Genomic DNA, 72,089 nt, shown 5'->3' with positions numbered 1-72,089 from the left:
TACCACTCCTCAAACCATCAAGATAGAAGGACAAATCAAGAAGAAAAAGGTAATAGTGTTGATTGATTCAGGAAGCACCCACAATTTTATTCATTGTAGGGTAGCAAAAGAATTGAATTGCTTCCTATATCCAGCACCAGAGTGTCAAGTGATGATTGCAAATGGAGGAACAATAAATTGCTCTGGAAAGTGCCATAATATCAAGCTATCCATGGGAGAATATGTATTGACTAGCCCAATGCTTTCCATTCCAATGGGAGGTGCTGATGTTGTACTAGGAGTCCAATGGCTACAATCCTTGGGTACAATAGCTTTTAATTTTCAAGAACTTTTCATCAAATTTTCTTCGGAAGGAAAGGAAGTTGAATTAAGGGGTATTGCAGGGAAACCAGGAAAGATAATCAGCTCTAATGGTATGACAAAGCTTCTAAAAAAGGAGCAAAGAGGTGTAATTGCACAATTATGTTCGCTAGATGTTTCCACATTGGAATCATCTATTTCTCCAGATCTCCAAAAAGTCTTGGACAATCATTCCAAGGTATTTGAGACTCCCAAAGGTCTCCCACCTATGCGTGATCATGATCATGCTATTCATCTGATTCCAGGAAGTGTTCCTCCAAACATCAGGCCGTACAGATATCCCTATGTCCAAAAAAGTGAAATTGAACGTATGGTTGCAGAAATGCTAGAGGCTGGTATAATTCAACCGAGTCAAAGTTCTTTCTCAGCTCCAGTAGTATTGGTGCACAAGAAGGATGGATCATGGCGCATGTGTCCAGATTATAGGGAGCTCAACAAGCTCACTATTAAAGATAAGTTCCCCATTCCTGTTATTGATGAATTACTGGATGAATTGCATGGATCAATTTACTTCACCAAGTTGGATCTTCGTTCGGGATATCATCAAATCAGAATGAAGATTGAAGACATTCCAAAAACGGCATTTAGAACTCATGAGGGTCATTATGAATTTTTGGTCATGCCTTTTGGCCTTACCAATGCACCTTCAACATTTCAAGGTTTGATGAATTCAATTTTCAAACCATTCCTTAGAAAATTTGTGTTAGTATTTTTTGATGATATACTAATCTACAGCAAGTCTTGGAAGGATCATGTTGAACATGTTGACAGGGTGCTACAACTATTGGAGGAGAAACAATTATATGCAAAAAGATCCAAATGTTTCTTTGGAGTCCAGGAGGTGGAATATTTGGGTCATATTGTATCTCATGAAGGAGTTAAGGTAGACCCTAGCAAAATTAAAGCCATTAAGGAATGGAAAATCCCCACATCCATAAAGCATCTGCGAGGATTTCTTGGGTTGACAGGGTATTATCGCAAGTTTGTTAAGAATTATGGGAGAATAGCAGCACCTCTAACAACATTATTGAAGAAAGATTCATTTTCATGGACTCCGGAAGCAACAAAGGCCTTTGAACATCTTAAAGAGGCAATGTGCCAAGCACCGGTCTTAGCTACACCGGACTTCACAAAAACCTTTATTGTGGAATGTGATGCTTCAGGAAATGGAATTGGTGCTGTTCTAATGCAAGATGAAAGACCCATTGCTTTTGAAAGTCGTCCAATCAAGGGAAAGTTTTTAAGCAAAGCTATTTATGAGAAGGAAATGTTGGCAATACTCCATGCACTTAAGAAATGGCGACCCTACCTAATGGGAAGACACTTCAAGGTAAAAACGGATCATGATAGCCTTAAATACTTTTTAGAACAAAGATTATCCTCTGAAGAGCAACAAAAGTGGGTCACAAAGATGTTGGGTTATGACTTTGAAATCATCTACAAAAAGGGAAGCAAAATGTGGTGGCAGATGCACTCTCAAGAAAGGATGAGGATGTGGAAGCATTGTTGTGTGCCATTTCTATTATCCAACCAGATTGGATAAACGAAGCAAGGGAGGAATGGAAGAATGACGAAGAAGTGTGGGCACTTATTCGAAAGCTACAACAAGATTCCAGTACTTCTGATACATTTAGCTGGCAAAATGATTCGTTATGGTACAAAGATCGCTTATACCTCTGTAAGAATTCCCAGCTAAAACAAAAGATTCTTATGGAATTGCACACTTCTCCCTTAGGAGGGCACTCAGGATTTTTAAAAACTTACCACAGGGTTAAGAAGGAATTTTTTTGGGATGGCCTTAAATCAGATATTCAAAAGTTTGTGGCGGAATGTTTGGTTTGCCAGCAAAATAAAGTTGAAACAATTAAGACACCGGGTCTATTACAACCTTTATCCATTCCAAGCCAACGTTGGGAGGAGGTTTCAATGGATTTTATCACAGGTTTACCCAAGTCTGAGGGAAAGAGTGTCATCATGGTGGTAGTTGACAGACTTACCAAGTATGCACACTTTTGTGCATTATCACATCCATTTAAAGCCAGTACAGTTTCTACTGCATTTATGGAAACAATTCAAAAGCTACATGGAAACCCAAAGATTATTGTAAGTGACAGAGATCCCATTTTCACTGGAAATTTTTGGACAGAATTATTTTCTTGTCTTGGTACTCAGTTAGCTCATAGCTCATCTTATCATCCTCAATCTGATGGGCAAACTGAGATAGTAAACAAATGTTTGGAAGGATATCTTCGTTGCTTTGTATCTGATAAACAGACACAATGGGTCAAATGGTTGCCTCTGGCTGAATGGTGGTATAACACTTCCTTCCATACAGCAACAAAAATGACCCCATTTATGGCACTTTATGGGTATCAACCACCATCCATCACATCATATTTAAGAGAAAATTCTAAGGTTCAGGCAGTGGAACATCACATCGAACATCAACAACAAGTCCTCCAACTCTTAAAGGATAACCTCGTGTTGGCACAAAATAGAATGAAACAACAGGCAGATCAACATCGCAGTGAAAGAAGTTTTGATGTAGGTGATTGGGTATTCCTACGGCTACAACCATATAAGCAAATGTCCCTAAAGCAAGCTAAGAAGGATAATAAATTATCACCAAAGTATTATGGTCCGTACAAGGTGTTGCAAAAGATTGGTACTATGGCATACAAATTGGAGCTTCCTGCAGCTTCTCGATTGCACCCAGTTTTCCATGTTTCATGTTTAAAGAAGGTTATAGGTGACAAGCTCCCAATTCAAACAATATTGCCAGAACTTGATGAGGAAGGAAAAATTATATTGGAACCGGAAGCAGTCACAGAAACAAGAACTCGACAGCTACGAAATCGATCAATTTCAGAGTATCTTATCAAGTGGAAGAACTTATCCGCTGAAGATTCCACATGGGAGGATGAGAATTTTATGCAGAAGTATCCAGAACTACTCAAGCGTTGAGGAAAACACTTTTTTGAAGGAGAGGGGCATGTTGGGTCCCTATAATACTAGTGATTACCCCATTACTATTGTAGTTATACCCCTTATTTATATTGTTGTGCCCCTATTACCCCCATATTGTTATTTCTGTGCCCCATAGAATCCCTCTATTGTTATTTTTGTGGCTTTATATTATTATTGTTAGGTCGGCTGGATTATATTGTGACTCCTTAGACTCCTATATATAGAAAGGAGGTTTTGTCATTTGTATCATCCAAGAATTGTTCATTTATGTAATGTAAAGGAGGTTTCCCCCTCGAAGAGGCTGAATTCTAAGGCGTTGATCTATCTTTTCTATCTTTTCTTGAGCTGGTTTCATAACAGGGACCCTTCTAAAAACTAAAAAAATAGAACTTATATTCCCCTTTGAATAAAACATACTATCATAAACTTACGAAAACACTCGCAAAACCCAAAAGGACTTAAGTTTTATGATAAGTTTGAATAAAATTGTTCTCTCAATAAGACGTCACATCGCAAAAGGTAATGGAGGATGCCTTATAAGAAAACTACTGAAATTGTGAAATTGCGATGCGAGATCACAAAATGTAAAGACTCATTGCGCGTCACAGTTTTCATATGCCGCAACTATCAGTTAAGGTAAAATATCTCGACCCAGTGATATACGATAGGGCATCTCGCAAATCGCATCTCACAGAAACATGTGGTGATTGATGATTGTTAACACAACAGATTAGTGATATTGCTATCTGCAATATTGCGAAGCAAATTGCAAAATCACTTTATCGCAGATCTGTAGGGCTCATTGTTCAATAAATTTTTTTCGTAATCCGATACCAAGTTATGCACATTAATGTCGATTTAATGGGTTAGTTGATGATCATTAATGAGATAATATTTAGATCTGATCGAAAGGTCATTTCACATAGGGTGGTATATTTTTTATGATTTTGGCATTAAGATCTTTCCCGTCACCTTATCTCTTATCATTACTCTTTCCTTACTTGTAAATTGCAGGAGCGGAAAGCAGAAAAATATACGCAACAGTGTTCAGAGCGTAATGGGAAAGAAGGGAAAAGCTCTGATTGCTGAGGACAAAGAAATGACGACCTTATACATAGACACCACCTGTAATAGAGACGTCGGCATAACTACTTGGGAAGGCATGTACAATCTGGTCGAAGAAGAAAATCCTAGAGTAATGGAGGTTAGAGCAACAACAAACTCACGCGGGTCATCTAAGGTGTTGATCACAGAACTTGCATATTCATTCTTGCACCGGATAGCGGCAAGAACCAAGATTCTTCCATACACAGACATGGTCAAGTGGGTAGTGGATAGTGTTGACGTAACAGATAGATAATTTAGGACTCAAAGCCAAGAACTCATCAGGTCATTCAATCCATAAGTTTAATGGTTTATGTATCATCTACCAAGAACGTGCAAGAGGCGAAACTGGCACCAGGGAAGCTCAGATCGAGAAATGGAGGCAGTTTCTGATTCATGATTAGCGCTTGATCGCTCGGAAAAGCCCCGTGATAAGGAAAGCCTCTAATCGCTCAGTCGCCTGTAAGCCTAGAAAACTATTTGAAATAGTGCTAAAGGCTAAAGGAAAAACCCACGCTCTAAAAACCAGTGATATTTATCAGGGATATCCTTAGGTGGTATGCAAATTTCTGATTATTTGATTTAGCATCCACAGACAAGTTGGAGACAAAAGGTTAAAGAAAGAGTAGAGTCCATCAAGAATTTAACCAAGTTGAATTGGGATTCTTACTGGTAGTACTTGGTTAAACCTTACAGTCAATGCATGACTCTATAATGCTTTACGAACTTTTCCGAGAAGATAGTGCCAACACTTGTCGATTCTATTTTTGTAGGGCAACTAAAATCGGAGGTCGGCCAACCGACGCTCCTCAAGCTGATGCTGAATGCTTGCGACCTTAGAGTACAAATACATAGATAGTTAATTTCTAGATTCAGTTTTAGTTTTATTTTTGATTTATTTTTTCCTTAGATGAGGATAGTCATTTAAACGTCCTATACTTTTGTAATAGAGTATTTTTAGGATTTAGTTAGTAGTATTTTAACCCCTCTCATACATTTAGAGAGGGGTCTTGAAATTTGTCAATAATGTTTCCTCAGAACATGCACTTCTGCACCCTCAGAGGAGGTTTTGATGAATGAATGGAACGATATTTATTGATATCTTTGTTTAATGTCTTCTACTAAAATGTACTTTTGTACTCTTAGTAGATGTTGAATTAGGAAGAGATAAATCTATATTGCTAAAGCTCATGAGTAGAACTTGTTATCAATGGTACTTTTATCTCTTAATGATTTCTACTTATGTGTTAAAGTGATATTTATGTTCAGTTATTTATATATGAAGGCTTGAATGTTTGAGTTATCATTTGGCACTTTTGTACCATGAAGACTATTCTATTTATGATTAATGTATGAATGGCTTATTATGCGATATGCTTCCCACAATTGTTTCGGCTAACCTTTTATACGAAACGATTCATTTTTATCGAATTCTTTTCTCATAGCAATTGAATGATCTTTTTTACCAATTGCTATTAGAAATTATTGTAGATCGCATAACTCAAAAGTTAAATCCTGGGTTAGTTTTAGAATTAGATATTTCTGTTCATTAGAATACAATTACATGTTATTAAATTAGACTTAGATTAAAAGCATTTTACATAGAAATCATTAGAAAGGAAATATCAATTCTCATCACACACACACAAATTGGGAAACTGGTCCCATTATCCCCAGTCAGGCCCACCATCCCAAATGGAAAATGAGTTGCTTTCAAGGTCTGGACTAGGTGGGTATCCCCCTTGTTGTAGACCCAATTTTCGGGGCTTCAACAACTGGTCACCAAGTTTTCCCTAGTGGCTATGCATATTAACTCATCAGAGTACGAGTCAAACTCTAGTCAGACTTGTGCATTTGTCTTTGCCTCAGTGAGTGTGCCAATATATGGGATCATATGTCAATGCACAACAGCATCCATGCTTCTGAATACCCATAAAGGGGACACGTGAAAATTACTAGTGATGAGCTGTGGGAGTTATTCATAGTTCTGGATTTGACATCGGATACGTGCCTTTAGCTCAACCGCTCTGGGCCTCATCATCTTGGGAATGTGTAATGGGGATGCCTTGTATCTCATTGTTTGTGTTTATATGCGGTCAACAATAGTATGCTTGTTTGAAAAGATACGTTCTCTCCTACCAGATCACTGTTGCCAATCGTTGAGATGGAAAATTGCCTTATGAACGGTACCAAATCTAGAATACAATGCCCGCATGACTATCTCAAGGGAAGATACTTCATCCAGTATCACCTTCTTCAACTCTGCTCTGGCGGATGTTGTAACCAATTATCCTCCCTGCTTGGTCGTCTATAACTCATTATCCATTCACTTCTTCTCTGCTATCAAAAAGGAAACACTCGAGCTAGTGGCTTTGACATATTCTCTAGTAGCATCGGCCAATGCTGCTGGATGATTGTGCACGTCAAATACGATCACTCCTTACTCAAACTGCACAGGAGATGTCTGGTCATCTGAATTAGACACACTACATGATTTCACAACTCTATGTTGTGAATCATCGAATGATATGTTGTGCATCTCTTCTTCTGAATTGTCTCCAACGATCTCAGTATCTCCTTGGTGGCTTGGGACTTGTTCTGCTTCCGGATCTGGTGAAGATGGTGGGTTGACCTCTTGGTGGTAAGGCATGAGGTCGATGTATTTCTCTAACTATGGTTTCTCCATCTTTGTATCCATCTGCTCAAGTGTTTGTTCAATCTCTTAAGAGAAGTCCTACTCCTACGACTTCTCACCTTGTCTGCTTTGTGCCAACTAGTCCGATGAGTCTACTACCTGTATGGGCGTACTTTCATCTATCTATACATGTTGCGCCCGCTACTGTACCTATCCTTTCTACGCTTCCTTCTCATGTCCATGCAGCTCTTGTTCCTTCCATATTTTCTCTTTCAACTCATGTAACTCCTCCATTGTTTCCTCCATCCTCTATATTTCACTCTACCTTTGCGTAGTCCTCCTGTCATGCTATGGTCCCTTTGCCTCCTTTTCCAAAACTTCTTTCTGCACAAGTGGGTCTACGTTGAAATTTTAGCTTTTCTCTTCCTCTACATTGTCGACAATATTTCTCTTGCCTTTGTCGCACGCCAATATGTTTACCTCGGCTCATGCTGCTACTGCTACTCTCTTAGATGATGCTTCATTAACCATTCCACAACGATGAAAACCAATTCATTGGGCTTAGAGAAGTTGTGAAAATATCTCCATGGGTCTTCCTCTATCCAATGACACACCCCGTGGATCCACAGAAATTGTACTCTTGTGCAATGATCATTCATCAAACAATGCGGGCCATATGGATTATCGCTTCTGTTGCCGAAAGGATATTTATTGAACTCTTCTCTTTTGGCATCCACATGCTTGAGATTTTGTATCTCGTACAACCTGATCCTCAACAGAAGAGTGAGCCAAGGTGCCTTCTTATTCTAGTGCATCCTAGCTGACAATCCTGCCATGATGTGGTATGATACTTCTTGCATGACGAGCTTTTCCATGGCAAACTTTGGCAAAACATTCAGAGGCTTCTCTACCCTGTACATCTATATGAAGGTGCCAAGAGGTGAGGCATACCAATGCGCTATGTAGATCAATGCCTCCATTGTTGTCTTTGAAATGCAAGGTGGATCCTGCACAAATATGATCATCTTGTACATCAGGTGATGGAATGATCTGTTAGTTGTGTGATGACTCCTCGGAAGCTACATTTGGAAAACAATTTACAATAGGTGTTCACAGAGGTTGCCACTGATATCCACACCTACTTCAAACCATAGATCTCCTTATGGACATAGATTGCATCCAATATGCAAGAGGACATGTATATTTCTACTTGCTGACCTTTGGGCAATTGTCAAGCTTGTGTTACTTGTTCCTTTAGCTTATGAGCTAACATGTTAGAGCAGTTGCATGCTTTGCCTTCACTGGCCAGTTAGTCCAATGCAATCACCCAACTCTGCAGGGAGGTCTTTATGCTCTATTCACCATACAAGCGACATGCAAAGATGACCAAGGAATGATACACCTTTCATAGTATCTTCGTCTTGTAAATCTGGTTGGGTGTCATCCTGAGTTCGGCTGGCTCCTTAGCCTAGTTCTTCAAGATAACCCTAGAGTTGGTGTTACTACTAGGTATGCTAAAGGGTGTCTACATGGTGGTCACTTACTTTAGCAAGTGGTACATCTAATCATAGTCCAGTTCCCTAAAGCTAACAATCTTTGTCCCGCTGACACTGCTCAATGTCATCATCTCAGGGTCAGTGTGTGAGACGATATAATGTATCATGTCTGCACATGGGAATGCGAGATACCTGCATGAAATCTTGTACAAACTGAAATTGTGAATGTTCACATAGACTTGCCAGTCTTCAAGATCTTCCCCAAATGTGACTGAGAATGCATCATTGACCTATTTCCATTTCAGCTTGATATCTTTCTCTACGATCATCTTGGTGTGTTCATATATCAACAAACTCATAGACACTCGCTTAGCTGCTGCATTCCCAGACTCATTGATTAGAAATTGAAAGCAAATGAAGATGTGAATGAATGGCATTACTGAGTGTATGTAGGAGCGAATGATCATGCATGAAAACAGTGAATACAAGATTCAAAAAATTAAACAACATGCATGTTTGTGAAATGAGCCGCCAAATTGGCGACTTTCATGCAAAACGGTGTGATGCATGCGACAATAGGGAGATGCTAATGAAAACTGAAATGGTACTTGTACAAACTAACATGCATGTAAATGAAAACAAGTGTTCACAAAAATCAAGAATACAACACTCACACAAGCCAAAACACAAAAAGTGATAGAAATGTAGCAAAAACAGGTAAAGCAGACTTACCCACAAAGAGATGAGGTGGATGTGCCAAAGACTACTAGATGTATTGTGGGATGCCAAAGCTCCAATATGGATGTGAAGAATGATCTTTGAAGCGTCGAATAAATAAGTTTGACGCTCATGATGTGCATGCCACAAATCTAGGAAAAACAACACTTGTAAGAAAGCTTGCAAAAGAATCTTTGCATGTAACCTCCAGCTTCTAAAAATAGATCCATAAAATCTAGGGATGCTTTTTGCATGTTTATTTTTTATATTTCAAGAAGAATCACCCCATGCATGCAAATCAAGCTTTCTCGGCCTCGGATGGAGTTGGTCAACCTAAAGGCACATACAACAGCCTGCTTGTGTGAGAGGCATTATTGCTTAATTTATGGGGGGAGCAATTGACATCTACCTAGAATTGTGCAATTTTTGGGCAGAGCTACACTACTGGGCTAGATTGCGCAATTTTCTAGAGGAAGGTTATCTAACAAGATTACGCAATTTCTAGAGGCAACGATGGTTCCCCTCGACAATTATGCAATTTTCTGAGGGAGCTGCTTAGCGAGGAGTTGGACCAAGAATCATGCACAGACTGAAAAGCTGTTGAAAAACCAATGAAGCTTATGTACTTGACCCTGCAAGACATGATGCTAAGGATGTTTGGTAGGGAGCCTCTAAGACGAAGCTAAGGAAAAATTTTGGAGGGTGGTTGTAGCCGCTAGAACACTTGGTGACACACTAGTAGAACACCAGCTCTCTAACTGGACCTTGTTCATGTAAAACAAGTTTAACGACTCAGGAAGTATTGTTCAGTTCTTTTTTCATCTTGGTCTCCACACTTTCTTGATTGTAAGATATAGCATCTACTAAGCTCTTGGTTAGTTGACACACATTCCAAGCCAAGTCAACATAATTGTTTTGATTGGGGTGAGAGGTATATTGGCGCACAAGCCTTATGGTCCTCAGAGTTTTAGTTTCATCTCTAGTGTTGGTACACAAGACTTATGTGCAATTTCTGATCTGAGCTACACTACTAGGCGAGATTGCACAATTTTCTAGATGAAGGCTGTTTGACAGGATTGTGCAATTTCTAAGCCCAATAGGCTGCTAGTAATATTTGTGCAATTTCTGGAGGGAAGGCTAGTTCCCCTCTAGAATTGCACAATTTTATGATGGAACTTCTCAGCCAGGAGCTCGACCAATTCTAGAGAGGAAACCTATGAGGGGAGTGAAGTAAAGAATCATTCATAGGCCGACAAGTTGCTGAAAAACCAATGAAGGTTATGTACTTGACCATGCAATACATGCTACCAAGGATGGTGGGTAGGGAAGCTCCAAAACGGACCTAAGGAAATTTTTTCGATGACGGTTGTAACTGCTACAATAGAAGGGTTAGGAACACAACATATGCAAGTTTGTAAAATCCTTGTATGGGATCAAGCAAGCACTCTGTGCTTGGTATGAGTTAGAAAATTAATTGTGTATCTTGCGGTGTACGTAGATTATCTTTTTGATGATAGGGAATAATCCACTAGTACAAAATGGCTAATTAGTTACTAAACAAAATAAAATTTGTATATAAATGACCCTTTTTATCCAGTGACCAATAATGGCTAATTTACAGTATCTTATAACATGACAAACTTTTAGTTGTATTTAGCTTAGTGATTAATTGGTTGTCTCAACTTTGTCATCTAGTACTATATTTAGTCATAAATTTGGTCATTAATTTATTGATTGATTCATTAATTAATTGTCACAATTAATGATCTAGGTGGATTTTGGTGGCCATCCAACTATACCACTTAGACCCCCACAACTGTCTCTTTCAGTTTTTCACTTTCCTTAATTGTAGCACAATTTACTATTTTTATTAGTTTTTCGGGTTGTGAACTTTCGGAGGTGTTTTGAGGCCCTAAACGATGTTTTTTGGAAAAACTAGGAGTAACATGGGGCCATGGATCAATGTTTCTCCCAAAATTGTAGTTCTCTAATAGATCTTTCTAACGAGATATTGTGCACATCAAACAAAGATCATATGCCAAAGTTACGACCCCGGGAAGTTGATGTACCAATTTACCCAAATGGGGCCCATAGTTCGGCGTTTCATCATCTAGGGTTAGGTTTTCGAATGTTTATATTTTTCCATTATTTCTAAATAATAAATAGGCCTTCGAGCCTCATTGTAACATTGTTTAGAGGCATGTAGCCACCACATCTATTCTCAGAGGTATGCCACCATCGCCCTAGCCAGTTTATTTCCTTTCTGTTTGTAAGCATATTTCAATATTTTACATTAATGAAATGAAGTATTATTTTTGTTGCATCTCTGTATTTATGGTTATATCTATAATTTTTTGCATTCTTGTTTAAATCCAGATCAGTGGTATGAGAGGGGTCTACTTTTTCTCTATTTTCTTTGCATGTCCCCAACGAGGTCAGGATATAAGGAGTTAGAACTTGAACTGGTCGAACCTTTGCAAGATGAGCCTTGCAAATCACGACAGTCTACCATGGCGGATGAAAAGAAAGATGAGGGGGCAGGAGATCTTATCAAAATATTTCTCTAAGAAGCCCTCGAGCAGTAAAGGAACACGATGATGGACAACTTTGCCAACATCCTTCAACGGCTACCTAGAGGCGAGGCATCGACTTCCAACAACTACTCTGGAAATGCCATACCCTTTAAGGTACAAGTTAATTTTGAAATCTCCATCTTCGAGGGTTGAATAGACACAGATGCCATAGATAAATGGTTAAATCTACTAGATTGGTATTTTTTTGTTCATGATTTTTCCAGTTAGGAAAATATTATTTTCGCTCTTCTCAAAGCGGCCCCCCACGTCAATGACTCGTGGGAAACCTACTGCGAGCAGAAGGATGAAAGTATGGGCTCACTATTTTCAGCTACACCCACTTGGAATTCATTCCGGGATGCCATCAAGGAGTAGTACTACCCTGTCAAAATATATGAGGATAAATACATAAAGCGAAATATGTTGCGACAAGGAAGGGACCAAGATGTGCCAGAGTTCACAAACATTTATCATACCCTTTGCACACAGTTTGGTATCAAGGATTATGAGTTGCATTTGGTACTTAAATACCACAACTGCCTATGTAGATACATCCAGGAAGAGATGGAATTCTTGAACATCTCCTTGCTCAACAAGGCGTACCGATATGCTGTCAAAATCAAGCAAAAGTTCAAACAAAAGTAGCGAGACTTTGGATCTACGAATCCAAATCAAGGGAAAGGCTTCCTAGAATTGTAAAACCAAGGACAAAGCTAAGACGTGGCAACCCAAGGCAGCACGTCGAAGCTGCAAGAAAATAACAACCCCAGGAAGTCAAAGAAGGACAGAGGAAAGTGGTGTGAGTTCCATAAGAACCCCACTCACAACACAAGTGAGTTTTGACCAAGCAGTTGCTAGTGGCCGAGTTGAAGGCTTCATAATCACTTGCATGTTCTGACCCTGAGTCAGAACCCCACAAGGAGAATGGAAAAGGGAAGCAAATCATTGATGTGGAGCCCAGTGCAGCTATTTCCACTGCTAAGATCCAGAAGAATGAACCCAAAGATCCAGAGGAGGGGTAGCGTCTTTTCCACTCACAGAGGTGGGTGAAGGATTCACCACTGCAATTCATTGTTTACAGTGGAAGCCAAACGAACCTCATTTCAATAGAGGTCATGAAGTGTTTGGGCCTAGCGACTACACCACATCGGCAACCATACAGTATCGGGTGGCTTCACCAAGGACAAGATCTCCGAGTCCACCAGCAGTGTCGTCTTCCCTACAACATCAAGCCCTTTATAAATGAGGTATTTTGTGATGTTGCACCTCTTGATATTTGTGATGTACTATTAGGCCAACCATACTTCTGGAGGTGACATGTTGTGTATGAGTCAATGCCTCGTGCTGTCATTATTTATTTGTGTAATTCATTATATAGGATACCTGATGTAGCCCCACCTACTGCCACCTCTTTGATCACTACTAAGAAAGGCAGTTTTTATAGTCATTTTTGTGCCTTACATCATTGAGCATGAAATGTCCATAATCCAAGGGATCCAAAGTCCATAAAAGAGTTGTTCTTACCCCAGTACACTAGCTAGGTGTGTTGCAATGCACCTAAAAGCACTACCAGGGTGCGCTGAGCGAGAAATGCCAAATGGCAATGTCATTCCGCAAGGTGTACAGACACTGGAAGCTTCCAGAATCTTCCTCAATGACACTTCCCTCAATGAATTCGACTAGTGATGAGTAAGAGGCTCTCAACCTCCAAGTGGAAGCAAGAACTGACAGAGAGAAGCCACAAGTCAAAACATAAGCAGACTCATCCTCTCTGCTTACATCTATATATGGATCTCTCACCCAGAGGTCCAGGGGGCTGGAATTTTGTACTTTGCAGAGAATTGCTGTTGGTTTGAGATTGAGATTAGTACATTGGGTGATTTATGCTTTGTTGGAGGAGAGGAAGGGATTCCTTTGCTGGGAGGTAGATGCTGGATCGGGACTCACTTGGTTGTATCTCCTCTTGGACTTTCTTATCATATCAATAAAACTATTTGAGCTTCTCCTATGTGCTTGTATATCAATGATGCTTTGTTATATTTGTACATTTAGTTTATATCTGATCCTAAACTAGTTATGAATGTAAATCTATGTCTTTTGTGTAGTTTTCCTCTCTTGTGATCTTGCAGGAACTTGGTGTAAGCTGGACCAGTGAAGGAGCAAGCAGCGGGAAGCGAACAAAGGAGAGAGCGATTGGATCGACAAACTAGCGGAAGACACCGGTTAGTTACATCCTTCTTCTCCATTTACATTTCATAAAGAAGAATACAAAGATAGTTTTCCTTGTTTGTTGCTAAGGCACTATCACACCTTAGAGTGGAATCGGGGCATTCCGAATTGGATACTTTTCCCAACAACAAATTGGCGACTCCACTGGGGAACATATCTAGTTAGTTTATTTGTGTTTCCATTGATTGTTTGTTTCATAAACACAAGAAGAAGCAATCGAAAAGCATTTGCCATTATCAAATGCGAAGTAGCTGCTACTTCAATCCTTTCACTAGGATTTGTTTATGATCTGAACAGCTGATCCACAAATGCTCTAACAACCCTTTGTGATAGATCTTAGTCCTCCTTTAAATCATCCCTCTAATTGTACCTAATTGATAGCTTTTATCCAGCCAAAAACTGTAGATTAAATTGCAAACCATGACCCAGAACCCAGAAACAACTCTTGTTTCTGCTTCAGCGCAGACTCTGTGAAGAGGTTCTGCATTTCAACGCAGGTCCCGTGAAGGCTACCTGCGCTGAAGTTCAGTTTCTCTGTGCTGGGGGTGCGCTAATCATCCTTTGCCTTGTGCAGCTGTGGTTCCCTGCTTCCTTTTGCTCAGTTTTATCTCTGTTTTTGCAGCCTGTTATCAATGTGTGTACCTATCTGAAACCCCTTTTCTTTGCCTCAATTCCGCCTCCGTTGTATAAAGAAACTGTATTTGTTCTTTGTGTATTTGTTACATCATTTGCAGTTTCCCATTACAAAAGTAAACTAGTCATACTGTCGCCCTTAGATCTAGACCTGTCGTAAGTGTCGTTTTGATCTTAGGAGTGAGTTTGTTTGCTGTTCACAGTTGATTACGCTTTTACTTTTTTCTTTTGGTTTGAATTTATGCATTTCTAGTGTCGAAAGAAGTAAATCATAAAGTGTCGTAATCGTCTTTTTGATTTCGAAAAGGAAACTTGTTTGTGTGTTCACTTGAAATCGAATTCAAATTTGTACAACAGCTTTCTTTTTAGGCATCAATATTAAGAAAGTGAAAACAAATACATGCATATGTGAATTTGCATTTTGATAGTTTGTATGTTGATTTAGGAAAAGTGCATTTACAGTGTGCTCTATGCTCTTTGAGAAAAGATGGTGTCTTTCTTTTCCCCTTGTAGCTAGGATTTTCATTGTTGAAAAGGTATAAAAGCTTGCTTATCATCTTTAGACTGCATTTAGGAATTGTATCATACATCTCGTGGTGATCCAAAAAGGTAAACTTCTAAGAAATATCAACCTAAAATAAATTGAATGAACTTAACAACGCTTTGTAACTTAACGCACAACATAGAGGTCTAGGCTAGAGACGTGTTCCAGCGTCGTAAAACCTGGTCACTGGTCGCCTCACTGATGGTTGGGTGATTCCTCCTGAGAGACGATAAGTGCCAGTACGGATTGTGCTCCCACGTACCGTCGAGTATATATTGGGAGACCCCTATAGGCATAAAACCTTTATCCATAGGAAGCCATGTCGGCTACCCTACTGATCGCAATGCACTGAACACAGCATTCGGGAAGATTGACCACCTGTACCCTAAAATGTATTCTGTGGTTTTGCGAAAAGTTTGGCACACCCTCTACCTAGAACTCCAGAGCAGTCCCTTTCGTTCCTTCTCAGACTCCTTAACGGAAAAGGTCCATCTAAGCACTTGTCACTTCAGGCTCATTAAAAATTGAAGGAGACTAGAGTCATCTTTTGCTTTTTCTCGACTCTTTAAAAGTGAAAAAGCAAGCTGTGTCTAAGCGTCGTTGAAATTTATTTTAAACGGAATAATCACCCCCTTTTTCCTGCGTTGATCTTTAGGTTGAGAAAATGGAGCCTACCAACCAAGGAATTTCCCTTGGTGGAAATCCTAGTCCCTTCTCCTCTTGGGGAGATGTTGGTGCACCCCATATGGCCACCTTGTTGCTTCCAGGACTGACAATTTGCTTTCTGGTCTGGCTCTTCTCAATCGATGTCGTTCAGAACACCACTATTCCTGAACAGTCGAATCAGCAACTAGACGAGTCCAGAATTTCCCACCAACCTTCTACTTCCTCTAATTCTTCTTCTCTTCCTTCCTCTTCGCGTGACGGGACTGGTAAAACTAAAAACCAAGCTCCCAAGGAGAAGAAGGAAAAGAAGAAGAAAGAGAAAAAGAAGGAGCAAAAGGCAAATAAGGGAAAACAAGTGTCGTCTGATGAAAATCCACACACAGCACTGACCAGGCCTAAATCGCCATGTGTCATCTGCAAGGGAGACCACTTTCACAGAGATTGTCCTTGCATCCCTCGGATACTAAGGGACTGGTCTCCCCGTTTGCACAATCCGGTGTCATCAACCTCTGATAGCCATGTTGAAAGTACATCGTCAACTAGCGAAAGTGAAGTTCTAGGACAAAAAGGGAGAACTAGACCTCCCTGTAGACTGTGCGAAGGCAACCATGCCCTCCACCGTTGTCCCTTCTTAGACGAGGCTAAAAGAGTATTGGAAGATCGTCCGGTTTCACTGCTACGACTTCCTCCTGGATATAAAAAACTCTTGCCGAGTCCTTCGTTAGTTGAGAATCCAGCCAGCCCGCTCAAGTGGTCAGCTGAAGCATCTATCATTGAGGATAAACCCACTGAATCCATACCAGATGAAAGTCAAAAGGTCGAGGCGGCAGTTGACCCGGTCTTGCCTTCAGAGGTATTATCTTCGAATGATACAGTCACTGAAGAGGATAAGGATGACACCATCCAGATTCTTTTCATCAACACAGACTCCGACGAACACGGGGGGAATACACCCATTCCTTTATTGCAGGAAGGAAGTTCGTCAGAGTGATATCCGGCCATCTACTCGGTCCCACCACCAAGCAACCTAGTTGTATCCTTCGACTGGAACCAACTAGGCAGACCCCGGTTGCCAGCAAGCATACCATTCCAAATTATCGTCCAAATATACAGAATGGTCATGGCTGGCACCATCATTGATGAGGGGGCATCTGTGAGTATCCTTTCCTCTATTGCTTGGAAAGCACTTGGTTCGCCATCGCTTTTGCCTGAAATGAGAAATCTGACAGGCTTCGATAAAGGAACCAGTCGACCTTTAGGGATCCTCCCCAATGTGCCTATCACATTGAAAGGGAAGACCGTTCAAATGAACGTGATGGTCGTTCAAGGACCCTTGGATTATAACCTACTCCTTGGACGAGACTATATATATTGCATGGGAGCCATCGTCTCCTCACTCTTTAGAGTAATGTGTCTTCCGCACGAAGGAAGAGTGGTCAAGCTCATGGACCAACTTTCATTTCCCGGATCACGCATCGCAAATAGTCATATACTATCCCTAAATGGTCTCTTCATGCAAGAAATGTCTCAACCCACGGTTCGTCCTCCCGATGAGCGCGAGTAATTCGGAGGGATATGACTGGAACCTAGGGGGCATGCGTCCTGGTCTGCTTCGGCAGGAAAACTTTGGCTATAGGGTAGGTTTCCGTGGGAGAATATGACTAGTCTGTACCCCGCCCATGCTTGAAGAGGGTTATTCTAGAATAAGATTCTTTTGTCAAAGTTATGTGTTTGGCACTCGTTGTCACTCACCTTTGTCTATCTCGGTAGACATCGCCAAGGAAATGTTTTGTTTGCTGCGCAAATGAGACAATATTTGGTAACCTGAAAGAGGTAGGCCTTTCCTAGTAGAACAAATGTTTTATCTGCAAATTGAGGGGTAACCTTGAAATCATACTTTATTCCTGGGGGCATGCAAACCTTTTTGAGTGCAAGCAAGGGGCGGCTATTTATTTTTTAAATTTTTAGGTCCTCCCTTTAAACCCGTAGGTCTAACCCTTTAAACTCGTAGGATTAGTCGTTTCGGAACTTGCGTAAAGAAAGGATTCCAGGAGCAAAGCTTTGTAAGGTGCAATATCCATAAAAAATGGAATCTTACATGAGACATTCTTATCATATGACTGGATTAATCGAGCAGTTTTAGCACATAGTTCATGCTCGTTAAAAAATAAACATAAGACCGAGCAGTGTTTTTCCGTGTTTAAGCTCGTTAAAAAATGAACTACCCTCCGGTAAATAACCACCGTGAATGTAAAATTTATCAGCCATTAAAGCCTTGGTCGTGTTTGCACTGTCACCTCCACTTTTCCATTAGCCGATCATTCACCTCCATTTGATTGTTTACCCATTTTGAGGAACAGCTGCGAAGAGTGATTTCACTAGCCATCCTTGTGACACTGCCGTGCTTGGAAAATTCCGACCCTTACCTGGAATCAGCTGCTACCCATCTTATCACTCGTTCCTCAAAAGATGAGTCTTCTTTAAGCTCTTTTCATCTGACTTGTAAAATATGAAAAGATTGCCGAATTTTGGCCTTCCAGCTTGTTAAAGCGACCGGAAGTGCTATCCCTCCTCTAGATTTTAATCTTTTTGGAGCTGAGGGATTATTGCACAAAAAGATCGAGCGCTTGTTTTGTTCGGCTCGTTAAAACTATCAAAAATTCATCCCTTCTGTATTGTTTTATACTTTTTCGGACTTAAGGGATTAGATGAAGAAAAAGGAACTTTGGAGTTATCTTTACGTACCTTTTCAGACTCTCTAAAAATGAAAAGGACCGAGTTATCTTTGTCATTAGAGTCGTTAAAAAGATCAATAGCGACAAACTTGTCTTTAGACGAGAACGAGTTTCACTATCGCCAGGCTCGTTAAAACATAGCGATGGGTTTGCCCGAAGGGCAAATTATAGAACAAGCATATGTTATCCTCCTCAAGCTTAACAAAAATAAAGAGGTACTGGTCAGAAATGACTGGGGAAAAATTGGGAAGAAACTCAAAGAACTTTTATTGGTAGCAAGTCGCTCTTGAACGTGACACTTCCACTCCGTGTCTGAATCGGGTTGGGTTGTTTCATTCACCAGTCACATCACCATGGTCATGCCATACCATCCATCTTTGGGGTAAATGCTACCAATCCATCACATAAGTGTCGCCGATATGTTCAAGAGAAGTCATCTAGAGAAGTCAACCGTGTCCCATCCACTACCATACATTATCCTTCATTCTTTCATGACTGCCACCCTGAACCATATATCATCAGATCGTTTTCACCTCCATAAAAATCGTTTGCTCCTTTCCATGTCACTGATGTGGGATACATTAAGGCCCTCCTTTGACGGATCGCTTCTTGTCGACATCAGCTCATTATCCAAGAAGTTGATCTAGGAACACCCCCTTTAGTACTTTGAAGCTTGCATGCCTCAATGGCAAGTTTCTCACTTCCGGCGACAGGTATACATCAATGACCTTCGACCGAAAGATTTTTCCGTGGTGTTCGACGCCAATTCCTTTATTCACACCACGTGAATTGTACTGCAGTACCTTGAGGGTCATTATCATTATCGGTGATTCCTCTCGCGCTTGTTAACAGTTTACATCATTGACTGGTAATCAAGCGATGTCTTTCCATGTTCGACTTCAGAGCATTTCTCACATGGATCGACTTGTACTTAAAGTGAAGATCGGACGAGATTGAAGACCCCAGATCTAGTTTTATCCATCCGGGCTGCGATATATATTTAGAAAAAAATAAAGACATTGACATGTACAGCGTTACAGCACAGATAATCATCCTACCAAAAGGATGATGATTTCATCAAAATCATCAGTCTACCATCAGACGATTGTCTGTTCTATGTACATAAAAATGAATTTATAAAGCAGAGCATGGGAATGCCCGCCTTAGCTAGATCATGAAAAGAGTATGAAAAATAATTTATTGTATTGTATCTTATTATAGGTCTCCTCCTAGCATTGAAAGAACTTCGGATCCTCTTAATAAATCATTTCACCCGATAAACGGCCTCATACTTTAGGGGGCAACTGTTATAGACATTTTTGTTCCTTACAGCATTGAGCATGAAATGTCCATAATCCAAGGGATCCAAAGTCCCTAAAAGAGTTGTTCCTACCCCTAAAGGAACAAGGTCAACCAATGACAGCTTCTCCCAGAAGTTCTCCACCAAAAACCACTCAGAAACAGTCAATTCAGGATCAATTCAGAAGCTCTTCTAGCTGCCTGCGTTGCAATGCACCCCAGTACACTAGCTAGGTGCGTTGCAACGCACCTAAAAGCACTACCAGGGTGCGTTGAGCGAGAAACGCCAAATGGCAATGTCATTCCGCAAGGTGTACAGACACTGGAAGCTTCCAGAATCTTCGTCAATGACACTTGCCTCAATGAATTCGACTAGTGATGAGTAAGAGGCTCTCAACCTCCAAGTGGAAGCAAGAACTGATAGAGAGAAGCCACAAGTCAAAACATAAGCTGACTCATCCTCTCTGCTTACATCTATATATGGATCTCTCACCCAGAGGTCCAGGGGGCTGGAATTTTGTACTTTGCAGAGAATTGCTGTTGGTTTGAGATTGAGATTAGTACATTGGGTGATTTATGCTTTGTTGGAGGAGAGGAAGGGATTCCTTTGCTGGGAGGTAGATGCTGGATAGGGACTCACTTGGTTGTATCTCCTCTTGGACTTTCTTATCATATCAATAAAACTATTTGAGTTTCTCCTATGTGCTTGTATATCAATGATGCTTCGTTATATTTGTACATTTAGTTTATATCTGATCCTAAACTAGTCATGAATGTAAATCTATGTCTTTTGTGTAGTTTTCCTCTCTTGTGATCTTGCAGGAACTTGGTGTAAGCTGGACCAGTGAAGGAGCAAGCAGCGGGAAGCCAACAAAGGAGAGAGCGATTGGATCGACAGACTAGCGGAAGACACCGGTTAGTTACATCCTTCTTCTCCATTTACATTTCACAAAGAAGAATACGAAGCTAGTTTTCCTTGTTTGTTGCTAAGGCACTATCACACCTTAGAGTGGGATAGGGGCATTCCGAATTGGATACTTTTCCCAACAACAGCAGCAGACACATCTCCAAGACTAGGAAATTCATTTTCTGTCTGTTTCACTCCCAAAGTAAGGGGAAGATCGTCGCCACATCGATGACCTCCACGAAGGGTTCCTCCACGCAGTGGCAACAGCAAAGGGATACGACCATGACAGAACATAGGAAAAACTTCTCCTCACCCACAGGGGTACCACACAAGTTTAAAGTGGGAGACAAAGTTTGGTTACATTTGCAGAAAGAACACCTTACAAGAGCCCATCAGAAGCTCAGACCACTCCGACATGGTCCTTACACCATTACTAAGGATGTGGAAAACCATGCTTTGGAGCACAACATTCCCCCATTCCTTCTCTTGCACCGAGTGTTCAATGTGGACCGCTCTCTACCATGCTTCCCACCATTACTGGACACATCAAAGATAACAGAACAACTCACTAGGGACCAGGTTTAGCAGATGGAGGAACTCAACGTAATGGAGACCATTACTTCCTAAGGGGCAAGGAATGATATAGGTTGATCCTGATAGCCACCCACCTATCCCACTTGGACCCCCACAACTGTCTCTTTCAGTTTTTCAGTTTCCTTAATTGTAGCACAATTTGCTATTTTTAGCAGTTTTTCGGGTCTTAAACTTCTAGAGCCGTTTTGAGGCCTTAAACGATGTTTTTTTGGGAAAATTGAGAGTAACATGGGTCAATGGATTGATGTTGATCTTCTGAAAGTTTTAGTTCTCGGATAGATCTTTCTAACGAGATATTTTGGGCATCAAACAGAGATCGTATGCCAAAGTTATGACCCCACGAAGTTGATGTACCAATTTACCCAAATGGGGCCCATAGTTTGACGTTTCATCTTCTAGGGTTAAGGTTTTCAGATGTTTAGGGTTTTCCATTGTTTCTCAACAATAAATAGGCCTTCGAGCCTCATTGTAACACAGTTCAGAGGCATGTAGCCGCCACATCTCTTCTCAGAGATAAGCTATGATCGCCCTAGCTCGTTTATTTCCTTTCTGTTTGTAAGCATATTTCAGTATTTTACATTGATGAAATGAAGTATAATTTCTGCTGCATCTCTATATTTATGGTTATAAAAATATCTCATTAGAAATTGAAAGCAAATGAAGATGTGAATGCATGGCATTACTGAGTGTATGTAGGAGTGAATGATCATGCATGAAAACAGTGAATACAAGATTCAAAAAATTAAACGACATGCATGTGTGTGAAACGAGCCGCCAAATTGGTGACTTTCATGAAAAACGGTGTGATGCATGCGACAATAGGGAGATGCTAATGAAAACTAAAATGGTACTTGTACAAACTAACATGTATGTAAATGAAAACAAGTGTTCACAAAAATCAAGAATACAACACTCACACAAGCCAAAACACAAAAAGTGATAGAAATGTAGCAAAAACAGGTAAAGCAGACTTGCCCACAAAGAGATGAGGTGGATGTGCCAAAGACTACTAGATGTATTGTGGGATGCCAAAGCTCCAATATGGATGTGAAGAATGATCTTTGAAGCATCGAATAAATAAGTTTGACGCTCATGATGTGCATGCCACAAATAGATGTGAATGAGAATGTCTGGTATCAAATGGCGAAGGCCTTTGTCGCTGGGATTGAGAATGTCTGATATCAGATGGCGGAGGCCTTTATGAATAGTTTTCGTGGCTGTAGCAGCAGCGTGGGTCTTTGAAACCCTATGATGTTTTTTTCATATATTTCTTGGTTAACCTGAAGATCCCACGCAATAATGCCCACCTCTAGTTTGCTGAACAGATGGATTAAATGCATTCTCCTTTATCCAGCTAATGCACTAATGCATGAAATGATGCCCATCACAACTTTAGCACATGTTTTACAACCTCAGATCAGAAGTGCGTGAGACTGCAAAAACCCTAGACATCGCAATGATAACCCTGCAAAACGGAAAACAAGAGCCCGGGAGATATATGCAAAACCTCAAAGTAAAACCCTTAAAAATTAACCTAGAATCACAAAAATTTGCAGCTCTAGAACAACCTAACTAATTTAGAGATTTTGGCCCCTTAATAGCCAGATTCAGCAATAAGCACAGAAATATTTTAAAGAAATAAAAACTTCAGGTTTTCACTGTGAAGGACTTCAGAAAATCTCTCATGCAAATTAGAAAAATAAACTGAATGATAGACCCGGGATCAAATCGAACTGGGCTCAGCAAAAAATGCTTGCGGGAGTTGGCTGGTTCAGCCGAGAACTTCCCCTAACGCCTGACAATCTTCTTCAGTAAGAGTTTTCCTGCATAGCTCACTTCAACCATCAGTAAAGAGGGCAAAAATGCTGCTAGATCTCAAAACGTAATGCAGATACCTTCCATTACTTCAGAAACCCTAACACCACTCAAACCCTAGCAAGTGAACAAGATACCTGTGCTCACAATACTCTAAAATAAGCTATTATTAATGGCTGAAAAATAGAAAATGCAGAAAATTAAAACATCTCACAGCACTTCCAGAGAGTAACACCAGCAAGATTTGGACCCCAAAGTCTTCTTTTACTAACCAGAAATCACATTACAAGAGATCTTTTTCAGCACAAGACTCACAGATCCCATTAGAAATTGAAAGCAAATGAAGATGTGAATGCATGGCATTACTGAGTGTATGTAGGAGCGAATGATCATGCATGAAAACAATGAATACACGATTCAAAAAATTAAACAACATGCATGTGTGTGAAACGAGCCGCCAAATTGGTGACTTTCATGCGAAACGGTGTGATGCATGCGACAATAGGGAGATGCTAATGAAAACTGAAATGGTACTTGTACAAACTAACATGCATGTAAATGAAAACAAGTGTTCACAAAAATCAAGAATACAACACTCACACAAGCCAAAACACAAAAAGTGATAGAAATGTAGCAAAAACAGGTAAAGCAGACTTACCCACAAAGAGATGAGGTGGATGTGCCAAAGACTACTAGATGTATTGTGGGATGCCAAAGCTCCAATATGGATGTGAAGAATGATCTTTGAAGCATCGAATAAATAAGTTTGACGCTCATGATGTGCATGCCACAAATCTAGGAAAAACAACACTTGTAAGAAAGCTTGCAAAAGAATCTTTGCATGTAACCTCCAGCTTCTAAAAATAGATCCATAAAATCTAGGGATGCTTTTTGCATGTTTATTTTTTATATTTCGAGAAGAATCACCCCATGCATGCAAGCCAAGTTTTCTTGGCCTCGGATGGAGCTGGTCAACCTAAAGGCACATATAACAGCCTGCTTGTGTGAGAGGCATTATTGCTTAATTTATGGGGGGAGCAATTGACATCTACCTAGAATTGTGTAATTTTTGGGCAGAGCTACACTACTGGGCTAGATTACGCAATTTTCTGGAGGAAGGTTATCTAATCGGATTACGCAATTTCTGGAGGCAACGATGGTTCCCCTCCAGAATTATGCAATTTTCTGAGGGAGCTGCTTAGCAAGGAGTTGGACCAAGAATCATGCACAGACTGAAAAGCTGTTGAAAAACCAATGAAGCTTATGTACTTGACCCTGCAAGACATGATGCTAAGGATGTTTGGTAGGGAGCCTCTAAGACGAAGCTAAGGAAAAATTTTGGAGGGTGGTTGTAGCCGCTAGAACACTTGGTGACACACTAGTAGAACTCCGGCTCTCTAACTGGACCTTGTTCATGTAAAACAAGTTTAACGACTCAGGAAGTATTGTTCAGTTCTTTTTTCATCTTGGTCTCCACACTTTCTTGATTGTAAGATATAGCATCTACTAAGCTCTTGGTTAGTTGACACACATTCCAAGCCAAGTCAACATAGTTGTTTTGATTGGGGTGAGAGGTATATTGGTGCACAAGCCTTATGGTCCTCATAGTTTTAGTTTCATCTCTAGTGTTGGTACACAAGCCTTATGTGCAATTTCTGATCTGAGCTACACTACTAGGCGAGATTGCACAATTTTCTAGATGAAGGCTGTTTGACAGGATTGTGCAATTTCTAAGCCCAATAGGCTGCTAGTAATATTTGTGCAATTTTTGGAGGGAAGGCTAGTTCCCCTCTAGAATTGCACAATTTTATGATGGAACTTCTCAGCCAGCAGCTCGACCAATTCTAGAGAGGAAACCTGTGAGGGGAGTGAAGTAAAGAATCATTCACACGCCGACAAGTTGCTGAAAAACCAATGAAGGTTATGTACTTGATCATGCAATACATGCTACCAAGGATGGTGGGTAGGGAAGCTCGAAAACGGACCTAAGGAAATTTTTTCGATGATGGTTGTAGTTGCTACAATAGAAGGGTTAGGAACACAACATATGCAAGTTTGTAAAATCCTTGTATGGGATCAAGCAAGCACTCTGTGCTTGGTACGAGTTAGAAAATTAATTGTGTATCTTGCAGTGTACGTAGATTATCTTTTTGATGATAGGGAATAATCCACTAGTACAAAATGGCTAATTAGTTACTAAACAAAATAAAATTTGTATATAAATGACCCTTTTTCAGCCAGTGACCAATAATGGCTAATTTACAGTATCTTATAACATGACAAACTTTTAGTTGTATTTAGCTTAGTGATTAATTGGTTGTCTCAACTTTGTCATTTAGTACTATATTTAGTCATAAATTTGGTCATAAATTTATTCATTGATTCATTAATTAATTGTCACAATTAATGATCTAGGTGGATTTTGGTGGCCACCCAACTATCCCACTTAGACCCCCACAACTGTCTCTTTCAGTTTTTCACTTTCCTTAATTGTAGCACAATTTACTATTTTTATTAGTTTTTCGGGTCGTGAACTTTCAGAGGTGTTTTGAGGCCCTAAACGATGTTTTTTGGAAAAACTAGGAGTAACATGGGGCCATGATCAATGTTTCTCCCAAAATTGTAGTTCTCTAATAGATCTTTCTAACGAGATATTGTGCACATCGAACGGAGATCATATGCCAAAGTTACAACCCCGGGAAGTTGATGTACCAATTTACCCAAATGGGGCCCATAGTTCAGCGTTTCATCATCTAGGGTTAGGTTTTCGGATGTTTATGTTTTTCCATTATTTCTCAATAATAAATAGGCCTTCAAGCCTCATTGTAACATTGTTTAGAGGCATGTAGCCACCACATCTATTCTCAGAGGTATGCCACCATCGCCCTAGCTAGTTTATTTCCTTTCTGTTTGTAAGCATATTTCAGTATTTTACATTAATGAAATGAAGTATTATTTCTATTGCATCTCTGTATTTATGGTTATATCTATAATTTTTTGCATTCTTGTTTAAATCCAGATCAGTGGTATCTGAGGGGTCTACTTTTTCTCTATTTTTCTTTGCATGTCCCCAACAAGGTCAGGATATAAGGAGTTAGAACTTGAACTGGTCAAACCTTTGCAAGATGAGCCTTGCAAATCATGACAGTCTACCATGGCGGATGAAAAGAAAGATGAGGGGGCAGGAGATCCTATAAAAATATTTCTCTAAGAAGCCCTCGAGCAGTAAAGGAACACGATGATGGACAGCTTTGCCCAGATCCTTCAGCGGCTACCCAGAGGCGATGCATCGACTTCCAACAACTACTCTGGAAATGCCATACCCTTTAAGGTACAAGTTAATTTTGAAATCTCCATCTTCGAGGGTTGAATAGACGCAGATGCCATAGATAAATGGTTAAATCTACTAGATTGGTATTTTTTGTTCATGATTTTTCTAGTCAGGAAAATATTATTTTCGCTCTTCTCAAAGCAGCCCCCCATGTCAATGAAACTTGGGAAACCTACTGCGAGTAGAAGGATGAAAGTATGGGCTCACTATTTTCAGCTACACCCACTTGGAATTCATTCTGGGATGCCATCAAGGAGTAGTACTACCCTGTCAAAATATACGAGGATAAATACATAAAACGAAATATGTTGCGACAAGGAAGGGACCAAGATGTGCCAGAGTTCACAAACATTTATCATACCCTTCACACACAGTTGGGTATCAAGGATTCTGAGTTGCATTTGGTACTTAAATACCGCAACTGCCTACGTAGATACATCCAGGAAGAGATGAAATTCTTGAACATCTCCTCGCTCAGCAAGGCGTACCGATATGCTGTCAAAATCAAGCAGAAGTTCAAACAAAAGTAGCGAGACTTTGGATCTACGAATCCAAATCAAGGGAAAGTCTTCCTAGAATTGTAAAACCAAGGACAAAGCCAAGACGTGGCAACCCAAGGCAACACGTCGAAGCTGCAAGAAAATAACAACCCCAGGAAGTCAAAGAAGGACAGAGGAAAGTGGTGTGAGTTCCATAAGAACCCCAATCACAACACAAGTGAGTTTTGGACCAAGCAGTTGCTAGTGGCCGAGTTGAAGGCTTCATAATCACATGCATGTTCTGACCCTGAGTCAGAACCCCACAAGGGGAATGGAAAAGGGAAGCAAATCATTGATGCGGAGCCCAGTGCAGCTGTTGCCACTGCTAAGATCCAGAAGAATGAACCCAAAGATCCAGAGGAGGGGTAGCGTCTTTTCCACTCATAGAGGTGGGTGAAGGATTCACCACTGCAATTCATTGTTTACAGTGGGAGGCAAACGAACCTCATTTCAATACAGGTCATGAAGTGTTTGGGCCTACCGACTACACCACATCGGCAGCCATACAGTATCGGGTGGCTTCACCAAGGACAAGATCTCCGAGTCCACCAGCAGTGTCATCTTCCCTACAACATCAAGCCCTTTATAAATGAGGTATTTTGTGATGTTGCACCTCTTGATATTTGTGATATACTATTAGGCCAACCATACTTGTGGAGGTGACATGTTGTGTATGAGTCAATGCCTCGTGCTGTCATTATTTATTTGTGTAATTCATTATATAGGATACCTGATGTAGCCCCACCTACTGCCACCTCTTTGATCACTACTAAGAAAGGCAGCAGACACATCTCCAAGACTAGGAAATTCATTTTCTATCTGTTTCACTCCCAAAGTAAGGGGAAGATCGTCGCCACATCGATGACCTCCACGGAGGGTTCCTCCACGTAGTGGCAACAACAAAGGGATATGACCATGACAAAACATAGGAAAAACTTCTCCTCACCCACAGGGGTACCACACAAGTTTAAAGTGGGAGACAAAGTTTGGTTACATCTGCAGAAAGAACACCTTACAAGAGCCCATCAGAAGTTCAGACCACTCCGACATGGTCCTTACACCATTACTAAGGATGTGGAAAACCATGCTTTGGAGCACAAAATTCCCCCATTCCTTCTCTTGCACCGAGTGTTCAATGTGGACCGCTCTCTACCATGCTTCCCACCATTACTGGACACATCAAAGATTATAGAACAACTCACTAGGGACCAGGTTTAGCAGATGGAGGAACTCAACATAATGGATACCATTACTTCCTAAGGGGCAAGGAATGATCTAGGTCGATCCTGATGGCCACCCACCTATCCCACTTGGACCCCCACAACTGTCTCTTTCAGTTTTTCAGTTTCCTTAATTGTAGCACAATTTGCTATTTTTAGCAGTTTTTCGGGTCTTAAACTTCTAGAGCCGTTTTGAGGCCTTAAACGACATTTTTTGGGAAAATTGAGAGTAACATGGGTCAATGGATTGATGTTTATCTTTTGAAAGTTTTAGTTCTCGAATAGATCTTTCTAACGAGATATTTTGGGCATCAAAAATAGATCGTATGCCAAAGTTATGACCCCACGAAGTTGATGTACCAATTTACCCAAATGGGGCCTATAGTTTGACGTTTCATCTTCTAGGGTTAAGGTTTTCAGATGTTTAGGGTTTTCCATTGTTTCTCAACAATAAATAGGCCTTCCAGCCTCATTGTAACACAGTTCAGAGGCATGTAGCGGCCACATCTCTTCTCAGAGATAAGCTATGATCGCCCTAGCTTGTTTATTTCCTTTCTGTTTGTAAGCATATTTCAGTATTTTACATTGATGAAATGAAGTATTATTTCTGCTGCATCTCTATATTTATGGTTATATATGTAATTTGTTGTGTTCTTGTTTAAATCCATATCAATTAATGACTAAATATACAACAAAATATACTACAACATGATCTTCCAAGAAGACCAATTAATGACCAAAATGTTCATCGCGTTATAAGATACTATAAATTATCTACTAATAGTCATATATATGCAAATTTTAGTCATTGTTTGAAACTAATTAATTACCAAAGAAACATGAATAAATTTTGGTCGTTTTATAAGATACTATAAATTAGCTTACTAATAGTCATAGATATGCAAAATTTAGTCATCATTTGTAATCACAAATTTATCGTTCGCAATAGTAATTTATCGTTTTTTGATAATTTCATATCCAATATATAAATGACTAGTTTATTATTTGATATTCATTTCATTTACTTTCATTAATAATCATTATAAATGACAAATTTAATCATTGTATATTAATTTTATTTGTAGACATCATTAATCAATATAAACTACTAATTTAGTAGTTTTAAATTTACTTTATTTGTTCATTATTAATCAACATAAATTAATTAGCAATATTTTGAGACCAAATTATAAAAACGTCATACAATGTGCATGTTCATCTAATGTGAAAATGTAAAGTTACATATGTTAATTACAATATTAAATAATATCAAGCACAAGTACAAATAATTTCAACCACATAAATTATATTATATGAAATGTCAAGTATTACAATATGGGTTTCCAACTTAATATTGGTTGGACTACAATTTACACATGAAATACTACTTCCTCACTTCAAAACATTATCATTGTTTTCCTAAGACATTGCAGGTGAATTCACCAAATCTGAAGACTTGACCTGTATGTGTGTGTCTCATGCTAGATATTGTATTTAAGGGTATCACTAGATTGGTTCTCTTGTCTCTCTTTCTTCATTTGTCGCTCCAATGTTATTTTTCTCCTCTTTTTTCAATTCGCACTTCTTACCATCAATATTGAATTCCTCTTTTGAAAATGAAAGAAGATACAATGCAGAGTATAAGACATGAAAAATTGTTAATACTATAATATAAACTCAAATAGACTATAAAGGATCTATACTACATATACCTCAACATCAACAATGTCAATGCCATTTACCCCAAGAAAAGAAAGAAACTTGAACAAGTTTCCTTAAGATGGGAAACAATGGCCATTATGTGGCTGGAGGACCTGTATAAACAAAGCAAATAAAATGTCACCATATGAAATAACACCTTAAGAACTTACTATTCAACCATTAGGAAAATCATAGGCACAATAATGTCAACTAAGTTTTAGATCTATCCACCTTACAAATATTTATTTGTTGAATAACACACGAAACAAATCTAGGACAATATTGGAATTTGTTTTGGTTGCAGAAATTCATATTCAAATTACTTGTGCGAAAAGCATCTACATCTATACTTTGCAACATATTCATACATGTAGTTAAGATATCCTCAATGGGATGATTTTCTAGAGGTTTCTGTTTGTAAGAAACCTTTCTTCCTTTATCATTGGGATTGTCTTTGGGAACCTCAAAATTACCCAATGACATGACAAGGGCTTGGGAAAGTTCATCATATTCTTGTGTTGGCTTGTCATGATGACTAGAGAGTAACTCCATAGTCAATTCAACATTATTTTTTTCAACACACCTCAATTCTTCTTGTACCCTGGACCTTAGAAATCCCATGTCAACCATCATAGAAATTACAACCTCATAAGGTGGATGACCTGTGCTTCTAGGAATACCATTTTTGCTTCCTTTAACATCACATATGGTAGTGTATTCATGGGTAATAATGGAAACAACATAGGTAATCAAATATGGAATGTAGTGACAAAACATTGGATTACTCCATATAGATAGAACAACATTGAGAACATGGTCGTGTGGGGTGCGAATGAAAAAATTTCGATGCATTATAACAATGTTCAAGCATCGAGCAACTAGTTGAACTAATAACTATGATGTAGAGGGCATAGTTAATAGCAAAGAAAAATTCACAAGGTACCCCAAAAGCTTATAATGGTTTCATAATGGTTTCAATACCTTAGTCATGTACTATTTCCATTTCTCATTGTGACTTAATGTTATTATCGACGTTAAACAACCTATCGCTTCAAGAGTAGTCAAAAGACTTTTAATTGTACCATGGTCATAGAAACAATTCACCATTGTTGTATTACACATTTCCTTTTAGTTCTCATAGACAAATTCTTTCATGTCATCCACAACTTTCCCTCAGTAGCGGCACTTTGAAGAAAGTGATGACTCAAATTTATACAACCTACAACTCTCATCCACATCAATATTGTCATGAAAATTTTTGGCAAGAGAAACCACCACATTCTTGGTTGCTCCACTAACAAATCCTGTATCATCACCATGTCAAGTGGGCACTACCAAAACCTTCAAAATATTCACATAGAATGATTGGATTGCATACAAAACCTTATTCATAGTCTCAAATTATATGAGATCAAGTGAATTCCTTTTAATCTCTTGGGCTTGAGATGCTAATATCTTATACATCTGCATGTTGACCAAGTCAACCAACACACATTCGTGAAATCCATTTGATACAGTGGTCACATGGACTATGGCAATGAATTATTTTTTTGATAACATAAATTTATTCAAGTTAAATGGACGAATGACAAGCATGTCGATTCCTCACAGACATTAGGTTCATTTACCGAACAACTGAAACTACGTTAGTTTCACTACTACCGTCTGTAACTACTGCATTTGGTGCCAAATTTAGAGTTGCATGTCCTTCTTCGACCTATTTCTTTGCATCTACTTTTGAATCACTAACAAGATATACCTGCCAAACTATTTCATTTGACACCTTCCTTACATCCTCCACGATATGCATCACGATAAACAATTTTAGGCATCATTGTTGTTGTGCTTTTCAGTGGTTGGGACGAAAAGGAAAAAAACCATCTAGAATTGAGAGGCATCTCAAAATTATCATGCGTTGTGCTACCTCAATATATTCCAGCGTTGTTCCATCCAACAAATCCATGAATTCAATTTTAGGTCTTATGTGTTCTCTCGGAGTAGTACAAACAACCCTTGCGAGAGCAGATGAGTGCTGGCGTGAAAAATTATTAAATTAAACAACAATATCCTGGCCACCTGTAAATCATAATGGTAATATGGGTAGAACAAACAATTGCACCGTGACCTCTACACACTTTTATCAAAAAAATTCCCCACACGTATGTGTGTTATGGAGAATATTATCTAAGAGTCATGTAGCATTTCTTATACAATCTAGAAAAAGGAGTCTATGTTTGAAGACATAGTTTTAGTGGAAGTATCAACACCCCAACTTAGATGTTTCCCTCGATGATTCATCTCCATCCATTGAATTGACTAATTTATGTTTTAAATCGGTCTCCATGGGAACAGTCATAGAAGAGATAGCATATTTTGGAAGTATCAACACCCCAACTTAGATGTTTCCCTCGATGATTCATCTCCATCCATTGAATTGACTAATTTATGTTTTAAATCAGGCTCCATGGGAACAGTCATAGAAGAGACAGCATATTTTTGCAGTAGGAAACACACCATCACCAGATCTATGTTTTGTAACAATATTTAATATTTCAAGCAATACATCCACCCTAGGGACACTTAGAGAAGCATAATGTCACATCATCTCATTCATGGTAGATGATAAGACCCGGGAGTGTTATCTACAATACCTAGTAAGTAGGTTTTTGATGTAAAAATTTCACAAAACATCTTAGAGAACCATGATCATTAATAGCTCGAAGACCAAGGTTATTAAGGTACAAAGCATCCAAGAATTGTGGTATATAAGCTACTAAATTTGTGGAAGGGAGGACACTAATGACGATGGAATCCAAAAAGGAATTAAGTAGGCAATCAACATCTAGAAAATAATAACAAGTTTGATATTTGTGGATAATATCACTCATGACTATAGATGCAAGTAAAAAGACCCCACCACCAAAGTCCTTTGATCTCCTAATATAGTGCACAAGAAAAATGGAAAATAACTTTCTTCAGATCCATATAGGTAACAAATTTGTCTAGGTAACAAACATCACTCATACCCACTTTCTTTCTAGGCATAAACTCTAAGGATCCATGAGTTCCAAAATGCAACACATCATCAACCTTAAATATTTTATCCAAAAATGAGTAATAACAAGCCAATCCATGGTGTGGACTAGCTAATTTTGCAAAAATAAGCATCATTGGAATGCTTTCATATATGAAAGTTGGTTGCACTCCAATGAAAACCTTTCCAAGTTGTTCCCCATAAACAAGCGAGTTCCCCCCATCAAAATTAAGGTTCCCTACAGGCGTGCCCCAGTTTTATTCGAAAGCCTTAGCACAAGGTGTTAGTTGTCGTTACTCTCTCACATTCATTTTATAAGCAATATTAAGATCTGGGTTGATGAACTTAGATTCTTTGCCATGAATTGTCACTTCAATCAGTGCTTTAGAAGTATCTGGAAAATCTTCTAAATTATATCAATTTTTCTTTAGTAACTATAATATAATGAGAATTGAAGAAAATATATTGACGTACTCTGTAGTGCCAAAATTTCCTTTGTCAATAGGGAAGCTAAATATAGATATGGCTATTTTATTGTGCTCCTGTAAACATGCAAGTAATAATATATTGCATCAGTTAATATTTTTGTTATACCTAACTTCAATTATCTCAATCACGCTATAACATTCAAAACAAATTGAAATGGAATTCTGACATGATCACCTTTATTATTTACTTTGCCTTAGCCCACTTCATATCCCGTGTACAAAGTTGTTCAAAACACTTATGAAGTGCATGGGAGTTGTCTACACATAAAAACGCTAGAAAAAATAAATTTGAGCAACTTCAAAAGAACCCTACAATGGCTCAAGAGAAACTTTGATCCTACATATGTATGGTACCATGAACCTAGTTTTGGTATTATAACATTGATGTAATGGTAATATTAGAATTGAATAAAATACATTGACGTAGGCTGCAGTGCCAACATTTCCTTTGTCAGGAGGGAAGCTAAATATAGATATGGCTATTTTATTGTCCTCCTGCAAACATGCAAGTAATAATATATTGCATCAATTACTTACTTTACCTTAGCCCACTTCATATCCCTTGTACAAATTTGTTCAAAACACTTATGAAGTGCATGAAACTTGCCTACACATCAATATAAAGACGCTAGGAAAAGAAAATTATAGCCACATCCAAAGAACCCTACAATGGCTCAAGAGAAACTTTGATCCTACATGTGTATGGTACCATGAACCCAGTTTTCGTATTCTAACATTGATGTAATGGTAATATGTGTTTCACAACAAGGTTAACAATTTCAAACATATTATATTGTTAACATATTATCTAATTGATGAACTTGCTTAAACAATGTTCAAAATAGCAATGAAACCTACCTACTCTTAAATAGGAGCCCGAGAAAACAATCGGCTCCAAACAACCATCAAGCTCAGGAAGCAAAACCTGCCATGAAACTTGATTTAGATGCAATCCCAAAGTGTTTATAATCCATTCCTCTCTAGTCTGGAACACTATTGGCAAGGCCAAAATGTAGGGAACACCAAGCTTGGATAAAGATAGTAAAGAGTGAGGATGGTCATGTCTACTAGGTCCACCCATAAGTACAAATGCAGTCAAGAAAACCACAACATATACAATATATTTCTTTGTTATTGGATCATACAAGAAACACTCCAAAGGGGTGGAAAAAGCTAATCCACCTGAAAATATTGGCACAACCTTTGCACCTCTAGCTCCAAATTCCATCACAACAACCACATAATAACCATAATCACCAATAAGCATGTGGCTTCTTTGGAAGGCGATACCAATCACCGTTGCATTTAGGTTTTTGAGTCTCCCATTTTCATCCTTTCTATTGTCATATCAATTCAAATACTCTTTAACATCATCATACATGCAACGAGCCAAAATATTCCTTTGTCCAAACAGATGACTGGATTAACAAACTCCAATTGTGTTTTATTCAGAGCGAGCACATACAACCCAACAATCATCTTAAATAAGTTTGCAATATTATCTAGGGTTCCACCCAAGTAAATCTACAAACTCATGATATATGATCTAACATCCTGAGCCTTGTTACTTGGAAAATAATAGACTTTGGGTAAGGTCCTAATAAGCTGAAGCATGCTTTCCTCAAAGCCCGATGACTTCTTATTTCTTTTAAACATTTGAAAGAAAGGGCTTTTGGATTGGCTCAAATAAGACATACTAAAATAATCTAGTTTATTTAGTCTCATTAACTTTGGCATTTATGGGAAAGCGATGAAAACATCCAGTCCTTCTCTTTCTATTTCCACTATAGCCTTTACATTTTGAGAAATTTCCTCAAAAAATATCATAGATCCGATGAATATATTTGCATTAGAGAGATAATTGAATAACATTTTGGAGCCATTTTGGTCCCTTGTCTCCTCTATAAAGTACCCAACTATCTCAAATACAAAATATTTCATTTTTTGTTTACGATTCCAGACTATGCACTTACAGAAGCCTGGAATTGACCTTATAGAACCACATAGCCTATTTTCAAACTAAGAAGAATTTGATTTATTTCTAGACTAATTCATTTCACCTCTGGCATCCCTTGTGTCTATAAACCATTTCCAATAATTAGAGAGTTCCCCTAATATGAATTTCAAACCAAATGAAAACTATTGAGAATTCTGATATGATATGGGAAATATGAGAATTGAGTTTGGATATTATGTTAGTCTAAGAGCTAATTGCTTACTTAATTCTTGAGATATTACTCTTTCTAGGATTAACATAATCCCTCAAGCATTTTTATACCTCCTATTTATTATAAAAAAGATTGCAATCTATTTTCTAACTTATAAGAAACTATAAACTCATATTAGTCCTCAATAATTCTACTTTGCAGAAAATTTGTACCCACAAACATGCATGAAAAAATTACTTTTTACATTTCTTATAAAGGACAAATGCAGTCCGTAGAATTTGATCAGCCTAAATTCCCTTAGCTCCTAAACTCCCAAATCAAGTATGTAGAATGAGATCTTTACAGAACACGTTGTAGGTATTTTTCTCCCTTAGCTACTCTAGAAGGTACCCAACTATTTCAAATACAACACCTTTTATTTTCAACTTAATATTCCAAACTATTTCATTTAAATAAGCCTATTATTAAACGTCAAGAACCACATAGAGTATTTTCATATTAGGTAGACTCTGATTTCTTTCTGGACCATTTCGTCTCACCTCTAGTGTCCCTTGTGCGTAAGCCATTTCCAATAATTGTAGAGGTCACCTGATATAAATTAAAACCCAAATGAAAACTATTGAGAATTCCAATATCAGATGGGAAATATGAGAATTTTGTGTGGATATTTTGTTAGTCTAAGAGTTCATTGCTTACTTGAGTCTTCAATTATTAGTTTTTCAAGGATTGATATAATTCCTGAGGCATTTTTATACCTCCTATTTGCTCTAAAAAATATTTTCAGTCCATTTTATAACTTATAAGAAACTATAAACTCATATTAGTAAACAATACTTCTACTTTGCAGAAAATTTGTATGCAGAAACCTACATGAAACAATTACCTTTTATGGTTCCTATAAAGGACAAACACAGTCTATAGAATTTGACCACTCTAAAGTCCCAATCAAAATATAGTTGAGAAGTTAGATTAGCCCAAGGAAAATCGCCCTAGAAAATTTTCATAACTCAAGCTAGAGGATGGAACACATTTTATCCTCTACAACCTTAAATCCACAAAAAATAAATACAAAAGAATTTGCAATTATAATTCTCTATCTATAACCAAAATGAACTAGGAAATTTCATGATTGAGTTGTTCGAAAATAGAAATGAGGTCTTCTTATTCAGTTCTTCTCTTGTTTTTCAAGTGTGTGTATCCATAAGATTATTTGAATAAATATCCAATTGACATAAATGAATGAGTTGGTTTAAGCAATCGATATTTGGTCTAATGGAGTTTAGTGAATTAGAGTGATCTAGAATACCTATCTTTGTTATTTTGACATCTATTCATTAGCATCAATATGGGAGTCTATTTATTGAAGAAAACAATAATGTTTCAATCCTATAACACATAAAAAAGGAGTTATCCATTCATGGATGATTATCTTACATCGTAAAATGAGATTCTGCTAATCTTGGAAAGTTGTGAACTGATACATAAATATAAATCCTTATTATGATTATAGATTTGTAGTATCCAATGCATGGAGACAAATCACACTGCAGCTTGTAGTATTTGATAGAAGAGTCAAATTGTGCTAAAAATTTATGGATTTGTTGGTTGTGACAGTGGTGCAATGAATCTCCATTATTTCTTGTGGTCATTGAGAATAGCATTTAGAAGAAGAGATCTAACCTGATCATGGTTGTGGTTATATGTATGTCCCTCCTTGAAATCAAACCAAATATTTAATCAATAGATAAATAAAAAATATATCTCTTGGGTGGGGGGTATAACATAGCATATGTCTGTAGGTTCAACTTAACCCTCATTCTAACATTTCTTTTAGACTGTTGGGTCTTCTCCAATTGAGAAACAAGGTTGAAAATAAACATTCATTTTTGTGCATCCATGCTTGCATGAGGTGGAAGTTTAAGCAAGATTCAAATTTAAAGAATAAAGTTAAGAGTGAGTTGTATTCCAGGTGGGATCCTTGTTCTCTGTATGTAAATACCATTGTGCTGGTAGTTTCCATTAAGTTCAAGCTAATTGAACTCCTACAAAAATGTATATAATCTTTGCAATTGATGGTTCCTCCAATCTAAAATTGAGCTAGACAAATTCTAAAGAAGTTATAAGCCATGATAAAAAATTATAAGCAGACTTAGGCACAATCAAACTATGCAATGATTCTCATCGAAATAAACTCATAATCACAACCTAAATTCCATCAATGGTACTTAGATACAAATAAAATATGTGTAAGGTTAATGGCTTTATAACACAGATCTAAAGTCCTGACATTGGTCTTTGCATCAAGAGAGGGGCTTTATTAAATCATGTAGCACACAATTTGATAACATCTCAACTATTTTGATAATAGGTCAATAATGCAGTGGAAATAAATAGATATGATGATGGTTAATAGGAGGATAGCTAGCCTATGATCTGTTATAGACATTTTTGTGCCCTACAATGCCAAGCATGAAATGTCCATAAACCAAGGGCTCCTAAGTCCCTAGAAGTGTTGTTCTAACCCCTAAAGGAACAAGGTCAATAGATTACAGCTTCTCTCAGAAGTTCTCCATCAGAAACTGCTCAGAATTGGTCAAAACAGGATCATTGCAGCTGCTCCACTAGCTAGTTGCGTTGCATCTCACCCAAATGCACTGTGAGGGTGCGTTGCATTTCAAAACTCCCTTCTGTGGGGTGCGATGGGCGAGAAATGACAAATGGCAGTGTCATTCCGTGAGGTGGAGAGGAAATGGAGGCTTCTAGAATCTTCTCCTGTGACACTTGCCTCACTGAATTCGACCAAGGATGAGTAAGAGGCCCTCAGTCTCCAAGTGGAAGCAAGAACTGACAGAGAGAAGACACTAATCAAATCACAAGCTGACTCATCCCCCTTACATATATCTATATATGGATCCCTCATCCCAGAGATCCAGATGCTGGAATTTTGCATATTGTAAGGAATTGATGTTGGTTTCTAGAGACAAACATCAGATTGTTGGGTGATCTATGCTTTGTTTGAGGTGAAGAGGGGCTTCTTTGCTGGGAGGTTGATGCTGGGTCGGAACCACTGGTTGTAACTCCTCCTGGATCTTTTCTTGTTTATCAATAAAAGCTATTTGAGTTTTCCTCCACGCTTTTGTATCTTTGATGCTTGTTACACTTGTATGGTCAATTTAAATTTGATCCTCAGTTGTTCATGAATATAGATCCATGTCTTTGTATAATGCTATGCTTCTATGATCTTGCAGGTACTTTGTGAAGCTGGGCGTGCTAGGGAGCAGGTAGCTGGAGACTATCAAAGAAGAGAGGGATCGGATCAAAGGATTAGCGCAAGACAGAGGTTCGTTCTTTCTATTCCTCTCTATCTATAATTTATAAAGGAAATACAAAAGTATCTTTTCTATGTTTGTTTCTAAGGCAGCTGTCACACCTTAGTGCGATAGAGTAGTTCTATATAGACACTTTTCCCTGTAACAAAATGGCGACTCCACTGGGGAGCTAATTAGTTTGTTTGTTTATCATTCTTTGTTGTTTGTTTCATAAACTTACAAGTAGCATTCGAACTGCATTTGCCATAACAAATGCAAAGTAGATAATTGCTGCTTCAATCCATTCACTGGATCTGTTTATGATTTAAACAACAGATTCACAAACTATCTGATTGCCCTTGTGATAGCTCTTAGATCCTCCTTAGATCTACCCCTGATTGTTGCATTACTAATTGCTTTTTACTCAGCCAAAAACCAAGGACTGAACTGCAAACTGTGACCCGAAACCCGAACAGAGTCTCGTTTCTGGCCCAGCGCAGGTACTGTTCAGAGTTTCTGAATTTCAGCACACTTCCTGAAGGGACAACCTGCACTACATTTCAGATTCTCTGTCTTACAGGTGCACTGATCAGACTAGCTCTGTGCAGCTGTGGTTTCTGTGCTTCATTATTTCCAGTACTATCCCTGAATTTTGTTTCCTGTGATTAGTATATGTCTTCTTGAAACTCCTTTTCCTTGTTGTTATTCCGCCTCCTTTGTACAAAAGAACTGTAGATGTTTTTGTGTGTTTGTTGAGTCGTTTACAGTTTTCCTTTGCAAAAGTAGCATAGTCGTACTGTCGTCCTTTGATTCGAATTTGTTGCAAGTGTTGATTTCGATCATAGGAGAAAGTTTGATTGCTGTTGATGGTCGATTATCCTGTTACTATTACTTTTGGTCTGAATTTGTAATTTTCTAGTGTCAAAAAGAAGTATTCATTTCAAAATCATAAGGTGTTGTAATCATCTCTATTTTTTATTTCGAAAAGAAGCTTCTTTATGTTTGTCGCTTGAAAAGAAATTTAGATTTGTACATCAACTTTATTTTTAGCATCTATATACTAAGAAAGTCGAAAAACAAATACATGCATGTGCATTTGCATATAGACAGTCTGTTTGGCTTGATTTAGGAAAGTGCATTTAGAGTGTGCTCTTTGCTCTTTGTGAAAAGATTCTGTCTTTCTTTTCCCTAGTAGCTAGGATTTTCATTGCACAGAAGAGATAAAAAGTATGTTTATCATCTTTAGATTGCATTTTAGGAATTACATCTACATCTCGTGGTGAACCCGAAAGGCAAACTTCATAAACAAGATCAACTTAAAATAAATTCAATGAATCTAACAACGCTTTGGAACTTAACACACAACATTTAGAGGTCTAGGCTAGAGACGTATTCCGACGTCGTAAAGCCTGGTAACTGTTGTTCTCACTGATGGTTGGGTGATTCCTCCACTTTGAAATGATAAGTGCCAGTATGGACTTGTGCTCCCACGTACCGTCGAGTATATTTTGGGAGACCCCTATAGGCTTAAATGCTTTATCCATAGGAAGCCGTGTCTGCCACCCTATCGATCACAATGCACTGAACACAGCATTCGGGAAGATTGACTGTCGTACCGTAAAAAGTATTCTGCAGTTTTGCGATTGGTTTGGTACTCCCTCTACCTAGACTTCCAGAGCAGTCCCTTTCATTCCTTTTCAAACTCCTTAATGGAAAAGGTCCATCTGAGCACTTGTCACTTCAGGCTCATTAAAAATCGAAGGAGACTAAAGTCATCTTTTGTTTTTTCTCGACTCTTAAAAACTGAAAAAACAAGTTGTGTCAAAGCGTCTAAAATTTATTTTAAACGGAATATTCATTACCCTTTCGTGCATTGATCTTGAGTTGAGAAAATGGAGTCCACCAACCAAGGAATTCCCCTTGGAGGAAATCCTAGTCCCTTCTCCTCTTGGGGAGATGTTGGTGTGCCCCATATGGCCACATTGTCGCTTCCAGGACTGACAATTGGTTTTCCTGTATGGCTCTTCTCAACCTCTGTCGTTCAGAACACCACTATTCCTGAAAAATCGCATCAACAATTAGACGAGTCCAGAGTTACCCACCAACCTTCTACTTCCTCTAATTCTTCCTCTCCTCCTTCCTCTTCGCTTGATGGGGCTGGTAAAGCCAAAAGTCAAGTTCCTAAGGAGAAGAAGGAAAGGAAGAAGAAAGAGAAGAAGAAGAAGGAGCCAAAAGCGAATGGGGGCAAACGAGTGTCTTCTAACAAAAATCCACACACTGCACCGACCAGACCTAAATCGCCATGTGTCATTTGCAAAGGAGACCACTTTCACAGAGATTGTCCTTGCATCCCTTGGATCTTAAAGGACTGGTCTCCTCGTATGCACAGCCCGGTGTCGTCAACCTCTGGTGATCATGTTGAAAACACACCGTCAACTAGTGACAGTGAAGCCCCAGGACAAAAAGAAAAATATAGATTTCCTTGTAAACTGTGCGAAGGCTATCATGACGTCCACCGTTGTCCCTTCTTAGATGAAGCTAAAAGAGTTTTGGATGATCATTCGGTTTCACCGTTACGACTTCCTCCTGGATAAAAAAAACTCTTGCCGAGTCTGTCACCAGTTGAAAATCCGGCTGGCTGGCTCAGGTGGTCGGCTGAACCATCTGTCATTGAAGATAAACCATTTGAATCCATACCAGATGAAAGTCAAAAGGTCGAGATGGCAGTTGACCCAGTTTTGCCTTCAGAGGTTCCATCTTCAAATGATACAGTCACTGAAGAGAATAAGGATGACACCGTCCAAATTCTCTTCATAAGCACAGACTCCAACGAACATGGGGGCAATTTACTTGTTCCTTTACCGCAGGAAGGAAGTTCGTCAGAGTCATACCCGGCCGTCTATTCGGTCCCACCTCCAAGCAACCTAGTTGTTTCCTTCGACTGGAATCAACTAGGCAGACCCCGTTTACCAGCTAGTGTACCATTCCGAATTATTGTTCAAATATATAGAATGGTTATGGCTTGTACCATCATAGATGAGGGGGCTTCTGTGAGTATCCTTTCCTCGACTGCTTGGAAAGCGCTTGGTTCGCCATCGTTTTTGCCTGAGATGAGAAATCTGACAGGCTTTGATAAAGGAACCAGTCGACCATTAGGGATCCTTCCCAGTGTGCCCATAACATTCAGAGGGAAAATCGTTCACATGAACGTGATGGTAGTTCAAGGACCCCAAGATTACAATCTACTCATTGGACGAGACTATATCTATTGTATGAGAGCCATTCTCTCATCACTCTTTAGAGTGATGTGTTTTCCGCATGAAGGAAGAGTGGTCAAGCTTGTGGACCAGCTTTCGTTTCCCAGATCACGCATAGCAAATAGTCATATACCATCCCTAAATGGTCTTTTCACGCAAGAAATGTCTCAATCTCCAGTACGTCCACCCGATGAGTGCGAGTGATTTGGGGGGACATGACTGAAACCCAGGGGGCATGCACCCTGGTCTGCTTCGGCAGAAAAACTTTGGGTATAGGGTAGGTTTCCACGGGAGAATATGACTAGTGTATACCCCCGTCCGTGATTGGAAGAGGGGGTTATTCTAGAACAAGATTCTCTTGTCAAAGTTATGTGAGTCGGCAGGCATCGCTGCTCACCTTTGTTTATTTCGGTAGATATCGCCAGAGAAGTGTTTTGTTTACGCCGTAAATAGAACTATCTTTGGTAACCTGTAAGAGGTAGGCCTCTCTCGCTAAAGAAAATGTTTTATCGGAAAGAAGTAGAGGTAACATTGAAACTCTATTTTATACCTGGGGGCATGCAAACCTTTTGGAGTGCAAGCGAAGAGCGACTATTTATTTTTTAAATTTATAGGACCTCTAACCCTTTAAACTCGTAGGATTGGTCATTTCCTAACTTGCATAAAGAAAGGATGTGGGGAAAATCTCTAAAATTTGCCGTTTTTATATGAGACATTCTTATCACATGACTGGATTAATCGAGCAGTTTTAGCACATAGTTCAAGCTCGTTAAAAAAATAAACATAAGACATGATCAAATGTTTCCACCCGCATTTAAGCTCGTTAAAAAATGAACTATTCCTCGGTAAATAACCATCGTGAATGTAGTACTTCAACCATTAAAGCCTTGGTCATGTTTGCACCATCACCTCCACTTTTTCATTGGCCGATCATTCACCACCATTTGATTGTTTACCCATTTTGAGGAACAGCTGCGAAGAGTGATTTCACTAGCCATCCTTGTGACACTGCCGTGATTGGAAAATTCCAAACCTTACCTGGAATCAGCTGCTACCCGTTTTATCACTCGTTCCTCAAAAGACGAGTCTCCTTTAAGCTCTTTTCAACTGACTCGTAAAATATGAAAAGATTGCCGAGCCATTGGCCTCTCCAACTCATTAAAGGGACAGGAAGTGCTATCCCTCGTCTAGATTTTAATCTTTTTGGACCCGAGGGATTATTACACAAAAAGATCGAGTGCTTGTTTTGTTCGGCTCGTTAAAACTATCGAAAATTCATCCCTTCTGTATTGTTTTATACTTTTTCGGACTTAAGGGATTAGATGACAAAAAAGGAATTTTGGAGTTACCTTTACATTCCTTTTCAGACTCTCTAAAATTGAAAAGGACCGAGTTATCTTTGTTGTTAAACTCATTAAAAATATTAATAGCGACAAACTTGTCTTTAGACGAGAACGAGTTTCACTATCGCTAGGCTCGTTAAAACATAGCGATGGGTTTGCCCGAAGGGAAAATTATAGAACAAGCATATGTTATCCTCCTCAAGCTTGACAAAAATAAAGAGGTACTGGTCAGCAATGACTGGGGAAAAATTGGGAAGAAAACTCAAAGAAACTTTGTTGATAGCAAGTCGCTCTTGAACATGACACTTCCGCTCCGTGTCCGAGTCGGGTTGGGTTGTTTCATTCACCGGTCACATTGCCATGGTCACGCCATACCATCCACATTTGGGGTTAATGCTACCAATCCATCACATCAGTGTCGCCGATATGTTCAAGAGAAGTCATCCAAAGAAGTCACCCGTGTCTCACCCACTACCATACATTATACTCCATTCTTTCATGACCGCCACCCTGAACCTTATATCACCAGATCGTTTTCACCTCCATCAAAATCATTTGCTCCGTTCCGTGTCATTAATGTGGGATTCATTAAGGCCCTGCTGTGATGGATCACTTCTTCTCGACATCAGCTCATTATCCAAGAAGTTGATCTAGGAACACCCCATTCAGTACTTTGAAGCTTGCATGCCTCAATGGCAAGTTTCTCACTTCCGGCGATAGGTATACATCAATGGCCTTCAACCGAAAGATTTTGTGTGGTGTTCGATGCCAATTCCTTTATTCACACCACGTGAATTGTACTACAGTACCTTGAGGGTCATTATCATTATCGGTGATTCCTCTTGCGCTTGTTAACATTTTACATCATTGACTGGTAATCAAGCGATGTCTTTCCATGTTCGACTTCAGAACATTTCTCACATGGATCGACTTGTACTTCGAGTGAAGATCAGACGAGATTGAAGACCCCGGATCTAGTTCCATCCATCCGGGCTGCGATATATATTCAGGGAAATAAAGACATTAAATGTACAGCATTGCAGCACAGATAATCATCCACTCAAAAGGATGATGGGTCTATCAGAATCATCAGTCTACACTCAGACGGTTATCTGTCCTATGTACATGAAAATGAATTTATAAAGCTGAGCATGGGAATGCCCGCCTCAGCTAGATCATGAAAATATTATGAAGATAATGTATTGTATTGTATCTTATTACAGGTCTCCTCCCAGCATTGAAAGAACTTCGGATCCTCATAATAAAGCATTTCACCCGACACCAAAAGGTTAACGGCCTCATACTTTAGGGGGCAACTGTTATAGACATTTTTGTGCCCTACAACGCCAAGCATGAAATGTCCATAAACCAGGGGCTCCTAAGTCCCTAAAAGTGTTGTTCTAACCCCTAAAGGAACAAGGTCAATAGATTACAGCTTCTCCCATAAGTTCTCCACCAGAAACTGCTCAGAATTGGTCAAAGCAGGATCATTGCAGCTGCTCCACTGGCTAGGTGCATTTCATCTCACCCAAATGCACTGTGAGGGTGCGTTACATTTCAAAAATCCCTTCTGTGGGGTGCGATGGGTGAGAAATGACAAATGGCGGTGTCATTCCGCGAGGTGGAGAGGCAATGGAAGCTTCCAGAATCTTCTCCTGTGACACTTGCCTCACTGAATTCGACCAAGGATGAGTAAGAGGCCCTCAGTCTCCAAGTGGAAGAAAGAACTGATAGAGAGAAGACACTAATCAAATCACAAGCTGACTCATCCCCCTTACAGATATCTATATATGGATCCCTCATCCCAGAGATCCAGAGGCTGGAATTTTGCATATTGTAAGGAATTGCTGTTAGTTTCTAGAGACAAACATCAGATTGTTGGCTGATCTATGATTTGTTTGAGGTGAAGAGGGGCTTCTTTGCTGGGAGGTTGATGCTGGGTCGAAACCACTGGTTGTAACTCCTCCTGGATCTTTTCTTGTTTATCAATAAAAGCTATTTGAGTTTTCCTCCATGCTTTTGTATCATTGATGCTTGTTACACTTGTATGGTCAATTTAAATCTGATCCTAAGTTGTTTATGAATATAGATCCATGTCTTTGTATAGTGCTATGTTTCTGTGATCTTGCAGGTACTTTGTGAAGCTGGGCGTGCTATGGAGTAGGTAGCTGGAGACTATCAAAGAAGAGAGGGAGCAGATCAAAGGATTAGCGCAAGACAGAGGTTGGTTCTTTCTATTCCTCTCTATCTATAATTTATAAAGGAAATACAAAAGTATCTTTTCTCTGTTTGTTTCTAAGGCAGCTGTCACACCTTATTGGGATAGAGCAGTTCTATATAGACACTTTTCCCTATAACATGATCTAACTAATACTAGAAAATAATAATATTGTAATAGTCAAGAATCAAGTGAACTTTAAGTAGCATTAGGTGAACTTGGCTACATAAATTGGTAATAGAGCATGAAGACTCTTCTGTGTAGTAAGGTTTAATGTATTCAAAGCAACCATTTGGGTTCTAAATAAAAATAGATGAACGATTGGGGTAGACTTTATAATCGTAAATTACAAAAAATAGTTATAGTGAGAAGAAATTAGAGCTCAAGGTTTATGAACACATTGAACTGAAAGGTTGGTATAGAAACACTTGGACAAGAACTTGTTTAGAACATGAATATTATCTTCAGGAAAAGACAAAATCATAGTATATTAGCACCCAAAATCAATGCAAGACAGTGAATCAAGGTAAGAAACCCATTCCCTGCACCATAGAAAAGGTAACAACAAGTGGAGAAGAAAGGATTTATGGTAGAAAATCCATGGTGTGGACTTTCTGATTTTGGGAAAATAAGCCTCATTAGATTTCCTTCATATCTGAACGTTTTTTGCACCCCAATGAAAACATTTCCAAACCACTTTCGACATACAAGTAGGTTCTCCCCATAATAATTAAGGCTGCATAGAGGCGTGAACCGATTTTCTTCCCAAGCCTCAGCATAAGGTGTGAGCTATTGGTACTCTCCCACATTCATTTTGTAATAAATATTAACATTTGGGCTGATGTACTTAGTTTCTTTGTCATGCAACTTGTCTTCAATCAGTGCTTCAGAAGTATCTAGAAAACCTTTTATATTATATCCATATTTCTTTAGTTCCTGTAATACATTGAAAATTGAAGAGAATACATTGAGGTAGGTTGAAACATTGACATTTTCTTTGTCAGGTGCTAAGCTAAATATAGATATTGTTATTTTCTTGTCCTCCTATATACATGCAAGTAATAATATATTTCACCAATGAATACTATCATTATAACTAACTTAAATTATCTCAATCAAGTTGTAACATGAAAACAAAAATTGAAATGGAATTTTGACATGATCACCCTTTTTATTTAAATTACTAGGCTCACTTGATATCCCTTGTACCAAGTTGTTCAAAACACTTATGAAGTGCATGGGACTTGCCTACACATTAATATAAAGAATTTAGAAACAAATTTTTACATCCACTTCAAAAGAACCTTGCAATGACTAAATAAACTATTTGATCCTACATATGTGTATGGTACATCAAAGCAATGATAATATGAGTTTCACAAGGTTAAAAATATTAGATAGATTATATATTCAACATATTATCTTATTATCTTATTGATGAACTTTCTAAAACAATGTTCCAAAAAACAATGAAGCCTACCCATTCTTAACTCACACCATGTGAAAACAATCGTCTCCAAACCACCATCAAGCTCAGGAGGAGAAACCTACCATAAAACATGAATTAGATGCAATCCAAAAGTGTTGATAACCCATTCCTCTTTACTCTAGAACACTAGTGGCAAGGCCAAAATGTAGACAACATCAATCTTGGACAAATCTTGTAAATCACGAGGATGATTCTTTCTAGCAGGTCTACCCACAAGTGCAAATGTAGTTTAGGAAACCACAACATCTACAAGAGATTTATTTGTTATTGTATCATACAAGAAACGGTCCGTAGGGATGGAAAAATCTAATCCACCTAAAAATATTGTTACAACCTTTTCACCTCTGGCTTTCAGTTGCATCACGACAACCACATAATAATCATTGTCACCAATAATAATGTTCATTCCTTTCAAGGAGATACCAATGACTCATGAATTTCGGTTTTTGAGTCTCTAATTTGCATCATTTTTAGTGTCATACCAATTCAAATACTCTTTAAAATAATCATACATGCAAGCAAACAGATGGTGTGATATTCCTGCGTCCAAATACATCACTGGATCAAAAAACTCCCATTGCATTTTATTAAGAGCATGCACATACAACCAAACAATCATCTTAAAGAAATTTTCAATATTCTTTATCGATCCACCTTACCAAGATTTCAAACTCATGATATAGGTTCTAGCATCCCGAGCCTTGTTGCTTGGAAAATAATTCAAGACTTTGCTTAGGGTCCTAATAAGCTTAAGCATGCTTTCCTCAAATCCCCATGACTTGTTTTTTCCTTTAAACCTTTTCAAGAAAGGGCTTTCGGATTCTCAAAACTAAGACATGCTAAAATAACCTATTTCATTAGTCCCATTATGTCTTGAATTGAAGGGAAAACCAAACCAACATCCCGTCCTTCTCTTTCTGTGTCGACTACAACCATTACCTTTTGAGAAACTTCCTTGACAAATATCAGAGAGTCGATGAATATATTCGCATCAAAGAGATCCTTTCATAACATGTTGTATGTATTTTGGTCTATTATCTCCTCTAAAAGGTACCCAACTATCTCAGATACAACATATTTTCTTTTTTGGTTGTGATTCCAGAAAATTGCACTTACAAACTCCTACTATTGACCTTCAAGAACCACATAGAATATTTTCACACTCGGTAGACTTCAATTTGTTTCTAGACTAATTCATCTCAAATATGGCATCCATTTTGTGTGTAAACCATTTACAACAATTACATAGGTCACCTAATACTCATTTCAACTCAAATGACAACTATTGAGAATTATGATATGAGATGGGAAATATGTGAATTTAGTTTTGAGATTGTGTTAGTATAAGAGTTGATTGCTTACTTAAGTCTTGAATTATTTGTTTTTGTAGAATGGGTATAATGCCTCAGGAAATTCTATTCCTCCTATTTACTGTAAACAAATTTTGCAATCTATTTTCTAACTTACAAGTAATTATAAACTCATATTACTTTACAATAATTATACTTTCACATAAAATTTGTACCCACAAACCGGCATGAAACAATTACTTTTTACAGTTCTTATAAAGGACAAATACAGTTTGTAGTATTCCAGCACCCTAAAATCCCTTAGTTCCTAAAGTCCCAAATGTTATATATAGAATGAGATCTTTACAGAACATGTTGTAGGTATTTTGGTCCCTTGGATCCTCTAGAAGGTACCCAACTCTCTCAAATACAACATCTTTTCTTTTCTGGTTAAGATTCCAATTCTACTATTGCATAAAATTTGTACCCACAAACTAGCATGAAACAATTACTTTTTACATTCCTTATGAAGGACAAATGTACTTTGTAGTAATCGAGCACCCTAAAGTCCCTTAGGTCCTAATGTCCAAAATCTTCTATGTAGAATGAGATCTTTACAAAACACGTTGTAGGTATTTTGGTCCGTTAGCTCCTCTAGAAGGTACCCAACTCTCTCAAATACAACATCTTCTCCTTTCTGGTTAAGGTTCTAGATTGTTGCACTTACAGAAGCCTTGTATTAAGCATAAAGAACAACATAGACTATTTTCACATTCGGTAGACTATGTTTTCTTTTTGAAATAATTCATCTCACGGATTGTGTCGCTTGTGTGTATAAACTATTTCCAACAATTGCAGAGGTTACCTAATATGAATTTGAACCCAAATAAAAACTATTGAGATTTTTGATATGAAATGGGAAATACGAGAATTAAGTTTGGAGATTCTATTACTCTAATAATTGATTTCTCACTTAAGTCTTGAACTATTAGTTTTTTGAGGATTGATATAATACCTCAGGATTTTGTGTACCTCATATTTACTCTTAAAAACATTTGCAATATATTTTTTAACATACAAGTAGCTATAAATTCATATTAATCCACAATAAATCTTCTTTGCATAAAAATTTTACCCATAAACCTACACGAAATAGTTACTTTCCATAGTTCTTATAAAGGAAAAATGTAGTATGTATAATTTGTTCACCCTAAAGTCCCAATGAAAATATAGTTCAAAAGTCATATTAGCCCAAGGAAAATGGCCCTAGACAATTTTCATAACTCATGCTATAAAGGATTCAACACATTCTATCTTATACATCTCGAAAGCCGCCAAAAGGATATACAAAAATCATTTGTAATTATAATTCTCTATTCTATCCCATCAACACCAAAATGAACTCGGATATTTCATGACTAAGTTGTTCAAAAATAGAAATGACGTCTTCTTATTGAGGTCTTTTTTTTCTTTTGCAAGTGTGTATATGCATGAGATGATTTGAATTCATGTCCAATTGACATAAATAATGAGTGAATTGGTTTAATCAATCGACATTTGGTCTGATTGATTTTAGTGGAGTAGAGTGATTTGGAATTATTTCGAAATCTATTCATTAGCATCAATATGGGAGTCTATTTATTTGTGAAAAAAATCATGCTCCAAACCTATAACACATCAAAAAGGAGTTATCCATGAATGGATGATGATCTTGCATGGAAAAAAGAGAGTATGTTGATCTTGGAAAGTTGTGAACTGATACATAAATAAAAATCCTTATTATGATTATAGACTTGTGGTGTCCAATATGTGGAGACAAACCACACTGTAACTTGTAGTATTTGATAGAAGAGTCAGGTCGTGTTAAAAACATATCGATCTATAGGTTGTGATAGAGGTGAACTGAATCTCCATTCTTTTTTGTGGTCATTGACAATAGCATTTAGAAGAAGAGATCTACCCCGATCATGGTTTTGGTTATATGGTTGTTTCTCCTTCGAATCAAACCAAATATTTACTCAATAGACATACCAAATATATATCACTTGAGTGCTGGATATAACAAAACCTATATCTGTAGTTTCAAACTAACCCTCAATCAAACATTTCTTTTAGAAATCCAAGTTTTCTCCAATTGAAAAACAAGGTCGAAAATCAACATTCATTTTGGCATATCGATAACAATATGTGATAGAAGTTTAAGCCAAGTTCAAATTTAAAGAGTAAAGTTAAGTGTGAGTTATATTCTAGGTGGGATCCTTGTTCTTGGTATGTAAATATGCTTTATGTTGGTAGTTGTCAATAAGTTCAAGCTAATTGAACTCCTACAAAAATGTACATAATCTTTGAGATTCATGGTTCCTTCAAGCTAAAACTAATCTAGCCAAATTCCAAAGAATTTATAAGCCATAAGAGAAAAATTATAATGAGACTTAGGCACAATTATACAAATTAGGTAATGATTCTCATCAAAACAAATTCATAATCATGTCCTAAATTCCATCAATCGTACTTAGAAACAGAGAAAATATGTGGAAGGTTAATGGATTTATAACATAGATCGAACAGCCTGGAATTGTTCTTTTCATTAAGAGAGGGGATTTATTGAATATTGTGTTGGTATTATGATACAGGTGTTGTCCTTAATGGCATCTCACTCATAGGCTTGTTTATATTTGATAAAGGGAAACTCACATTGTAGCTGGTCAATTCAGAGGTAATGAGGAATTGGAATAGAAGAACAGGAAGTTGGAACAATGGTCTACTGATCAGAATCAAGAAGTTGAAGGAAAAGGATGTTTTAAGATAGTTTAAGATGTATACACGGGTTCACCTTGTCAAAGAAGCGTATACACGCAGGTCCATAGAACAAAAGGAGCGTATACGTATGCATGCACTTTGACAAGAGAAAAAGTGCGTATGGGTTGGAAAATCAAGGAAATTGAAGATTAAAGAATACCAAGGGTCAATACCATGGTATTAGCCCACAACGTTGAGAGTAGTAACAACTATTTGATCCCGTTCAAGAATACCATAGGTTCTAAATGTTGTTTTGGTCTGAGGTATTGAGAAAGGACAAAAACTATATAAGGAGGAGAAGATCAAAGAGCCAAGTGTGCAAGTAAAAGGGTTTCTCACGAATACTTCTATCTAAAGTACATTTTATGTTGCAAGGGCTATAATTATGAAATAATCTGAAATATTATGCGCACCTTGAATTCAATGCTCGATCAGGATCATGAGACCTCAAATGACTTTTCATTGAATGATATGATATTGGTTGGGCTTGATCTGATTGCTTACACAAGTTTTGTTCTTTAAATGCCATGATTTGGGTATGTATGAAATATGGAATAGCAACGAAGCTGTAAGTTAGTATTTTCAGATATATATGTTGGTTCGCCTTGGTGAAGGCGTGTATACATGGTGGTTCGAAGCTTCCAAGTTTCATATGCAAAATAAAAGCCTCCTCAAAATAGAAGAATAATAGAAGAAATGACGAAGCATTGAGTCTAAGTGTAAAGTCAAGTCTTTGGGTAGTAGAGTAGGAGAAGGCTATGCAGCTCAGTGTGTAGAGGCCTAGTAGTCTGCAGCTGAGAGTGCAGGGCAAGTTGGGTCTTTAACCGATTGAAGATTTAATAAATAGAAGTGTTACATTATTTCTGTGTATTGTTTTCCTGTTTTACGCATTGAAGTATATTGGGTATGAATTGCAGGTTTACTATTTATTTGCTACGCGAACTTATATGAATGTGTTGAATAAGTGAATATAAGATAAAGTATATGTTTACGCAAAGATAAATTACTGTTATAAGAATATAAGTAAGATTTGTGGTGTAACTTGGGGAAATAGCGCACATCGCTGCGTTAGTAGCACAAAAGCTCCTCAACCCCTAGTTAGGGCTGCACGAAGTTGAGTATAACAAAGCACAAAGGCCTCGTGGGTGAGGAAAGCGTGCGAAGTGACCTGCACGAAGGCATTCATAGTTGGACTAAATCGACCCTTCAGACATCTCAAGGGTGCCGAAACATGGTTCCAGCATCCACCCATACTACTTCGGGTGAGACCTCAGTCCACGCTCTGCGGGTTGTTGCCAAAAGGGCTAGTAGTAAAGGGATTTGTTTGGCTAAATAACTTGAAACCTAGGTCAGGCCCCATCAAACCAACAAATGGTTCTGTTGCCGGGACCAGAATCTGCATAGAGATGTCTGATGTCACATCATTGGAATCCAACTAAGTAAGAAATTGAAGATTAGTTGGACAGGAGAATTCATGAGTTTGCAGTGCAGGAGAATAGGAAACTACGACTATCAAACGAAGGGTGGTTAGACTGCTACCTATACACAGAGATCCACGAAATTTTCTTCACATCTTTCCCTACTCTGCTGTACGAGTGGATCATGAAGCTAGCAGATAGCCAAGGAAGGTGGAAGCTCGACAATCCTATTGTGTGGACCCCATAGTTGGTGCGCATATTGGAAGCATCAAAGGATAAGATCGCGTGCGTTGTTGATCACTTGCTCGATCATATTATAGGAGGATTCATTATTGTGTTCACGTTAGATACTTCAGTCAGCTATAGCGAGGCAGAGCGATGCTTTCTCAAAGGACCGTGAGGTAAGTATGTAAAGCATCTAAATACTTGGATTAAAATTTTATTGTTTGAAAAGAGGGTTATGCAATTAACTTGATTTCCAGAGCCACACAAAATGGAAAAACCTACAGAAACAAAGGAAGTAAGGGACCAGAAAATAGCCCTTTGATTTCACCTCCATGAGGAGATGAGGAACATCTCGTGAAGGTCTCCCTGTGAAGTGCGATCAATTTGATAAGGCAGAGAATTTTGGGCATACCACCGCCACCCACACCACCACCAACTTCACTTCCTTCACTTCCATCTTCGCTCGTGCCACCTTTGCCACCACCGCAAGTCAATATGGGAAGTGCGATCAAGTTTCTTGTGTTCAAGGGAGTAGGAAATGAAGACCCAGACTAGTTTTGGTTCGTTATAAGAGCTGTATGATAAGTGCAAGGAGTGACAAATGATAATATAAGGAAAGCCACACTGGTCAGCACCCTGCACGATCATGCGCTGACCTGGTATATTAAGAATTCTAATGCAATTTGAAATGCGAGGATCGCAGACATCCAAGTTGTGTTGAACAAAGAATTTGGCGGGTTGAAGTCAGAGGTGCAGTCGATCGTTGGATTCAAAGAGATCACAATGCTACCACGTGAAACTCCTTGGGAGTTGGATCAAAGACTAAAGTGCACAATTCACGAAGCTAATATGACTTTGACAAATGGATAGCATAGCGAATGGTTTGTAGCATTGCTAACGCCACATTTAAGGAACGCGCTGTCAAAACAGAGGTTAACGACTTAGGTAGAGGCCTTGGAGATCGCGATGAGGCTGCATGAGACCCCGATACAGGATCCTAACTTGAGAGTTCAGCAGATCCACGTGCAGCTGAAAACCCTCTGTCTTGAAATGCAGAGTCTAAAACGGGACAAGACAGCTCGCTTGAAAGCGGCCGAAGAGGTATGGTGCTTAAAATGTAAGGGTCAATGTCATGACAAGTACCACTACCCAGTATTCACGAATTACCTTGTAGGGGGAGGACCAATGTCATTAAGACTAAAGGCACAAGAAGGACCTAGCACGGTGCCTACTTTCTGTTGCATGATTTGTTAAATAGAAGGAAGGCATGTTACGAACAACTTCCATTTGTTATAGAAGTACACACAAAATTCGCAACAATTGTTCTGTAATTTTTGTAGATCGGTTGGACATGACAAGTGCACTTATAGAAGCTATGAGCTGATGATGGATATAACTCCCACCTACAGGGCACAGGCCGAAACATGACCCCTTGTCCAGAATGTAGGAGTGGCGCGAACCAGATTTCATGGGCACAGACAAGGCTGAGGTGGAGGAGGACCTGGAAGAGGTCACGAGCAACTGATATGCTACAATTGCGGAGGGCCAGGACATTATTCTCGTGATTATACAAATCCAACGCATCCATCATGTTTGTATTGTACCTTATTTGATCACAAGACAAAGGATTGTCCTACGCTGATAGCTAGGCTTCGTGACAAGGGAGCGCTATAACCTCCCTCGACTTAGAACCAACAGATGCTGAGGTCTGCACTGCGTGAGGAAGATCCAAATGTGAACATTGTGCTTCAGAGTGGAATTACAAAGGGAGATGATAAAGGCAAACAACTTGAAGATAATACTAGGGTTCACAAGGCTCCGACAAAAGAAGCAGAATTTGATTTGGAGCGTGCTCAGGAAAACTTCATGGAAACTAAGAATAGCTTCGTTGATGCCTCCACTTCAGGAAGCAAAGATAGATCAGAGCCGAAAATGGACCCATCTATGCATATGATGTTCCTAGAAACATGCATGAAGATACTACACGACAGTAAGGCTGTAAAGGGATTGTAGGAACTCATTAACAGATGTGCTGGGACTGTACCAGGAGAACCGTGCGTAATCTAGAATATTGGAAAACATGCAACGAGGACGGGAAGAAAAATGAGGTTGACCACGCAGATTGGAGAATATGAGATGGACCAAGTAATTTTGGATTTAAGATCTGACGCAAACGTTTTGCCAAAGCAAACATGGGATCACATGGGAAGGCCTACGTTGTAATGGTTTCCTATCCAGCTGCGAATGGCGAACCAGCAAAAGATAGTACCTATGGGGAGATTTCAGGGAATCACCGTGGATATTGAAGGGACAAGCGTGCTAGCAAACTTTGAAGTGATAGATATTGTTGATGACAGGAATCGATTGGGCCACTGGCATGAACGAGATGATCAATCTGAAGAAGCGCAAGATGAGTTTTGAGAAAAAGTTTCTGCGCGTAGTCATACCCTTGGACCCTACAGAAGGATTGCTCTACACAGAGCTGGTGCACGATGATGATTTGGACAACATCTACGAGATAACTGGGCAAGAGAAAAAGTGGGTAAATCCCACCGTGGATGGATGAATCCCATGGGAGCGTGAAAGCTCCTATACATCGGATTCTGATGAGCAAATAGAGCGATGGCAGAACTGGTTGCACGAGGTGACCACACTGAACTATAATATGATGACAAGATCACTACGCTGCATATCAGTGGAAGTGAGGGATCTGCGTACTTATGATGGATTAGGTGAGGTAGATGCTTTCTTAGATAGATTTGAAATGGAGGTGCCAGAAAAGCAACATTTCCAGGCTTTGAAGTGGGTACCATGTGCTACGGCCATGAGGTGGTGGGGTACGCACCAAGGAAGCTTTGAGGACTGGCACGAACATAGGAGAATGATGCGCATGCATTTTTGGAAGCCTAGGATGTGACTAACAAATAAATACAATGTACAGGATGCTCCACATGCATCTATCTAGGTGGGTATAGGCATATGGTAAACAACCTACACAGATACACCTGGACTTTGCGTTGGGGAACATGGTTAATAAGCATGTGTTGGTGAGGCAATTGCGTGAATGGTCCCTTAAGTTGGAACGACCGAGTGTGGAAAGAATGAGTGTGCAGAAGGTTACCCACATAGAAGCATTGAATGAAGTGTGCGAAGAATTGAACAGGGTATATAACGCGTAGCAAAGTAACTGGGACCTCCGCATACTAGCTGTTTTGTGGGCTTATAGGATAGCATGCAAGAAAATTATGGGACATATATCTTCTAGGCTGGCATATTGAGCAAACAATGTAATACCGGTGGAGTATATTATGCCTAGTCCTCCCATAGCTGCGCCAATGGATATGATGGTTTGCGGAGTCTTGGAAGAAGGGATCGCGTAGCTCAATGAAGAAGAATGCTTGGGACCTGATGAAGAGATCGAACAGGGTAATCTTAGGCTCCAAGAACTCATGAATGAAAGCGATAAGTTAAGGGAGAAAAGTTCTCTGATGGAAGCAGAAGTCAAGAAGCTTGAGGAAGGAATAAAGAAGGATTTTCTTGATAAGGAAACTTTGGTAATAAAACAGGATGCGCATGATTACGTTGACAAATTTGGGGACTACCATTGAGAGTTGATTAGCTTGATGCCTTGGGTTGGACCATATATTACTAGAGGGATCACTGATGGGGGCACGACACAGATAGTGGAGTGTGTGACATAGACAGTAAAGTTAAAAGGCAGATTTTTTCCAGGGAAAGTGATTGATGATCGGTTGAAGCCGTATGCAGGTGGAGTGGCCACCTGAATAGCTATGGGAAGCATAGTCTTAGCGCTCCAGGTAGTTGAAAGGAGGTGCGGAACTATAAAATACTCTACCTGAGACCTGCACGATGTCAGGGCTGCGCGTGGGAGAGAAGTGTCATGGGGTCCGCAAGAGCGCAAGTGTAGCTGCACTACTGCGCAGGTTGGATGGAAAGTGACTGTTATAGTCACTATTCATGATGTGATTCTTGGTTTGAGACCAAATGGAGTGGGTAGAAAGCATTTAAGGCAAGATTTATTGGAGATATTTGGGAAAATCTGCCGCCAAAGGAGCATTAATGGACCGGATTTGTGGGGAACGGTCAAATTTAAATTCAAAAAGCACTATAAATTGCAAAGGGCTACCCACCAAGCAACACTTGGTCATTTAAGAATTGAGCTATCGTGCACCAATGTATTCTTAACTGAGACCTATTTAGCCTATGGAGAGCATTGTTTGAGCACCCAGTTGAGCAGTTGAGATATTTCTCGACAAACAAAATGGTAGCATTTGAAGAAGCCAAGGAAATTTGAGAAATGACTGCCGAAGAGGCCGCACAGGCCATGACAATATAGGATGCCCTTGATAGCACCAGGATAGTTGTAGAAATCCCTAAATCACCGCACACACTAAGGCCCAAGAAGGATAAGCAGCCTATGATTTCGATATGCATGTCCCCTCGAAACTCGTTGAGAACTAAATTGAACATTGAGGAAAAAGGGAAAGTGGTTAATTTGGAAACCGATGAGGAGGAGGAAGACCTTCAGGACATTCTAATCGAAGAGGATGAGGACAAAGACATGGTGGAAGAAACCGAGGGCACTCACCCTCCAACTAGGCTGCCCGCATATGTTCCTCCACAAAAGGGGAAGGAAAAGGTGCACAAGGACCTAGATGAGAGAAAGAGCTCTTGGCAGACTCCGCTCCTACCAGAGGATATCATTTTTGAAGGAGCACTCCTAGGACAGGTGTTGGGTTTGAAGTTCAAAGATTGGGGTCGCTTCGACCACGAGAAATTCCCTTACTTGGTGATCGCATAGCTCATGAAACCAAAGAAAAACACTGTGGTAGGAGTCATAGAGCTGGAGCCGCGTAAGTGGTTATGCAGAGTCAAAAAGGCAGGGTTGTTGAACTTGCTCTACGTGTCACATTTCCATTGCACCCCAGTGACTATCTTCCTCATCAGGTAGCTTCTCTACCTGGTGCATGATGGGTGTTTATGGCTGGAGGAGGCCATCCCCATCACGAACCACCTAATCCATAGAATTACCTGACTCCCTTGTAAAGGAGAAGACCCAGTAGACATTTCCGAGGGTAAAACAGTGACTTGGCCATCGCGGAGGCCATGAAAAAGAAATATAATTTGGAGAAGAAAAAGAGGGGCTATGCGATCTCCAGTATCAACAATAAGGTAGTTAGAGTTGCAACTCAAATACTGGTAGACCTGTAAGGTCATGTGGAAGTGTCGCATGAATGAGGTTCCCACACCAGTGGTTGGACTTGCCGAGCAATGTGCAGAGGGGGTCCAGTTTAACTGGTCCAAATTCTTATGCAAGGAGTTCCTAGAAAATTGCCGCAAGGCACAAGAACACGTGAAAACCTTCCACTATGCATGGCCTCTGCTATCCATAATGCTGGTGGATGGGGAGTTTCCTGAGGATAGCCAGTTCCCCACAATTGTGAGGGATCTCTTGGAGGCCGTGAAGTACACTTCGTTGTGGACCAATAATGACGCAAATTAGATATGAGATAGTAAGATATTTTGGGTGTTCATGGAGATGAACATCAAAATGGGGATTAACTGCAAGCCACGATTATTGCCCCCTATCTACAATAGGCTACAAAGCTTCACAGAGTTCAAGGAAAACTTCCACCATGTCTACATTAGGGCAAGCAAAGACCCCGCGAAGTAGTGGAATCAACTCCCATACTTGGCCACGGATGATGTTATCTTCAATGTACTTGAGGCATTGCCACTAGAGTGGCACACTCCAGCCATCTCTCAGATGGAACCAAAAATGTTTGTTGCACAACAGAAGAAGGAGGAAACAAAACTGCAGATGGCAGAGTTGGTAGAGAAGAGAAAAGAAGAGGCAGTAGCAACATAGGTGTAGGAGGTCCGAGACGCTGCGAAGCCCACAGAAGAAGCACAGAAGGTAGCAGAGAAGGAGCGTGAGGGTCGGAAGTCACCTTCACCTAAGGAGGAAGAAGAAATGGAGACATGGAAAGAGGAGGGTGGCATAAACCCAAAAATAGCATTTGCACAGTTAAAGCACTAGCGCCCAAGAGAGTAGGTGGGGTCGCGAAAGAAGTCGAAAGCGTCTAGGACTTCTTTCGACCCGATCACCCTCATTGAGGGAGATCTATAGGATATAGGGGAGAAACTGCACAAAGTCACTGCAGAGGCCCTCCAGTAGTTAGCACAGGAGAATCAGATTGTGTTGGGATCCCTTTGGACATAGATTCAGAAGTTGCAGGTGCGCACTCCCTAGGTTTGTACTCTCTCATCCAGCCTCGCAGTAGGAATGGTCGCGGCTGAGGAAATGCTACACGCCCACATGAGCAACATAATAGTGCTGCGAGAGGGGCCACTAGTTACAAAAAACAAGGTTGACAGGCCTACGGTTAATGCATTGAAAGGGGTAGGAATTAACATGGTTGCGCTCCCTCCGGAGACATTCTATGTCCTGCAGGATGGAGTTATTGCAGAACTGCGGGCTAGGGAGGGTTGCGCGCTACAAGTATTGAGTGAAGAAAGAATCAACATGGAGAAAATAGGCCTGTAGTGCAACAAGATGGTGTAGGTGGTTGAGGAAGCCTGCCAGATGGTCCCTGAGTTGGGCATCCCAGCAGAGGCACCAGCAAAGGCCCGCATCCAGCAGTTAGCAGCAGGAGTGCACGAGGCACGAGAGGAAATGACCAAGGTTCAGCTAGAGTTGAACCTGAGATAGCAGAGATATGATTGAAGGCACAACCTTCAACTCCTCTAGAGGTAAGGGAACAGCGCGCCAGTGCCATTTTATTAGGGATGGAGGAGATCAATAGTGCAGTAAAGGACTACACCAAAATGTTGGAAGAATCATTCGAGGTCCTCACCACTCTCCAATAGGACTCGAACATATAGTGCTTAGAGACAGAGGCATGTGAGCATGTTGATGCCTCGAAAATCACTGCAACAACATCAGGGAAAACCATCCGGTCTAGACCTTAATGGTAGCTCCTTTTCCGTTTGGTGTGGTGGCTCCAACTGGAAATAATGGGATTAGTTTCCCAATAATTTGTAGATAGGATGGATAAGTGGTTGATTCTCTAATATATAATGATAATGGATGAAGGATTTAATCTAAAAAGTAAAATTACAAACAACTATCCTATCCCTGGAAATTTCTACTTTAGTGTAACATTTGATGATCTTTATCTAGAAACAAGCATATAGATGACTCTATTGGTAAACAAAGACATTTATTCATATGATAATTACTTTGTTCAAGTAGTTGAACAAAGTAATCATGAAAACATTATTACACTATTCTTCATATATCATTGACATAAATATGATTGAAAGAATAACACTCCTTAGACATTCAATAGTGATAAGTATAAGGACTGCTGTTAAAACACATACATATATCCAATGATAGCAAGATTAAATAAATGCTGATTCACATGAAAGAATGAAGCAAAAGCATAGATAATAGTACCATATGTTATTTGGATCACTCCCGATATCAATCGCATTCAAATTCCTTCTTCTAACTTAGAAACACTTCCACAACAAAGCAATAGTGCACATCTCATCAAAGCTTTCTTCATTAAAATTCAGAATATTGGCCCAGTCTTCATAAAAATATATCAGAAGCACAATAGTGTGACTTCCTGATTTGAGTTTATACAAAAACTGAGGACCCTTTCCAAAACAATGAAAGGGTCTATAAATACTATCTAAGCTAACTAATTATGAAATAAAAATGCTATTAGGTGGTATAACTAAATCATGAGAATCTCCTCGAAATAGGCCTGTTTGCAGTCGGCAGCATCATTCATTGTTTCGGCCGATCTTCCTTTGGCTTGTGCTGGCAGATAGCAATCATTGGTTGCAATTATGGTGGGTGACTCAGACGAGAATGCAGTTGGGCTGAATATGTGGCATCATGGATTTTGGGAATCATGTAACCGATTGCATTGGTTAAACATTTGAGTGCTGCCCTTTGACTATATGGTTTAACTAGGAAAAGCCAAAAGGTATCCCAAGTTAAACATTGGATGCCGGCGATTAATCTTTTGTTCTTCTCCAATTCATGATTGCATGCTTGTTCCAATATTTTTGGCTGACGGTAATTTACCTAGAGTGCACTGTGAAATCAAGTTAGATAGATAAAGAGTATCATTGATTAACTCAATTAAATTACTGGTTGCTGATCTGCATCTTGAGGTTTCTCTTTCTACTTTCGTCAATTGTGACTGCCATTCTAGGAAAAGAATCTCTTTGTGTGACTAGAATTTTAGGCAGATTTGCAGCTTGCCCTTCACTGATTTCTTGCCAAGCACGAAAGTTGGTTAAAGTCTCATCGGCCTATTCCAAATCCTGCCTGGTGTCGACTGATTTGTCAATTATTGATGAAGTAATCTCACAGAGGGGCTCAACAACGGAAATATTATGTTGTAACAAATTTAGTTGTTTAACCAATGCTTTATTGATCTTGAGAGCTTCGGACCTGAAGTCTGCTGGTTGAGGAAGACTCTTGAATTTTTCTACTTGGTGTGATAGTTGAGCAATTTTCTCATCTTTTGTCTTACTCATTTGTTCATTCGTTGTCTTCAGCTTGGTCAATGCTGCAGATAATTCTTTTTGTTTCTGTACCGCGCTTTGGTCTATTCTCTGCTTCTCCTTGAGCAATTTCTCATTTAAGTAGTTGTTTATCTGCTGCTGTGTTGACAGCTGCTATTCTAACTGTTCTATTTTTTGTTGTCTTTCGGATACCTATGACTGCAATGAAACAATTGTTTGGTCCTTTTCCTTAAGTAAATTGGTTACTTCCGATGCTTTATTGATAGTAGCTACCGAGTAGGCTCCGGCATACTGAGAATTTTTTGTGAGGTCTTCAGAAGGATTGAATTCTTCTTTCCATACTACATTATCCATCTGTGTTTTCGCTGGTAAAAGGGAAGATTGATCAAGTCTTCTCCTTTTCCTTTGTATTTTTACTACAGCCCTATGTTTGGGACTGCAAAATACATCTAATGGTGGTATGTCTTCTATCTGCAAAACAATTTGATCGGATGGATCCTTGGAATTATTTCTACATCTTTGCTGGTGGGTAGGCCATTGGTTCCTTCAATTGGAACCGTAGTTGTTGCCGTCTCCTGACCAACTGTTACTTGAGGTGTGCTGAAACCTTGTGAACTTTCAGGATTGCTTATAATGGAATAAAATTGTTGCCATTCTTTAAAGAGTTTGGGATCAATCTAAGTATCTATATCGATATGTTCATTGTCATGTTCCTGTTCTTTCTCCTGTTCTCTCTCCTATTCTGGCTCTCTTCGTTTCTCGGGAATCTTCTCCATAGCAGGAGGTTTGTCAAAAATTTGCTATTCAGGCTTACTTGACTGTATTGCTGGGGTAGTAGCTAATAAGTCTAGAGGCAGATTTTGCAACCTCTATTCTCTGAGCCTATTGAATTCTACTAGCCCTTCATCTTTATATCTCATCTTGGCCAATGCTTTTACCTGAAATAATGATTCTGCTGAGGAAAACAGGTCATCAAATTCATCTTCTTCATGATCAAACTTTGTGAGTTTGGCTTGTTCAAGAACATTATAGTCAACTTTCCTTGGATCATATTGCCTATTAGGAATGGTTGAAAGATTGAGCATGTTTGTTTTTATTGCCTCCTTTTCTGCATGTTTGTAATCATGTAGAGTGTAAACACCATATCTCATAGGGAATGTAGGCCATACCTGCTTTTTAGAAGTTCTAAGAGTTTTGGATGTCCCTGCTGTTGTTATCTGGTAGGCCAATTCTCGAGCTAATAGCTTATCAGGTACATACGGAGGAAGGACATGGGGTGTTGCAAGGCTACCATAAAACCTTATATATGTGAACTTGTCTTCTCCGAACCAATTTCCTACAGCAGTCAAGTCGATCCCTGCTTCCTTGGAAATCCTTGGGGCAGGCTCATCAAAAATAGCATAATAGATAGGCAACATGAAACCATTAAAAATTTGGTACAAATGGTCTTTATAGTGAGCCTTCCATAACATCTGATGATAAATGTGGATTGGATTAGGGTCTTGGGGAGTTCATCTCCACCCGAGTACTGGATATTCAGAATTAAAGAAAAGAATATTCATAATATAAGCACTGTAATAAAAAGGGGGAATGGTCCTGGTGGTTTTGCATGAATTTGATCTAAATTCTAGAATTGTAGTGGCTAATTTGTCAGACAATATGTTTGCCCAATCCATCACATAACTATTAACCACTGCTTCCATTAAAGGAACCATTTCAATAGTGGACTTTTCAGAGTCATGCATTCCCCACATTCTACATATCATTGCCCCAACATAACAGTAAGGCGAAGACAATGATTCCACATTGTACTTACCTGATGCTTCATGTTTGTGCTTTGCAGGATTTTGTCTCCACTGCTTAATTGGGGCCGATTCAGTCTCATTCTCATCTGCGAACTTTTCAAGAAAGGCTTTGTTGTATTTCTTTTCAGGTTCGGGTAAGCGACACATCTTCCTTAACTCATCAGGCTGAATGAGCCAAAAATCCTTCTGTCAACTGTATAAAATGTTCTATTTGAAACTGGAATTTCTTCTACCACTAATCTCACTACATTACTGTATGGAAGAATTTTCTCACGCACTGCTATTCTATACAAATATGAATCAACTAAATCTTTGAGGGAAGCTTCTGATTTATTAGTTGAGTTTGCAGTAGCTTCTTTCGATACTTCCTCAGGCTCCTCTGCTTCAATTAAATTGTAGATGCTTTGCCAACTAGTATTTCCGAGGCCGAGACACGTAGTGTTTGAGATTAACCCTTTTTTGCTTGGTCCTGGATCATTGGCTCGCTGCACTGCTGCTGTAGGAGATGCTACTGCTATGAATTTCTTTGATCTCTTTCCCATTTGTTTCAAATTTGTTATTTCGGCAAAGTTCTGCACAAGCAATGAAACCAACATGATACAGAGAATAGCTAGTATGAACCAACATGAAAAAATTATGTCAATGAGCAATAATAATGGATTATAGTGAAACTGCCGCAGATACAATCTAAAGGAAAATATCGCCATAACTACTTCATTAATTAGCCGTTTAACCTGTCAATCATGGTAAAGGAGTTTTTAAATACCCATTATGTTGTTTATATGACGAATGATCCATTCAAGCGTGGCTTAGATTCTTTGCCAGATAATCAGAAGTAAATCGCAATCGGCGATTGGTAATGTGAATGGAAAGGCTTTAATATTTGTCCAAAATATCTTTCGATCACCGAAAGGCGATACAATGCATACAAGCCTTTTAATTATGTTTTCGAAACACACACCTTGATTTAACGCATCGCAATCGGGGATGGATTCGGGTCTTATTACTTATGCCATTGTAACTTCGCCGATCATCGATTGCAATATGCTTTATCACATTGGAGAAATGAGGGAGGCTCTTTCATTATACTTTGTGATTTTCCTTTCCTGATATCTGATAGTCAATGGGTCTTTATATATGTTTTCCTTATCATTGCGATATGCGATCTTGCGATCGCTTTATCACAATAACAAAGAACTTTATATTCATTTAAAAGACCGACTTCATTTCTATTAAAAAAGGTTTATTTTAAAATATATCATTTCCATTGAACCTTTTGATGATGGTTTTTTTAATGATGGGTTAATACCAATTTATTCACATGTCTAACTTTAGAAGGGACCCATTTCATATTACGATTTTTTAAGTAAATTTTTTTATGAAATGGAGGGGGTTGTTGTACAGCACAACAATTGGTGATTCACTGGGAGAAACAGTTATCTCTAAGAAATTAATTAAAATACTTAAACTTTCTTAATCTTGAAATCTTATCTAATAGAAGAATTCTAACATAACTAGGTAATCATAAATCCTGAATATAATAATAATTATTTCTTCTATTTTCTTCTCTTGTTAAAATTAAATGCATTCTAAGTTTTAAATTAGCCTTAATTGGCTGATAATGATAAAACAAAAGACTTTTCCAACTTAGCTTTATAATGACTCATTTGTCATAGGTAGAGCCTCTGCTGCCAGCAAACGTCTATAGTCTTGATAGGGATACCTTTTAGCCATTTGATCAGTCATTATTCCATCCATTTCAGAGTATAATAAAAAAGAATGAATCCAAAAATATGTCTCCATATTTTGTATCACTTTTCCATTTTTCTTATTTTGTAGTATAAAAAGCCATTGTCCTGGTTTGGTGGCCAGCTGTTTAGACAATTCCATTCACTGGTTGTAATTTAACTGAACAAGCTGGCTCATGATGAGACCCCTTCTCTTATAATTATAAGCCATTACCTTGTTTTGGTATGCAGTATTGGTAATGTCAGTTGAACTATTCCCCTTATGATCATGGTAAGTAGGCTTGTAATAAGACCTCTTATCTTTTATATCATATATATTTTAGAATTACACTCTGAGTAATTATAAACTTTGATGAATGGGATGAAAATTTTCTCCTTAAGAGAACATGGATGACAGAGTAAGAGTTGAAGATGTTAAGATTGAATTAGTTTCTGTTTTGTATTGATAACCGTTTTTAGACTAGCTGAAAACGTTAAAATGATTTAAAGTACTTCTAAATCTTGAGAAGATTTCAGAAAAATAAAATGGGGTTTTCAGAATCTAAATATACCTAATTCCATAGAAATTTTCCTTTCCTTTAAGGCTTCCATTTCTCAAAAGTAAATATCAGAACTATTTCTTTTGAGAAACTTTTTCAATATAGCAAAGACCAATGGGAGGCTTCTTAAAACATTATTTTCCTAAGATTCTAAAAATAAGCTGTGTACAGAAATTTGCTGAAAATCAAATATTTACAAGGGAGAAGGGGTTACCTCCTTAATTGAAGAATTTTTTCAAGATAAGGCCGTTAACAGGAAGAGAATCTCTCTTTCCTGATAGATCTTGCAATATGAATGTAGAAGCGCTTATCTTCTCGTTGATTTGAAATGGTCCAAGCCACATTTTCTGGAACTTAGTATGTTTTCCTTTATCCTCATGGGCTTTGTCCCATTTCAAAACTAGATCACCGACTTGTAATTATTTTGAACTGGTCGAAGTTGTATCGAATGATGACTTGATAATTTGTTGATGTTTTGCATGTATGATTCTGGCTTTTTCCCTTTCTTCTTCTAATTTCAAGATTTGATCATATCTTAGTTGAATAAAAGATGAGGGATTTTCTTCAATAAACTGCACTAAAGCTAGCAATGGAAGTACTAAATTTGCTGGTATGACAACTTACTTTCCATATACTAGATTATATGGAGAAGTTCCTATGGAGGGCTTTTGTGTTATTCTGTCAGCCCATAGTGCAAATATCAAAGATTTATGCCAGTTTTTATGATTCTGCTCAATAGTCCTCTTAATGATTTTGATAACATTTTTATTGGTGGATTCTACTAAACCATTTCCCTGAGGGTAGTAATTTGCAGAATACTTCAATTTAAGTCCCCTTTTGATAACAAAGTCAAATATAGAATTTCTGGAGAAATAAGATGCATTATAAAAAACAAGAGCATTTGGTACACCAAACCTGGTAATAATGAATTGATCTATGAATTCCATGATTGCCTTAGAGTTTGCGGTCTTCAAAGGAATTGTTTCAACCCACTTAGTGAAGCAATCAGTGGCTATAAGGATGTACCTATGCTATTTGGATGAATGTGGAGTGATTTCCCCAATGATGTCCTATCCCTAGTGCTCAAAATGTTGTTCAATGTTAACTGGTTGCAAAGGGAATGTTGGCTTTCTTTGTCTTCCACTAGTGGTTTGAAAACTTTGGCATTTCCTTACGTATTCATGAGTATATCTGAACAGGGTGGGCCAATAATATCCAGCATGAATGATTTTGTGAGCTATTGTGTCTACTCCAAAATGTCCTCCTGCTGGTCCGTCATGTAGCTCCTACAAAACCATTTGCGCTTCAAGTTTTTCCAAACATCTTAATAAAATTGAATCACAATTTCGCCTAAACAATACATCATTTACAATTACGAAGTTTTTCGCTTTCAATATAATGGCATGTTTGTTTTTATAGGAAAGATTAGAATGAGCATATCCATTTTTTAAATAGAAAATCAGATCTGCATATTGCAATTCAGGATCTGTGATACTTATCTGATTGATTTCTTCAGTATCTTTTGTACCTTTAGGTTCCTGAATATTGGATGCTCCTGCTGACAACCTGCAAAAACCTTGGCCTTTGACAATATTTGCTGGCTTGATTTCTAAGTCATATTCTTGTAATGTTATGACCCAATTTTCTCTCTTTTCTCCTAATTCCCTTTGAACTAGTAATTGTCTTACTACTGAAAAAGGAACTATAACTTTTGTGTGAGCTTTTAAGAGAAAGGGTCTGTAGTGTTTAATGGCTTTGTACACAGAAAAGGCTTGTGTTTCAACTTCTGAGTAATCAAGTTCAGCACCTTGAAGATTTGAGCTGTAAAATGAGATTGGTGCTCCCAAGTTTTGATCATTAATCTGAGTGAGCACTGTTGCATAAGACGAAGCAGATGCGGGGATGTATAGCATGAAATGAATTGAAAAATTGGGAGTGCTTAAAGAAAGGGCATTAATGATTGATTTTTTGATGGAATCAAATGCCTCTTTCTATAGAAGTCCCCATTTAAATAAAAAAAAAATCTTGATCATCGTTTTTAATGGTAAAATAATCTGGGAAAAATCTGGAACAAATATTTTTACAAAGTTAATTTGACCCAAAAATGATTGCATGTATTTTTTATTATGAGGGAATGGAATATCAGAAATCTCTTTGATTCTATCTGGATCAATATAAATACCATCCTTTGAAACAATGAAGCCCAAAAGCTTTCCTTGATTAAGAGCAATAAAGGACTTCTTTTGATTGAGTGAGATACCATATCTTTTGCAGCGTTCAAAGATTTGTTTCAAATCATGTAAATGATTAGATCTTTTCTTGGAAAATATAGTAATATCATCTAAATTGACAACTACTGATTTATTGATCAATCCTTTGAATGCTATGTCCATTTCGCTTTGGAATGTAGCTCCAGCATTGATAAGTCCGAAAGGCATTTTTTGATAAGCATAAGTTCCCCACTTAGTTCTGAAGGCAGTTTTAAGCTTGTCATCAGGATGGACGAAAATTTGGCTATATCTTGAAAAACCATCTAAAAAGGACATTAACTCAGAACCAGCTATGGAATGGAGTGTCTGCTCCATGGTGGGTAAAGGGAAGTTATCCTTTTGGGCTGCCTTGTTAAGATTTCTGAAATCGATACAAATCCTTATGTCGCCATTTTTCTTTCTTACTGGCACCATATTAGACACCTAGTCTGAATGTCTAAAAGGAAAAATTATCTTAGCGTTCAAGAGTTTATTTAGTTTAGCCTTTATTTGACTCTCTAGGTTAGGATGAATCTTCCTTAACTTCTGTTGCACTGGATTTTGTTCAGAAAGCATTGGAATAGTATGCTGAATGATCGATGCATCGTATGTTTTCAAATCATCATATTTCCAAGCTTAGACATATTTATCTTTTCACAATAATCTAATGAATGCAATTATTTCCTCTGAAGAAAGTCCTAATCCCAAATTGATGTTTTGAAGATTTTCCTCAGTACCTAGGTTTATCAATTCAAATCATAAAGTCGAACTCTGGAGCTTTGAATTGGTCACCTGTTTAAACCTGTCTTTAATATCTTAAAGATCTTCAAGCTTGACCACTGGTTTAGGTATTGATTTTTCTTCTTGCTTTTCCTTCATTTGAAGGTCATGATCACTTTCATCAATGATTTGATCATCGTAGGACTTGTCAGAAGTCAAGAAATTTAAAATGTCTTCATCATGATTGAACACACGCTAATTAGTGACATTATCGGGAATTGATGGTCTAAAAATTAACTCTACTGAAAATCTGTCTGGGCTGTAATCTTCGGATGGAAGGAGTTTGGAAGCAACATTAGCTATTAGGTCTTTTGCTGCATTCTGGGATCTGGGGATGGGAGAAATATTGAATGCTAAAAATTGAGATATGAGTTCCTGCACCAAAGACTGATAATGTTTGAGATAACTAGAAAGGCAATGAATTGTATTTCTAACCTGTTTTATAACAATTTCTGAATCACTGAACACTTTCAAATATTGAACTTTAAGACCAATTGATTTGTAGAGTCCTTCAACTAAGGCCTCATATTCGGTTGTATTGTTTGTGCATTCAAATTCCAATCTGCATGATAACATGGTTTTTTCTCCCTCAGGGCTAACTAAAATACATCTTGCTCCTGCACCTTCACTGGATTTAAACCCATCAAAGTATAGTGACCAAAATAAACAATTATCAACAATTTTACTTACAGTTTCTTCAGCAATATTAACACATCTTGATCTATTTGTTTGTGAAAAAATTTCAATTTGAGATGTGAAATTATTAACTGAGAAAGGAGATGGTTGGGTAATGAAATTGCCAAAGAATGATTCGGATGAATAATTCCCCAAAATATTGTTATTGAATGCTATTGGTTGATTTTCTTGTTCAAATTCAGTAACAGTATGGGTCATGTGTTTCTCCCGATCGATCTTGATCTGATTTGGATTTCCTTTATAAGGTAGCCACATATGGGACCAATTGGTGCAAATATAACCATGGAATTTCTCGGACCAGTCTCTACTCAAAATGAAACCATAGAATTCAGGTATATCAATGATTAAAATATCAATTCTCTGAACCACTCTTGGATCAGCTGATAACCTGATAATCAATGATTTGATTTCCCCTAAAACCTGGACCTTAGTTCTATCAAACTGTACAATATGAATTGCAGACTTTTGGGGTTCAATGTTCAGTTTTAAACAAACTAAAGCTGGCATTATATTAGAGGAAGCCCCTAAGTCAATCAAACAGTTGTGTAGATTTCTATTATATATCTCATATGTTAAGAGGAAAGGAGTATGAGAATTTGATCTATCCCCAATTAAAACAACATCAGTAGCTTCTACTCTACCAGGAGGTGGTTGGCCTGAGTCATTAGAAACTTTGGACAATACATCATTAGGAAGAGGAGAAGAAGGTATAGCATTTAACTCTTTAAGAAGTAATTTTTGTTGATGTTTGAGTTTACTAAGCTCAAACATAGTAATATTTGCCTTTATCTTCTTCATGTCTTCGATAATATTGTAGTCCATAAAATCTGTAACTACTAATGTCTTAGATGTTGAAGGTAGATTTGAAGATGATGGTTGATTTTGGGATGGTATCGCTGCATCTTTCTTTGTGGGAACCGTTTCTCTGGTAGTAGTGGTACCTGCATTCATTTTCTTCAAAGTTGCCTGCACAAGTTCAGAAGTACCCTTACTCCTGGCAGTCACAGGGAAAGCTTCTTGTTCATTTTCTGTATCAGAATTAGGTAAAATAAAGTCCCATATTCCATGGCATTCAACAGTCTCCTCTTCTTCGAGTTTCGTGGATGACAAGACTGTTTCATCCTCTTCTTCCTCTTCAGGATCTGAATCTACATTGGATATAGCATTTGGTGGTTTTGATTCAGGTTTCTTAAAATTTCTAAATGGCCTTTTTGTTGAAGTCTCAGCTACTTGCTTTTTGATTTCTACCATTTAATTTGACATATTCTTGAGAACCTTTTGGATACCCTCCATATCATATGGATCTTTAGGGATTTTCTTCTTTGAATCGTCTTTGAAAGAAACTTTTTTGGATTTTCTATCTTCAAGAGTAGCTTTCTTTTCTAAAGCAATAATGCGTTTCTCTACAGCAAGCGCCTCTTTCATATTTTCAGCTAAAGTTGGTTTTTCAGCTCTATCTACAAAAATAGCTATATTTAGAGGTAGGGCTGTTATATACCATTCACTTCTGATTTCCTCACTTGGTGTAGAGGCGGTTGGAATCTTATTCAAGAGTTTATTAAATCATGAGTGGAACTCCTTTATAGGTTCTTTAGATTCTATCCTAATATTCGAGAGATCATTAATTAATGTTGCTAAATATCTGTCATCACCATACTTTGTCAGAAACTGTTCTTGAAAAATGGTCCAACTGGTAATGGATCTAGAGGGCAGGGAAAAATACCAAGACCCAGCTGATCCTTGTAAGGTATAAGGGAAAAGCCTAACAACAACATCTTCCTCTGTCACTCCTTTTAAATTAACTGATAACATGAAATTGTTAATATGTTCGTCGGCTTGTATTCTTGCATCTGGATTAAATTTCGACAACCATTTTTCAGGATGTGCTGGCAATGGATGTAATGGTGCAGGCATAGTGACTGCACCAGGATTACTCCATGGATTCTGAGCCATTGTAAAATTAATAGTAGATGATATTGTTGATGAAATTCCAGATGTTTGGGAAGGAGTTGATATTGAGGTTTGAGGTGGTTGGGATGTTGAAGTTCCTGATCCCTGTTGAACAACAATGTGTAATGGAGGAGTGGATGGTTGACTTCGCACTGGAGAAGATGAGATGGAGGATGATGATGAGAAAGTCTCACTGTCAGATCCTTCAGTGTTCTTTTTTGCCCTTTTCCTTTTGGGTAAAGGCAATTCAGTAGGTTCAATACCGAGCTTTCCACTCTGAAGTCTGGTGAGAGGGTGAGGTGGATTGAATTGTGAAGTCTCACTGCCTTGAGATACCTCAGATTTCTGTGGTGATATCGAAAAGCCTTGAAGTTTATGGATGAGAGACTAAACTTCTAGAGACTTAGGACATAATTGTTCTGGGGTATGGTCGGTTTGAGCAGTGGTAGTTGACTCCTCTTCTTCTCGTTTGAATACTGGTGTTCCCGCATGAAAACGGGAGGTCTAAGGTGAGGTGTAGGGAGATTTACTCTCAGAATGGGTTATAGGTTTGGGTTTGCTCACCATTCACAATTCATGCCCTCCTTCTAGCGCCAAAAATGTTGATGCCTCAAATATCGCTGCAACAACATCCGGGAAAACCACCCAGT

General features: G+C 38.6%; 1 pseudogene; it reads right to left on the bottom strand.

The window, feature by feature from the left end:
• Positions 1-32,838: 32,838 nt before the first annotated feature.
• Positions 32,839-53,558, bottom strand: LOC149219644 (magnesium-chelatase subunit ChlH, chloroplastic-like; annotated as a pseudogene).
• Between the last annotated feature and the right edge of the window lie 18,531 nt (positions 53,559-72,089).

Source organism: Pinus tabuliformis, chromosome Q, assembly GCF_031772625.1.
Source record: "Pinus tabuliformis cultivar Carrire ecotype Pingquan chromosome Q, CPIR1, whole genome shotgun sequence".
NCBI classification, from domain to species: Eukaryota; Viridiplantae; Streptophyta; class Pinopsida; order Pinales; family Pinaceae; genus Pinus; species Pinus tabuliformis.
The sequence above is the reverse complement of the archived record's forward strand: the minus strand, read 5'-3'. Positions and strand labels throughout refer to the sequence as shown.